We start from the raw sequence: 60,948 nt of genomic DNA, 5'->3' as shown, positions 1-60,948 counted from the left end.
CGCCAACCATGAGCCCTGTGTCTGGAGCTCTCCCAAGGGGAGTGGCCTGTGGGATTGGGCTAAAACCGGCTCATTGACATCTGGGGTCCCAGATTGTGAGAGGGCACAGGCCAGGCTGAGGGACCCCACCCGTGCACGATCAGGCTGGGGAGGGACCATGAGAGGGCTCCAGGGTGTGTCTGGCCCTTCTTGCTCAGTCCCAATTAGCTGGACCCCAGTAGCAAGCTAACCTACCAGTCGGAGCATCTGCCTCCTGATGGTCAGTGCACATCATAGCGGCTGGTCAGCCAGTTAACTGTCTGCCCCCTGGTGGTCAGTGCACATCATAGCGAGCGGTTGAGCCTTTTTAGCATATCATTAGCATATTACACTTTGATTGGTTATTTGGTTTTTCTGCTGTTTGGTCTATTTGCATATTATCCTTTTATTATATAGGATGTAGGGAATTAGTATTATAATTAAAGTAGTGAATAAATACTTGTTGAAATGCATTGAACTAAATAGAGAAGTGATGTAATTCTTTAGCCACAGAATCAATATGTGCCTCTATTTAAGAATCTTTTTAAAAATAATATAGATAGCCCTAGCTGGTTAGGCTCAGTGGATACAGAGTGGGCCTGCGGACCAAAGGGTCCTGGGTTCAATTCTGATCCAGGGGACATACCTTGGTTGCAGGCTCCTCGGGCCCTGGCACTGGTTGGAGGCGACCAATAGATGTGTTTCTCTCACATCGATGCTTCTCTCTGTCCTTCCCTATCTCCTCCACTCTCCCTAAAAAAATCAATGGAAAAATATCCTTGGGTGAGGATTAACAAAATAATAATAATAATAATAATAATAATAACTAAAGGAAACATATGTGAAAAATAAATACAGAGAGAGAGTAAGCTAACACATCAATATGTCACTAAGTTGTCACCAATGAGCTTGGATTCTGAACATTTGTGATTTTATGGTAAATAAACAGTATTGATTAATGCTTTCCAACTTTACAGTTTAAATATATATTAATTGTATTCAAGTATACCTATACTTGAATACATATTCAAGTATTTTATTGGGATGTGTAATATATCTGGTATGAAATACTGAATCCTATACACTATAATGGTTATCACTATAATATTTCTGGGTAGTAGAATTACTATTAAATTTTATTTTCTTCTTCGTGGTTTTCTCTATTCTCAAAATTTCCTTTAGTAAAATACCATAAGCCCATTTTTTTCTGATACAGAAACATTTTTTAATCACCGTGTTTATACCCATCTTACTTGAACTGATGGCTGACCACAGATTTTTTAAGAAAACTTTTAAGTTGTGGTAAGAAATAAAGTAAGAAAAAAATTACCAAAATGACAGTCAACTCATAGAAGATATCCAATAAAATGAAAACCTGATTTAAAAATTCTTGATCAAAAAAAAAAAATAAAAATAAAAAATAAAAAAAATAAAAATTCTTGATCAAACATCTTCTAGATCTGTTGTGTGGTGTTTTTTCAATCGGTCTGGATAATATGCAATTTTTGTGTAAAAACAGGGAAGTATAACATATATTCGTATTTGCTTAATTTTCTATAAAGAAAATCTTAGAGGGGAAGGGAGGTAAGGGGACAGGAACGAGAGGTAGGAACCCAGATGAGAACAAGAAAGAAGCAAGACGTTTGCCGCTTTTGTTTATTGTTTGCATTTTTAAATATCATATTCAAGTAAAAACTCTTCTATAACACGTGTTCCCAGAGCCCCGGACCTTTGTGGCGGGGAGTGAGCGGTCACAGTGGGCTTGTCGGGGGGCTGCCAGGGGCGAGATGCATGCGCCGCGCTGGGCAGCCCGGGCAGCGCAGCGGGTCCTGAGCTCGTGGCCTCCGCCCGCTGAGCAGTCGTGCTTGGCTGGATCTGCTGCCTGTGGCAGCGGGAGGCTCTGCCCGCACCGCCTGTGTTCTCTGCTCCAACCCAGCATGGCTCTTGGTTGCCAGTTGGCCACATTGAACAGACCTGGTTACGTTTCCAATAAACTTTCCAAGCCAGGCTCAGTTTCAACGGAAAGAAACATATTCCCACTACAGGCTTGCGTTCCATGGAGTCTGAGGTCTAGGTGGGCTTAGTGGAGCGTGGCAGGTGCCCCCCCGTGAAGCCGCGCGCCCTCCCTGCTCCCAGCTGGGACCTGCAGCAATTAGAGGCTCGGCCTGTCTGAGTCCACCCATCTATTCCAACGGGAGATGCTGACATGGGATTCCTTGACAAGCCAGCTGTGAGCCGCTTCTTGCACATCTGGGTCCAGATAATCCGGGTTGTAAAAGTTTGTCAATACAGGTAGTCTGGTTATACAGCTTAGCTCACAATGGATAAGGTTCTGTCCCAAAGCAATGTTGTGCGGCTCAGGCAGGGAAACAATAAAACTATGTGGGAACTACATTAAAACTAGGAACTTCTGTCCATGAGAAGACACCATTGAAAGATGGGAACAAGACAAAGAATGGAAGAAGGTATTTGCCATGTATATAACCAACAAAATTAGCATGCAGAATATAAGCAACTCCAAAGAGTCAAAAAATAGGCAAATAAGCAATTCACCAGGAAAACCTAAATGGTCAATAATATATAGAAAGGCCCTCAGTTCAAGAAAAGGGAACTAAGCAGTGAAACATTGTTTGAGATCATTAAGAATAGCAAAACTTTAAAAGTCTGACAATATTTAATATGTGTTGGTTAGGATTATAACAATGGAAACTTTTTTAAATCCTCACCTGAGGGTATGTTTTTATTGATTTTGATTTGAGATAGAGAGCAAGAGAGAGAAACATTGATTAGTTGCCTCCCGTAAAAGTTCCAACCAGGGATCAAACCCACAACCGAGGTATGTGCCCTGACCAGGGATCAAACCCGAAACCTTTTTGGTGTATGGGATAACTATCCAACCGACTGAGCCACCCGGCCAGGGCACAATGGGAACTCTTATACACTGTTGGTAAAAGTGTAAATTGGTATGCCTAGCTTGGAGAGTAATTTGGAATTAAAGACATGCAAAACCTATATATTAAGAGAAAAGAGAAAAACGAAAAACATTCCAAGTATTGAAACAAAAGAATTTAATCTAAGGAACTGGTTACCTGGGGATTGAAAGAGCGGAGAGGTCAAAAAGTAGACAGTGAGGTAATAAGGGACTAGCCACTTCAGAACCCACTACCACCCAGGTGACGGAGACAAAAAAGTGGGGCTACAGAAGACCAGGAGTGAGTTGGAGTCTCTGGGCAGAAGCTAGGACCAAGTGTGCAATGGGAACTGGAAATGCAGGAGTGACACCATCTGAGGGAGACGGAGATAAGCACTATGACTTCTCTCCTCCTTCTCCCGCCAGTGCCTCCAGAAGCCAGCCAGGTGCACAGGAGTCTGGGAAATGCAACCTCTGTGGGTCAGGTCTCTGAGATACAGAGCAGGGTAAGGGAAGGTCAAGGAATGGATCTGTCAAAAACAACCCAAAAACCCCTTGCACAGGAGCAATGAAAATATGCAGAATAAAACTTAGAGCAGCATTGTTCATAAAAGCAAAGCATGAGAAATAAGTATCTGTTAATAGATGAGATGAATAAATTGCAGTAGAGTCAGGCAATGGAATCCTATACAGCAGTGAAAGCAAACGAACTATAGGTACGTTTATCAACATGAATGAATGTCACAAAGACAAACAACATAAATTTCAGAATCTCTAATATCCCTTATATAAAGCATAAAAGCAAGCACTATGATGATGATGAAGATCATAAATAGATGGATATGATAGACATGTAAAATTATAAATTTTAAAAAGTATACAGAAGTAAATCCTTCGGGTGAAAGAAAGGAAAATGTCATCAGGGAGAGAGACATTGTGGGTTTAAAATATAATGACACTGGGTGATGGACACATGGGGATAGTGTACACTGCTATTTATAGTTTATATAAAAATATTTCATAATATATTAAATTTTAATTTTACAAAGGTGCATAGAAAATGAGTTATGGGGGCCTGGCTATCCTGAAAGGCAGGAGGAGACTCCATTTTCCCAGTATTGGAGGCAGGCTTAATGCCATTTGGCAAGTGCAGACTGGTCCAAGAGACCCCTCCAGCTCTCTCTCCCTCTGGGCCCCAACACAGTCAGGCAAACAATCAATTCTTGGCCCCATGAGCTCCAGACATTAGGTGGGCCCCACTGCAGTGGCTTCTCCTGTCATGTAGATATGGTGGGCAGGAGCAAGCTTCAGTCACAATTTGCTTTAGTTTTTTCAGGCCTCAAGCCGGCACCAGTTCTGTCTCTCACCATAGCATGAAATGTTTCAGAGTTCTTCAAGGAGTGCCTTTGATCCACTTCCCCCTTAGACTTGGGTTAGATGGGTGCATTCGGAAAGCACAGCCCAGTTCTACAAAGATCACCACCTCCAATATCTCTCTTCTCCACTCTGCCTTTTTATTTTCTTACTTTGCTAAAGGATCTACACAGGGTCACATGGATATGTGACCGGGCAGTCGCACAGCCCAGCCTCCACGCCCCCTTGGAAGGGCCTGCACTTGGTTTCATGTGCTGCTGTAGTTGTCATGAATTTCTTATTTTTTGAACAAGAGGCCCCGCATTTTTATTTTGCACTGGGCCCTGGGAATTGTGCAGCTTATCCTGGACCTGAGAGTTGTGGGACAGGTTCTTAGAGCCATTTCCTTGTAAATCTGCATATCAGATATGAAATTCTGATCTTATTGGGCTTAGTCAACACCAGCAGGAAGAGTCCCATTCTAACATCCATTACATTTATTTATTTGCTTATGACCTGTCTTTCCTACAAAGAACATGAAGTCCACCAAGGCAAGAACCATGAGTCTATTTCATCGAACACCGTGTCCTCATGTCCTAGCACATCTAACTCATAATCATGTTCAATAAATACTTGTTGCATGATCAAACATTTATAGAATCATTAAACCTGTGCTTGTCCCAGAATTATTTTCTAATAACTGTACATATGAAAATCATATACTGGATTTTATACAGAAGATATACAGAGGTGTGCAAAGTAGGTTTACAGTTGTGAATATATGAGTTTATTCTCGTATTGTTATTAACTGTAGTATTATTTGTATTGCAACTATAAACCTACTTTTGCCTACCCTTATATTCTTGAAGAACTTACATAACTTAATACTGATTATTCCACAGAAATAAGTGTAGAGAGGTGTTTCCTCAAAATCTACAACCGTTGAGTATTTTTGCTAAAGCTGCTTTTTATTTTCTCAAGATTACCATTAACCTTTTATGGGGTATGCTCTCTAAAATGTGCCCTGGGAGCTGTTTGCGCGGCCTTCGTGACATGAAAGCACATCCGAAGTTCACTCAAAAAGGCCCAATTCTCAGCACTAGCATTGTCACCCCCATTTAATGAGGGCTCAGATGAGATAGCGTCAGAGTGTAAACACATTTCCAAGTACAAAAGGGAAAATATTCAAATAAGCACAGAGTCATCACCACAGGCACCTGCGGGAGCTCTAATTCTGGGAAAACACAGCCTGGCTCATGCAACACCAACAAAGGGCTGCAGGTATTTCTGTGACCAGCCAACGAACTCTGAGTAATAGCGTAAACCAGTTCCACAGCTCACTCGCTTGCCAAGCTGAAAAGGAATTTTCAAAAACTGGGGTATTGACATCATTCCAAAATCTACACGAGACGTTACTCATGAACTTTGTGTTATTTGACATTTGCATGACTAAAATCACACAAACACAACCACACTCCATGTCACTGGGTTATCTGGGTTCTCATGTGTCCATGAACACACTGCTTTGAACTGAACACAGTAAACAGTGGACGAATAAGCAGAGGCAAAACTTGTGCAGTGCCCGATGACCCAAAGTGGTTTGGGCAGCAAAATCAGACACAAGGAACACTTCTTCAAATCCATGATAGAGGAAGTGAAATATCTAATACTTAATATTTAAATCCTAGACAAAACATCCCAGTGCAAATAGGGAAGTGCCTCATTTACTCCAATCCAAGTCAAAGGTAGCTGGATAATTAGTTTTCTTTAAACAACATTCAGCTCTGCTGACATCTCCATTTCCCAAAGCAGCTGTTAGCCAAATATAGCATTGTTTATTCTCGCCCTGGAAGGCTGTTTTTAAAAAGCGCTTCTTCTGGTAAAAATGTTGCATCACTTCACTAGAGATAACAGGAAAAGTAGGAGTTGCTGTTTGGATTTAAATAAACATCTGCTCAAAAGTCCAATTTCTGTTTGTGAATAATTCTTTTATTTTTTGCCATTAGACATGCTGAATTATTGTGTTTGGGGCCATGCTAGGAAATATTCCAAATACGGTATCTCATTTTTCTCTTGAAAAAGGATAAGAGATGAAGTTGAATTCTTTGCCTTTTCCCTCTACTCTACATATATTAGCTATTACAGTACCAAAGACCTTATGAATATGTAATATTAACTATCACAGTGTTTATTGTCTGATACATAATTAAATTTCAGCTGGATAGCTCTTCGGATTTTTTAAAATGTGGTCTTTAAAAAATACCTGCAGCACCTAAGTTAAATCCCAGATCGCCCTCTGAAGGGAAGTAGAGAAAGAAACTGCTATTGCTCTTGCAAAGAACACAATGCCTGTCACTTATGTAGTTGCTTGCCTTGCATGTGCTGCTTGCACTGTGGGCTATTCCACTGTTAATTCCAAAGAACTGAAAACCTATGCAACATTCTCTGATCTGACTTCCATTTTTCTCCTCACTAATTACTTGGGTTCTCTCCTGCCTGAATATTTTCTCCTTAAAACACATAATTTGTTTCTAGACTCCATTATTAATACCCAACTTCACTATCAGAGTCGATCTAAAGGAGTAGGAATCTCTTTAAACTGAATGTCAGAAAACCTAACTTCTGTTTCTCACTCTATTGCAGAAATTCCAGGGTGCTTCTTGGAAAGATAAGCATTCAATTGTGATACCCAAGTTCCCATTCAATTCTAATATTTTCTGACTTCACTAACTAGGAAATAAGGTTTACTGCTGAAAGTGAGTGGGTTACCTAGGTGAGATGTTTGCTCTTTGGGGTCATCCAAGCTGCTATGACCTTCTGTTAGCACGGGTAATTAAGAGTTCCCAACAGAAAACTAACAAGATGTTTGTCATCAGTTCATGGGGCTTCAGATTGATGCTGACTTGTCACACTGTTTTGTGCGCACCTGGGAAATTGCAAACTTTTACGTTCAGAGCCATTTTCCATTAGTGCTTGTACAGAAGTATTTCAAACAAGAAGCCACAAAGCACTTTTAAAACTATGTTCAAATTCTAGCAAGAAGATTTAAGGTAGAGCAAATGTTCTGTTCCCCATTTGGATCCCACAAACAGTGAGCACACTTCATGAAGAACATACTTATATTTTCTTGCACATAAATGTTTGTCATACCAGAACCACTGAGACAAATAGCTATGTTCTGTTGGGAAATGTATCTTTTCTCTCTGTATTGTAAAGAATGTGTTATAATTATTCTTGTTTTACAGTTAAGAGCATTTTTATGGTATAGGAAGCTTCTGCCTACTGAAATAGCATATGCTATTTAATTACTTCAAAGCTCTTTACCAATATAAAGATCTCCTAATACTCATTAGCAAATAAATTCTCCAAATACCTTCTGCTTTTGTTATGGCATTATTTCCTTAACAGGGAAGCATAACATGGTTTTGAAATCCTACCAAGGGAAAGAATAATTGCCTGTAGGAAAGTGTGTTCTACGGATTTCTACCCCTGCCTGGTAACCAGGAGAGGCCCACATGCAAACATTCCTCAAAAGTTTGTAGATTCTTTGAACGGTCAATATGCATACCATACATTGACACAGTCAATACTAGAAATCCCAAGGAAAGCAATGGTTCTGAGCAATAAAGAACTTTAAAGAAGGAAGATATTTAATTATGTAAGGACTTATAACTTCAAGGGTGCTTAAACTGAGAGTTCTTTTAAAATTATTTATCCAATTGCAGCTGTATTAGTCAGGACTCTGAAGTTTAAAGGACAGAATCCCAATTCAAACTGACAATTCCATAGGTCAGTGGTTGAGCACCGACCTATGAACTAGGAGGTAAGTTTGATTACCAATCAGGGCACATGCCTGGTTTGGGGGCACGATCCCCAGTAGCAGGCGTGCAGGAGGCACTCAATCAATGATACTGTCATCATTGATGTTTCTATCTCTCCCTTAAAAATATGTATTTTTAAGCCCCAGACAGGTCCTTGCTCTGGCATTGACTAGCCTTGTGACCTTTGGCTAATTCTTAAACTCTAGACTCTTGGTTAAATCATTTGTAAAATAAAAATGCCCTCTTCCTTACAAGGTTGCTGTGAAAAAGAGAGGGAATGTATATAAAATATAGTGGCCGCTTACTAGAGATGTTCAATTATTATTGTAGGTGAGGGACCACTACCTTTGGGCAACCTTAGACTGGAATCATGTCTAATACTCATATTAGATCAAGGGCTGTGAGGATTGAAGAACAAAACATGACTCCTCAGAGGATCTGAATAGACACTTCTCCAAAGAGGACATATAAATGGCCAATAGACATATGAAAAGATGCTCAATGTCACTAATCAGAGAGATGCAAATTAAAGCCAAATGAGATATCACCTCACACCTGTCAGAATGGCTATCATCAATAAATTAACAAACAAGTGTTGGTGAGAATGTGGAAAAAAGAGACCGCTAAAGTGCACTGTTGGTGGGAACACAGATTGGTACAGCCATTATGAAAAATAGTATAGTTTCCTCAAAAAATTAAACATGGAACTGCCTTATGACCCAGTGATGTCACTTCTGGGTATATACATCCAAAGAAACCCCAAAAACACTAATTCAAAAGAATATATACACCTATATGTTCATTGCAGCATTATTTATAATAGCCAAGATATGAAGCAACCCAAGTGTCCATCAATAGACGAGTAGATAACAAGTTGTGGTACATGTATGTAATAGAATATTACTCAGCCATAAAAAAGAACGAAATCTTACCATTTGCAACAGCATGGATGGACCTAGAGGGTACTATGCTAAGTGAAATAAGTCAGAGCAAGACAAGTAACGTATGATTTCACTTAAATGTGGAATCTAAAGAGCAAAACAAATACGCAAAATAGAAACAGGCTCATAGAGAACAGACTGATGGTTGCCAGAAACGGGGGGAGGAGGGGGGGTACGGGGCTGAGTGAAAAAGGTAAAGCAATTAAAAACTACAAATTTGTAGTCACAAAATAGTCCCAGGGATGCAAAGTACAACATGGGAAATATAGTCAATAATATTGTAATAACTATGTATAGTGTAGTTGGGTATTTGAAACATTGGGGGGACCACTTTGTAAAGTATGATTGTCTAACCACAAACTATACTGTACACCTGACACTAACACAAAATGATACTGAATATAAACTGTAACTGAAAAATAAAATTAAAAACAAACGAAAGCATGACCCCTGCCCTCACTGGATTTGTAATTTAGTAAGAGAGAAAATAAGAGAAGGGCTTTAAGAGGTAATGAGAAAGAAGTGATGAGAGCTCAAAGAAAATTTCTGTGTGCCAGGAACTGTGCCTATACCAGCGGTTCTCAACCTGTGGGTCGCGACCCCTTTGGGGGTCAAACGACCCTTTCACAGGGGTTGCCTAAGACCATCAGAAAACACATATATAATTACATATTGTTTTTGTGATTAATCACTATGCTTTAATTATGTTCAATTTGTGACAATGAAATTGGGGGTCACCACAACATGAGGAACTGTATTAAAGGGTCGCAGCATTAGGAAGGTTGAGAACCACTGACCTATACTCTTCAACTAGTGCTGCAACTTAAATGATTTAAGCACCAATTACTGTGGCAGAAAAACAGCTCTAACTGCCCAATTTTTGTAATATATTGAAAGAAGGACATTTATTTAGGCCATCTTGATAAATTATTTTTTTAATATATATATTTTATTGATTTTTTAGAGAGAGGAAGGGAGAGGGATAGAGTTAGAAACATCGGTGAGTGAGAAACATCGATCAGCTGCCTCCTGCACACCCCCAACTGGGGATGTGCCTGCAACCAAGGTACATGCCCTTGACCGGAATTGAACCTGGGACCTTTAAGTCTGCAGGCCAACGCTCTATCCACTGAGCCAAACCGGTTAGGGCCATCTTGATAAATTATATCAGCATGCCTGGCAATCCTATCTTCATCCCTCACAACAACCCTATTTATAGAAATAATAACTCCCAATTGAGGAAATGGACTCAAAGCCACCAAGTGACTTATTCAAGGCTACAGACAGAAATGGCAGACTGGAACCAAGCTCTAATCTCTCCAGTTCTATGCTTGACTTTAGGTCAATTTCTCCTTCTGCACCTCTACAAACCCAACAAGTTGACTGGGACTCTGTTCAATTCTCTAGACTTTTGAAACTACTCAAGTAGTGATTCCCAATGTGGCCCCTGCACCATCAGCATCATCACCTGGGAGCTTGTTAAGAAAGTACATTCATGGCCACACGGGACCTACTCAATGGGGACTCTGGAAATGGACCAGAAATCTGTTTTAACATGTTTGAAACCACAGACCTTCAGCATTCTAAAGGAATGCTCTCATTATACCTTCTCTTTAACAGCCAAGTCTCTCTCAATACATTTCTCCTGAAGCTCTGATGGCCTTAAAGTTGACATTTATACTATGACAGACGAAAATGTCTACTCTTCCTTCCAAATACTTCATTGAACGTTACCCCTTCTCCAAAAGGACTAAGGTTACAGTCCTTGTCAATACCAGTACTGCCCCACCTTTGCCTTTTCCTAAATGCTATTAAGTCAGTAACTCTCTGGCAGGACCTTTCATGCTTTATCCTTCCCTTCCTTCGCTTCTCCTTTAGTCATTCAATAATCTATCCATCTTGTCGGAAACCTATTTCAACAATACCCACTACTCTCTTCACTCCACGTTCCACAAGCATCACTAATTGTCTCTGCTCTGTCTGCAATGTAAAAGGAGTCCATGGCCCCATGGAACCTCACTAACTCCTTTGAATATGGTTAACTATTTCAACAGGGGGATTGAAGGTGACCTTTTATGAACTAGTAGTTTGCTAAAGGAATGGATGTAGAAGTTTGTTCTAACAGAGCTCTCAAGTCTCCTCAAAGTTCTCTGCATCATTACTGCGTCTATATTTGAAGTTAAAGTAAATTTAAAAATCCTCCTCTAGAAACTAGGGAGAATCCAAAGATAGAGTAATTCTCAGTGTATGCTCACGCACATTAGTCTTAGATGGGTGATGAAATATACAGCCCTCCCTCACTACAGTAGACTGAAATAGAAATAGGACAAGTGAAAGATATTGCATGAAGTTTTAAGAACTAAAACTGTATGTAGGTCTAAGTGTTAAGCTCACCACCAAATGTGATAAGTGGGCTACATCAGAATCAGCTTGGGGAATTTTTGAAAATTCCTGGAATACACATTTCCTAATTTTCAATTTCAAAATTGTTCAGATAGAAGCAGTGTTAGTCCCAGGTGTTTCTAGTGCATAACAGATTTAAAACCTACTGGTGCAGAGACAAGCTCCATTTTAACATTAATCAGAAGCACCATAGTACAAGCCAATTTAAAAGTACGCATGAGGATCCAGTTCAGTAGTTTTCACCCTCACTGAAGCTGACAGAAACACTTTACACAGATATGTGCAGGAAAAGTAGGTCCCTCATTATAGCAATTGATGAGTGGTCTATCATCTCATTGCCTTGATCCACCAAGTAGGTTCTAAATTGATGAATTACTGACTTTCCAAATTAAACTCCATGAAGCAATAGTGAGGTTCTGTGCTGCTTCTACTAAATCCACAAGGCCCCACACATTGGTGACAACCATGTATCCGTATATTACTGAATCAGAAGTACCAAGACTTACTTATATCAGATATGCTGATAGTGTGACCTTTCATTTACCAAATTCCCACCATAAATTCTTAATAACTCTCCACAGTATGACCCCAAATGACTTCCATCTCCAAGGCTCTGCATTCTTACTGCAGGCTAGCTTCCACCAAACCTCTTATAAGTCCCACTGCCAAAGAAAGTGACCCATACGCTTCCTCATACAGAATGGAAAAATTCCAAGGCAATCTAGATTATAGATCACCCATTACATATCCAATCAATTGGGTGACAGGATCGATAACACAGGAATGCCTGTCCTAGCCATAGGTAACCAGGAGGAAAAATAGAGGATATATGGTCAAAGGATAGATGTCCACTAAAATTGATAAAACTATTTTTACAGACATTTCTCTTGGCTATAACAATTTAAATTAGGCTGTTCATAAGTAAGAATAATAATGAGCAGCATTATTAAACAATTTAATTCCCCAATTTAGTGATTTTAGCTAAATACGTGAACCTTCTAAGGCTACTAATAAAAACTTTATTTGCAAATGTTGACATAGTGTTTAAGTCAGAATTGAAAGCAACGATAAGCAACTCCTTCGCATAGTTACTACCTCTGACCAACGCATAATAAGAATTCACTTGGACAAATATCTTCCATAACCTACCTAAAAACAGGATAGTTCATAAATTCTCTAAATTGTTCTTTTCTACTGTGGTCAGTCCTTGATCTTTAGCTGTAAAACTTAGTAAACTTTGGCATACTCTAATGCTAGTATTTTAAGTTACCGAAAACCTCTATAAATTTAGCATTATTCCTCAAATCTGGGCAGTTTTCTCATTCTGAATGCTGAAATGTTTAGATCACAAATTGAAATACCAGTAGAAAAACATTCATCTTTAGGCAGGTTGTACAGTTAACACATGGCAAGAAACTAAAAAGAAAATTTAAACATCTAGAACATACAAATACTTGAAAGCATTAGGAAGTCTGAACTTAATTGGTACACTTTGCTAAATTGTAGCAGTTCCAATTACAGGAAAACCGAACTGATATAAGGTTTAATGATTTAAGCTATCTCAAATTTTTCCCAATTCCTGACACCAATATTAGATTTATACAGAAGTTTTATTATAGTAAGAAATAGCTGTTACAGTGAGATCTGCAAACATATACAGAATTATATTTAAATTCATATAGAATAATATTTACATTTTTAAGTTACAACTTTGAAGTTAGAAGATGAAGTATAGCTTAAGTTTTACAACAAAGAAGACAAAAATACACAAGACAAAAATAGAGTTGACAGTAAAAATATAACTATCTGTTCTTGATACAACATGTGGAAACTCTTGTCAGAAAGCTACATCTTCTTAATCTGATTGTCCAAATCACTAAAATATGGATGAATCAGTGCCATTTTGCCAGAAATTCGTTTGGCAGGATCATATACTAACATTTTCTGGAGGGGAAAGATAAAAAGGAAAAAGGTTTTTATTTAAAAAATGAACCATTAAAAAAAAAAGAAAAAACCTCCATAAAACCTAAACTCTCTAATAAGCCAATAAGCCATAAACTAATTTTAATGAAAATCTATAGATGAACATTTCCATTAGTTTAATACTAAATTACATAAGTATCTCATCCACTGTACTTTACCCTCTAGCTCTAGAATAACATATTTCTTAAATTATAGGTATTTTGATAACCTCTTTTTGCTATAAATTATAGTTTAAGACACTAGCATTCAGAAATAGCTTTAAAACCAAAACATACATTTAACAAAGATATCTAGTTAATTATATTTACTTTGAGAAATAGCCGTCTGAGTTATTTACAACTTTCCTGAAATGGTGGCAACTATAGTGGTTTCTAATGTAGCTTCCAACAAGTTCCAAGTAAAAACAAAACCCAATTCAATATGTTACAAATATAGTTAAAATGAGTCTTTAAATGAATCAGTCAATCTCATATTAATTTATACATCACCAGAAAAAGAGGAATAAAGTTAAATATTGACCTTAAATTTTATCTTCTTATTTTTGACTTAGAGCAATGGTTCTCAACTGGGTGAGACTGCCCTTCAGGGGAGACTTGGCAATGTCTGGAGGCATTTTGGATTGTAGCCACTGGGTGGAAATTATGTCCATGCACACAGGACAGCCTCCAGCAACAAAGGACCAGTGGCTAGACTAAGGCCCTCTGACTTACAGTATTTAATTTTTGTTTTCTTCATTGAAGTGAAATTCTTTGTATTAAAAAATTACAGAAGTTAAAAAGGTAGACTGGGCCCAGAATATGGGAAGCCTTTTACCTCAAATCAGCACTATTATACACAACATGTTGAATAGCATGTAAAAGTCTTTGGACTTCACTGCAAACAATTGGGAAATCGAAGCTGAATTTGGTGGAATAATGATTTACAAAGTGTGAAAGGTGCCCAGAAACGAACTAGAAGATATATATGATGACATAGCAATAGATTACTTTGCTTAGTAAACTGCCAAAGCATTATTTTTTTCTAGAATCAAGTTAGCAGAGATTTATTATTACTTCCTCCTGAAAGCTCAATATTTAAATACTGTTCTAAAACAAACTTCCTGAAAGAGGCCTAGGACATTTTATTTTTTTGTCCTAATACTGTTTTTGTTTTGTTTTTCTTAAGAAAACAACTATTAGTTAGGAATGGCAATGTAACAGAAGGGAAACATTTTCAAGAACTACTTCAGTCCTTCTCCTAATGTTTCTGATGTGGAAATAAGGCACAAAGTAAGAAATGGGAGTTCATGCAGTAGAAGGTTTTACTAACTAAAAAATGAAGCAACAAAGGAAACACCTTTGACTTGGATAAACTAAAAAGTAGTATATAATGAGACAAAAAGCTGGAAAGGAATGCTACTACAAATCAGCAACTTAAATAAGAATAAAGGTGTTATTAACCCTGACCTTCCCTTCCCTTGATCTGAAGCTATTAGATCAAGAAAAACAAAACGAAAAATAATGAAAACAACTAATTCATTTAATTCTCGAAGAAAATATCATACTAATTCTCCTCTCAAAATTACTAGGATTTCTTGGTATCTGAAATGGAGCTAGTAATACAATAAACATAACAGACATAATAGCTATTTGCCTAAGAATCATCAATGACAGTATAAAGGGCAGTCCTTACCGAGAGAAGATCCAAGCCATCGTCATCCAAGTTTTTGACATGGGATGATAGGCTTCCTGGTTTCCACTTGGGGAATGTATTCTTATAGTCCTGTAAAGACTCCACGTCTGGCCACACATCATTGTTGGGAGTACCCAAAGCTCTAAAAGCCATAGTAAAACAAAAAGTTATTAAAGTATAACTATGATCTTATTTATATTATGTTGCCTTTACAGTTCCTAACAGCTTAAATTAAAAAAAAAAAAAAAAATACCTGAAAATTCTGAAGAGTTGATCAATTTCCGAATCCCCATGGAAGAGTGGTTTCTTAGTTGCTAATTCTGCAAATATGGTGCCTATACTCCAAATGTCAACTGGAGTCGAATAGCGAGCTGACCCCAACAACACTTCTGGAGATCTATACCAAAGTGTGACCACCTATTACAAAGCAAATTTTCACAATGAGTAAATGTGGTGCATTAAATTACCTAAATGTATACATTTACATTTCATTACAACTGTCCTTTAGAAGCCTGTATGATTGCCTGATTATATTGTTTGCATGTACTGCTTACATGCTAAAAACATGAAAAAGTCACATAATAGTTTATTAGTGGTCTAGAGCAGATTATTTTAGTATATATAATTTACCCAATGGTAACAATATCACCTTTAACTTAAAAGTCAGTGAGGTCAATGGCATTAGCCATGGGAAAATGATATAATAGGATAAAAATGAGCCAAGACATCCAACAAGATGAGCACTGCTTTAAGTTTTCATGTGGGGACAGTCTTTGGGCTGAAGGGTAGGCAACTCCACAGAAGACACTCTTTGCCAATACAGACATGTGACACATAAAAACGTTTCAGTCAAGGACAGGTGGTATATACAACGGTGGTCCCATAAGATTGTAATGAAGCTAAAAAACTCCTAGAAGTCATAGCTATCCCAATGTCAAAGTCCGACACTATGCTTAAATAAAATCATCTAGTGTAGTCTACTAAGTGCATAGTGTTTCCCAAGTCTACAGTAGTGTACAGTAACATCCAAGGCCTTCACATTTCACTCGCTGCCGGGAGCCGGTCCATCCTTGCTGTTTCAAGGGACCTGGCATATATGGCATATTGTTCTTAATATGTTTGCTCACCTTCTTGGCACTATGTGTTTTAACCAAGGTCTCCTCTCTGAGAAAGGTTGTTTCCCCAGGTAGGGATTTTCCCCTGAAGTTAGGGAGGGAATAAAACCTCTTAACTAAGTGCCAGGCGGGTAATTAATCACTTTAACTATGAACAATCGTGCTTAAGCTACATAATCTTTACTCCCTGGAATGAAGATAAGAAACGCCCTAACCTTTGTAATAGAGATTGATAGGATTGAATCAACTGGTATAAATACAGATGCAACAAGACAGCAAGTCAGAACTTAGAACACAGAACTAAGAGAGACAGAACCTAGGCACAGAACCTACACAGAACGTTCTCTAGAGACAGAAGAACTTCGCTGGAGAGAACATGGCAAAAGATCCTGGACAGAAACTGACCTCAGAACTTAGAGACAGAACCTAGCGAGAGAACATGGCAAAAGACCCTGGACTGAACCTGACTACAGAAATTGGCAAGAGAACCTGACTAGAACCTGGTGACTGAACCTGGCTGGAGAACCTGGACAGAACCTGGCTGGAGAACCTAGCGAGGGAACTTGGCTACAGAACCTGGCTGGAGAACCTGGAGAACCTGGCTGGAGAACCTAGCAAGACAACATGGACACAGAACCTGGCTGGAGATCCTAACCAGAACCTCTCTGGAGATCCAGACCAGAACTTGGCTGGAGATCCTGGCTGGAGATCCTGGCTAGGCTGCTGATCAACTGAACACTGTCTCCGTGTCCTTCCTTCTTCGCCGACTCCGTCCACACCTTTGGGGACCCCTGGACCCGCTGGGGTTGGACCCCGGCAACTCGCCACTCACTGCCTCACCCAGAACAACTTTCAAACCTGCTAGCTTCCTAAGTGCCTTATACAGGTGAACCATTTTAAAAAATTTTATAGTGTATGTTGCTGTAGCTTCTATGTTTAGACACATATCATTGTGTTACAACTGACTACAATATTCAGTATAGTAACATACTGTACAGATTTGTAGTCTAGCAGCAATAGGTTATACATATAGCCTAAATATATAGTAGATTATACAATCTAGGTTTGTGTAAGTGCACTGTATGTTTTGCAGTGATAAAATGGCTTGCAGATATATTTCTCAGAACACATCCCAGACATTAAGCAACACATGACTATAATCCTATACTACACAATTCAACATTCCCTTCCCCTTCAGAAATAACAAATGAAATGCCAAGTCGTCAATATAACACTGATGAAACATGATTATATTTATACTCCAAAATGTATCTGAAACAGTACCCCTTAAGCAACAAAACCTATCTTTTAACCAATTTGGTTGTGTATCAGAGAGAAGCCAATCAGGAGACAGAAAGAAACCACTTGGTGATTGAATGGGGAAAATCAATATAAAGGATTATTAACTGTAATGGGATTGGAATAATTCAAGACTGACTAGTAAGAAATAATGAAAACCCGTTCCTCCTGCAATGCTTTTCCAGCACCCCCTACTGACAAAGCATAACATCTCACCAGCTAGCAAAGGAAAAATATTCAGCGGTTCCAGTTCCATTTTTACATAGCATGCAATGAATGGTGAGTGCAGAGCTGCGGCAATAAACTAAAATGGCCGAGTGGAAATCTTTTTGAGCACTTCTTTCTTGACTTAAAGAACAAATATAGAAGACAATCCAGCAATCACATATTCAAAAGCACCAAAAACACATGATTCTCCATACCTCATGTGTATATACTCTAATAGGTATTCCAAAAGCTCTGGCAAGGCCAAAATCAGCCAGTTTAATTGTTCCTTTGTCATCAATCAATAGATTTTGAGGTTTTAAATCTCTGTGTAGAACTCTTCTAGAGTGACAAAACACAATCCCTTGTAGGATTTGGTACAAATAACTCTGGAAGAAGAAAATATGTTAGAAGCTTAACTGCATAGCACGTAATGATTTTCTAAATAACCTTGGTGAGTTTGTTTCAAAGAAAGAATAAGTTATAATACAGGGAAATAATTTAACTACCAAAAAGCTTTTAGGGCTTCTGAGATGAACAAGAAGCATTTATATACAATATATCATGCTTGTACACTAAGACAAAGATATTCACCTTATGCGCACACATCTATATCCTATGAATTCATTTTGTCTTCTTTTACTTATTTTTTGGTCCCTCATTAAGTCATTAAGTCATAAGTTAGTTTTCTGTAGAGAAAGTTTCTTAAACTTTTGCTCTATACACTGATAACAATTCTATTTCTATCTTGAATAAATCTGGTCTTTTTCACTTCTATCTTTTATCTTTACATACTTATTTCCTCTTTGGAGACATTGGTCAGATTCCAAAAGAAATGACAAGAATATTATAATTATGTTTAAATAGAAACAATGATCAGAAAAAACTGTTTAGTAGTTCAGAGTTGTTTTATAAGACAACTGGAAGAATGCTTTGCTCAAGCTGGTGTAAGGATAAAACACTTTCACTTTATACACTTTATCACTTTTAAACAATTGTGTATACATTTATAGTTTAACAGTATGTAATGTCTACAATAGTTAATCAAAACATATTCAAAATTAGAAAAAAATAAAACCACCTGCCAACACCACTTGCCCCAGGTGTTTGTTACTTTGTTTTACACGTTTACCAGAATACACTAGGGCAGTGGTTCTCAACCTTCCTAATACCGCGACCCTTTAATACAGTTTCTCATGTTGTGGTGACCCCCAACCATAAAATTGTTTTCATTGCTACTTCATAACTGTAATTTTGCTACTGTAAACAATATGTAATTATATATGTGTTTTCCGATGGTCTTAGGCAACCCCTGTGAAAGAGGTCGCGACCCACAGGTTGAGAACCACTGCATTAGGGCAACCAGTTCAGGTCCCCTCCTTGCAGCAGGGAGCTTTTCGACAACAAAAAATTGGCTTTCCAAGACCAGAATATCCTAGTTTTCAACAATACATGGTTATTAGTTTTATGTTCTCTCAGACACAACTTTTCATTTTATATTAGAAGAATCATCTAGTAAAAATGATTCCTATTAACAATCTAATCTCTGGACTGTGGAAAGAAAATGAAATACTCTTTTTCTTCCTCAATCTGCTTTCTAACACTTTTCCCAAGCTACTCCCACACAACACAGGCGAAATACAGAGCAGACCCTTTACATTCACAGTGAATGAAGAGTAATAAAATTAGGCAAGCGTCTTACCTTAACAAGTGCAGAATCCATGAACTGACCAGGAGGGATAGAATCCAAGTATTTCTTTAGATCCATGGAAAGATATTCAAAGATGAGATATAATCTGGAATCTTGCATGAGCACATCTTGAAGACTAAAAAATAAAACAATTATATGAAAAAATTGATAAACATTTTTGACCATTCCAAAATGACACTTTGACCATTCCAAAATGACATTTCTAAGCTGACTGCTTGTTCAGAGCTTGTTTTTCCATTAAGGTAAAGTATGGAAATAAATTTAAAGTAGTATCTGACCTTCATTGTTGCTCACTATATCCAGTCCCCCCACATTCAGCTAAATACTAACTTGGACCTTTTGAGAGACAACCCACTCTAAAACACCAGCCCACATATTTAAAAAAGGAAGAAAGAAACTTTTCTTTTTCATCGAACCTAGCTGCCTGTCTTAGGACTCCGATTAAGGGATCTTTAAGGACCAGAGCTCTGAGTGAGAGTTGACAAAGCTCAGTGAAAAGGTCTTCCTGTTCTCCCACAGCCAGTTTACCTTGATCTTTCAGCCCCAAATACTAATCTCTATGACCCAGCTCCTCTAACTCTGTGCCTGCTTTAACAGCCTGTTTTTCCTACCTCCAGCATTCTCAATGAACAAAAATAGTAGGGTTCTGTTCCACTCAGCAAGGTTACACAAAAATTAAGCAAATGTAAGTATTTCCACATTGAAATGCACATTTTAAATACTATGCGGAAAATGGTTTAAGTCCAGATATACCATACCTGACTATATTTGGATGACGAAGTTCTTTTAATAGAGAAATTTCCCGAATTGCCGTACTAGGAACCCCTTCCTCTTCACTTTCTAGTCTGATTTTCTTCATGGCTACTATTTGACCTGTAGTTTTGTGTCTACCCTTATACACAACTCCATAGGTACCTGAAATAGACAAAATAAATGTCTGCTATGAGATACCCCTCCGTGAAATAAGCAAGATTTTGAAAATGATTGAGTCCCATAAGGTGTCACATGATAGAAATGGCTGCTGTGTCCAGATAGGAAGTATCTTACTCATAATTATACCCTTATCACTTACAAAAAGAAATTGAGACCAAAACTGGTTTGGCTCAGTGGATAGAGCGTCGGCCTGCGGACTGAAAGGTCTCAGGTTCGATTCCGGTCAAGGGCATGTACCTGGGTTGCGGGCATATCCCCAGTGGGGGATGTGCAGGAGGCAGCTGATCGATGTTTCTCTCTCATCAATGTTTCTAACTATCTCTCTCCCTTCCTCTCTGTAAAAAATCAATAAAATATATTTAAAAAAAAAAAAAGAAATTGAGGATAGCTGCAACCTACTGCATCTACAATTGAAAAATAGAATTCATGTAGTCATCACAAGTTTTCCATACATTTAAATTACCAGTAGTTTTCCAGCACATGTTAGAGCAGAAAATGTATACTTTGCAAACTGAAATTTATCTCTTGTCTTATATCCTACCCCCAATAACATAGGCATAAAAAACAATGTAAAGATTTGGGCTCAGGAAATATTACTAACAGGAGTCATTGTGACACTTTCAGAAAACTCTGTAAAAGGTTCTCTATGAATTTCAAATAGTCAATAACCCTCATCCAGAAAAGAATGTTCTTCAAAGAGAACCCACATAAATTGGATTCTAATAGCAAATTATTTTGTATAAGCTATATCATTTGTCCTTGAAGAGTTTAGAATGTCATACCAACACTCATATATGAAACTTAAGATATTCGGGTGGCTCAAGTGGTTAGCGCATGGGCACTCCGACAGAAGGGTTGAGGGCTCATTTACTGGTCAAGAGCAAGTGCCTGGGTTGCAGGTTTGATTCCTGGCATCTAGGTGCACACAGGAGGCAACCAGGCAATGTCACATTGATGTCTCGATGTCTCTACTCTCCCTCCCTTCCACTCTCTAAAAAAGAGCAATGGAAAAATATCCTCGGGCCCAGCCAGTGTGGCTCAGAAGTTAAGAGTTGACCTATGAACCAGGAGGTGTCAGTTCAATCCCCAGTCAGGGCACATAGCCAGGGTTTCAGGCTCAATCCCCAGTAGAGGGCATGCAGGAAGCAGCTGATCAATGATTCTCACCATTGATGTTTCTCTCTCTCCCTCTCCCTTCCTCTCTGAAATCAATAAAAATGTATTTTAAAAAATATCCTTGGGTGAGGATTAACAAAAACAAAATAAAACATAAATAAAACAAACCAACCTTAAGATATTCTTTTGGGGGAGAGAGGAAGAGCCAAAGGGGCATTTTTATCCCCCCGTTATACCATATAGATCAGTGGTTCTCAACCTTCTGGCCCTTTAAATACAGTTCCTCATGTTGTGACCCAACCATAAAATTATTTTCGTTGCTACTTCATAACTGTAATGTTGCTACTGTTATAAATCGTAATGTAAATATCTGATATGCAGGACGGTCTTAGGCGACCCTTGTGAAAGGGTCGTTCAGCCGCCAATGGGGTCGCGACCCACAGATTAAGAACTTCTGATATAAACATTCTTTAAAAACCTCTAATGAAATTACTATAGATAGTGAATGATATATATTACTGGTTTTAAAGCAGCTTAAATATGTACACATGACAGATCATTTCAACCTAGGGTAACTAAATAAAAAGTTTCTTTAAATTAGTTTAATAGTGAATTATCTAAACCAGTTCAGACAATTTAGGTAAACGTATTTATCGTCTTAAAAATAATTTTAGGTGACTAAAAGTATATTATGTAACTTAACATAATTCTACTGACCTAACTTCTCCCAACATATATATAAGAAGTCAATAATCAATACTTATCAAAATATTGTTTTAATTAGAATATTGTTTAGTAGTAGAATATAAGATTATTAGGCAGGGAGGTTGTCAGGGAACCATCAGAATAATTTCAATTCTCTTGAAATGTGAACATTTGTGTTTAAGTTATTATATAAAGAACGTATCTATGCCCTAACCCAGTGATGGCGAACCTATGACACGCGAACTTATTTTTTTGGTTGATTTTTCTTTGTTAAATGGCATAAGTCTTTGTTTTACTATGGTTGCAAATATCAAAAAATTTCTATATGTGACACGGCACCAGAGTTAAGTTAGGGTTTTTCAAAATGCTGACACGCCGAGCTCAAAAGCTTCACCATCACTGCCCTAACCGGTTTGTCTCAGTGGATAGAGCGTCAGCCTGTGGACTCAAGGGTCCCAGGTTCAATTCCGGTCAAGGGCATGTACCTTGGTTGCGGGTACATCCCCAGTAGGAGGTGTGCAGGAGGCAGCTGATTGATGTTTCTAACTCTCTATCCCTCTCCCTTCCTCTCTGTAACAAATCAATAAAATATATATATATATATAAGAACATATCTATAATAATAAAAGTATAATATGCTAATTAGACTGGACAGCTGAACCCCCTTCCAGATATCCTTCTGGACGAAGCGGGGGCTGCGAGGGCCGAGCCCCTTGCACAAATTTCGTGCATTGGCATAAGTATATATGTCTTAATGCACATTAGTACAGGCAGTCCTCGGGTTACATCAGACTCAATATACGTCAGTTCGTGGTTACCATGGTTACGTTGCCATCTCCCAATTATTTATAAAAAAAAAAGTTCCATCATTTTGACATATGTGCTTTATGGTTTTTATTATTTATTTACCACAAGTAAAGGTCAGGCATTGTTATCTTTCTTTAAAATCTTTTTTTTTTTACTGTTTCACTTCATTACTGCTGTGTATGTGCTCCATGTAGGTGATGTAGGTGCATATGTAGGCGGGTTCCTTACGGCGAAAATCGATTTAAGTTGCGCCATAGGAAAGGATCTCCAACATAACCCGAGGACCTACTGTAGTGAAAAATACTTTAAAGGTTGGATTTTAATAAATATTTACACGTCTTTATGTCACAGAAGTTATAGCATCAAGTCATTTAAAACTTTTACGTGAAAAAGCACTCACCTTCTCCAATTTTCTCTATTTTGGTATAGTCATCCATAGTCAATTAATAGTTATGGCAGATGCTAAAATGAGAGGAAAAAAATCATTTGATTATATGCCACTAGTTCAAATGGTGGTTTTAAGTTATTAATGAGATACTATATTAAAGCATTTTCCACAGTGCCTGATGCAATATTAATTTTCCACAAATATTCGTTATTGTATTAAAGCAATATTTGTAAGGGAAACAACTCCTGCAATAAAACATTCCCACAATTTCTTAGCTCCTTCAATGCTGGAAATATTTGTATATCTTATACCAGTGATTTAGCTTCTTCTAATCAAATAAAACTTCAAATTCACACATCAATTTATCTCTCCTTCCCAAACAGAAACCAGAAGTATGTTTTCTTATGGAACACTTCTAAGGAGCACCATTGTGAGCCATTATACTCAGGTATTTCAACAAATAATGTTATTTGACTGAATTTTTTACTGCTTTGTGGTTTTATGGAGATAATTTTAAGACATGAGTAGGGACCTAAAATGTGCTCACACTGCTCATTCATTGGAAAAATTGTTAAAAGCTTAAGTGTTTAAATTGCTCAAGTGAGCTTTCATCTTTCTCCTGTTTTCAGCAGTCACATACAGGAACATGATTAAGACACTTTCAAGGCAATTTTGAAAGAAGGAACTATCACTTAGCACCCTAAAGGAAAAGGTGCAATTCCACAGGTAATTATACTGTATAGAATCTTCTTAAGAACAAAGTAAAAAAAACAAACCTATACTTGAATCACAAAGAATGGTTTAAAAAAAAGAAGAAAAAGAAGAAGCTGAAATGCTACTGACAACCACTCAAGGCTGCCTCAGCAACTTTGCCAATGAAACTTTAGAAAATTAAGGTAATTAATGCTTTGGGCTTCTAACACACCCACCACTGATAAGATTACATGTAAGTCACCGAGTAATTGCCCCTTACGTCCTATTTCTCACATTCATCTTCAACATCATTCCGGAAATAAGTAGAGAGAAGTCATCTTTTTAAGTCAGTTTTTTAAAATCAGCAAAACTGGACGACACTGGGCCAATCTTAAAAACGTTTAATTTTACGAAATGGGCGACTAAGATAGTCGGCCTTTCTTCAATATCCAGATGCAATGTCTAATGCACATTTGCTGAGCTCGCTTCGAACACCCTGCTTAAAAACGAACTCAGTTTCAAAGCTGCACGCCGTTCCTCCGCTTTCCGGTTGTAACATTTCAAAAATAAAGGATGAGCAAGCTCAGGCCCTTTGAGTGCCTCCTAGGGCTCCGCGCTCGTAGCTGCAGCGCGTGCGCCACCCATGGCGTCCCCACCCCCCCAGACTCCCAAGTCTTTAAAAGAATGTCGTGCAACATTAGTATTAAATAAAGAATGAGTATGAAATAAAGGATATTAAAAACCCACATAGGCACCTATCTGTCGGCATTTCTTAGCGTATCACTTCTTGCTAATCCCAGAGTTTATAACATCACCACCATGCACCCAATAAAAACGAAGAAACAAGTTCCCCTGGCTGTGTGCCTTGGCTAAACGTTGTTCAAAGCTGTAGGTGGGCAAGGCCATACGGGCACAGGGGCAAGTCAGAGAAGGCCGGGTTAGTTCACCGGGGCGGCTTCCCGGGAGGCCTGGGTGCGAGGCCTGGCGCGGGTGCTGGCCCAGGTGGGTCTTGCTTTCATCCCCCCGGAGCAGAGCGCCAGGCCCCAGGGCCGACCTGGCACTGCACCGGGCAAACCCTCCGCGCGGTCGAGACAAACAAAGCACGGGCTCCGCATCCAACCGTGACCCGAAAGCCTCCGTAACCAGGTGAGCGGCCTCCTCCTGGCAACAGCCGCCCGCGACGCGAGAGGGCGGCCGCTCGGGTGCCAGGGGCAGCGCCTGCCCTCCCCGGGGTAGCCCGCCCGCGCAGAGCTCCCCCAGGCGCCCCAGATGTAGGCCACCGCCCAGCCTCCCCGCCGGGCCCCTCGCAAACCCCAGCTGCCCGGCCAGCCTCCGGACGACCACCCGATTCCTCCAAGCTCCCCCTCTGAGTACCCCGAGTCGACTCCTGTGAGCCTCACAGGCATGACCCTGACCCCGGCCACTCTACCCGGCAAGCGACCCCGCAGCGAAAGCGGCGGCGGCTACCACGGCGGCGTCACTTTGTCCTTAACTTCCCAGGTCCAGCTCTGAAGCTAAGTGCGAGCAGTTTCAAACTCACCGCGCTAAAGGGTCCCGCATCCACCAATCAGGTGACCCGGAGACTTTCAAAGCAGCCAATCAGAGCCCAGTCACGCTAGGGCTGGGCTTCCCCGGTGGCTAGAGCGCGAAAGGAAAGGAAAACGGCGGCTGCAGAAAAAACAGCAGGGCGGGCGCCAAGTGAGTCTGCGCGCAAGCTCTGTCTTTCTTCCCGTGGGAGCATCGTCCCCCTGTTTCTAGGCACCAGAAACTGTTCTTTCTGTTTGTTGGTTTTTTCACCTGCCAATATTAGCACAATTAAAACTTAGTATACACAAATAGCTCATCGCAAAAGTGATACTGCACTTGCATCCAGATTCCATTCCTTTCACTTTTAATCCTTAAAGCCTCCTGTATATTGATGTTTTTCTAAATAGATGACTTTCAGGCTGGGCCAAAGGAAGATAATGGAATTTAAAAAAACCCCTATATACATAATACATAGACACAAACGACAGTGTGATGATAGCCAGGGGGGAAGGAGGGGAGAGGTTAGGTGGAGGTGGGCAAAGGCCAGGGAAATGAGGATGGAAAGAGACTCTCCCTCTCCCTCTCCCTTCCTCTCTGAAATCAATACAAATATATTTTTAAAAATATCCTTGGGTGAGGATTAACAAAAACAGAACAAACCAACCTTAAGATATTCTGTTGGGGGAGAGGGGAAGAGCCAAAGAGATATTTTACCCCCATTTATACCATATAGATAATAACATTCTCTAAAAACCTCTAATGAAATTACTACAGATAGGGAATGAATGATTATATGTTATTGGTTTTAAAGCAGCTTAAATATGTACAAATGACAGATCATTTTAACCTAGGGTAACTAGATAAAAAGTTTCTTTAAATTAGTTTAATAGTGAATTATCTAAACCAGTTCAGACAATTTAGGTAAACATATTTATCATATTAAAAATAATTTTAGGCGACTAAAAGTATATTATGAAATTTAACATAATTCTACTGACCTAACTTCTCCCCCCCCCCCAACACATATATAAGATGTCAATAACCAATACTTATCAAAATAGAAATTTTTGTTTTAATTAGAATATTGCTTGTGGCTATGGGCACACACTATGCAGTGTACAGATAATGTTTATTGAGTTGTGCATTTGAAACCTATATGGTTTTGTGAACTAATATCACCCCGATAAATTCAATAAAAAAATACATAAGGTAATGGAAAACTCAAAGACAATGTAAAGAATATATATGTTATATATAACCATGCTTTGTTTTTACCTCACTTTTTATTATATTTTTTATTTATTTAAAAATTTTACTTATTTAAAAATTAGGAGCAACATTTTATGTTTTTTACATTTTAAAATATTTGCACATCAGTATTTTAAATGTCGTTTAAAAGAAAAATAAATCACAATTCTATAAGGGAAGACAAAAGAGATCTAAATTATACTTTATATAACCCGGTATCAAAAACTCTTTCTTTCATGGCACTCTTCCATATCTTTAAGAGAGATTTCTTCACTTGGACACCATTCTTAAATTCTGAAGAAAATAAAACAGTAAAATAGAACTGCAGATAATAAGAGTCCCCTAGTAAGGATTTCTCTTTGCAGAACAAAGACTGATTAGCATGACCTCTTACTAATATGTATTAAATGACCCAGATTAGGATAAGGAATAAAACTAGTATATCACATGCATTTTAGTGTTTAATGCATTTTCACACAATGAGTAGCATCTGTCATCTGACCCCCATATGTGGCACAAATTTTATGTTCAGAGGTGACAGAGGTAGAGTACTCATAGTGGAGGAAGGAGTTTGGAAAATCTGTCTGAAACTAATAACTTTTAAAACTTACTTTTAAAATCCCAAATTCGCATTTTAAATAAAACCCCACTACCCCAGAGAAATGCTCTAGGAAAGAAGTCTGTTCCCTGCTAGGTTAAGGTACTAACTTTATATATCTTTCTCTCTGGGAGGCCTAAGCCACAAATTTAATTTCTATCATCTAAAAGCAGGCAGTAATTCATTATATCCGCTTTACATTCAACATAAAGAAGACACAAGCTTCCACAGCTGTGATGCTAGATTTTTAAATTTAACTCAGTTATCTTTGTTTTTGAAGTTTCGGGGTTTATTGTACATTCATGCTATTGTAAATTCATGCTACCGTTTCTTACACTTTGGGCCCTTGAATTCAGTGTCTCTAAAGTGCAATGCTGTTTTTTATAGACAGGAAAATGAATCAGTTACAATTCCTGTTATAGGCGTGGGGTGGGAAAACACAGTGGTTACTTAGAATTCTCTTCTGCACTTATGTCGTAAAATGCTATAAGGTGATATGAGAACATAGAGGAGGAGATTACTAACTAATTCAAACAGAGGGAGTGACATTTGAACAAACAATGGAGGAAAATTTTCACATTTATATTTCGGTAAACTCCATTTAGAAGGGAAAGGACAGATCAGTTGGGACTGAACACAAAGTTTTTGTTTTGTTTTTAGACATAAGTATTGCTGTGGACTGAATTATATTCCCCCTTCCCCCAAGAAATTAATACATCGAAGCTCCAAATCCTAATGTGATGCTATTTAGAGGTAGAGGTCTTGGGGAGATGATTAGGATGAAATAAGACCATGAAGTTGAAGTCCTTATTATGGAATTAGTCCTTTTATACGAAAAGACATCAGAGAGCTCAATTATGTGAAGACACAGCAAGAGGGCTCCATCTGTAAGCCAGGAAGAGAGCTCTCATCAGACTCAACCATACTGGCACTTCTAGCCTCCAGGACTGGGAGGAAATGAATTTCTGTTGTTTAAGCCACCCAGTCTGTGCTATTTTGCTATGGCAGCCCAATGGACTAATGCAACTATTTTTTTCAGATACAAATGTCTGAGAAACAGTTGCTTGTAACCATAGTGGTCCCCTCCTTATTAGTCATTTTGCTTCCCATGGTTTCAGTTACCTACAGTCTGCCATGGTCCAAAAATATTAAATGGAAATTTCCAGAAATAAACAATTCATAAGTTTTAAAACACACGCCATTCTGAGCAGTGTGATGAAATCTCGCGCGGTCCCACACAGACGAGAATCGTCCCTTTGTCCGCATGTCCAGGGAGTAGACGCTCCCCACGCCCAGTTGGTCATTCAGTAACCATCTTGCTTATCAGATCAACTGTCACCGTATCACAGTGCTTGTGTTCAGGTAACTATTATTTTACCTAATAATGGCCCAATGCCCAAGAGTAGTGATGCTGGCGATTTGGACATGGGCCAAGGAGAAGACATAGAGTGTTTCCTTTAGTGAAAATGTGGAAGTTCTGGACTTTATCAGGAAAGAAAAAAACAGTATGCTGAGGTTGCTAAGATCTAGGGAGGTAGGAAAAGGAAATTCGGGCTAGTTTTGCTGTCGCACCTCAAACTGCAAAAGTTATGGCCATAGTGTGCGGTAAGTGCTTAGCTAAGATGAACAAGACATTATACTTTATCATAGGTATCTATGTGTAAAAACAGTATATCTATAAAGTTTCAGTACTGTTCGAGGTTTCAGGCATCTGCTGGAAGTCTTGGAACATATCCCCTGCAAGTAAGGGACGACTACTGTACATCAAATACCCTGGGGAGTGATGCCAGAAACTAATAACAATGTGCTTCTGTGAAGTGAAAGAGTGGTGGGCACAGAGGTGGCAGGGAGACTGCCTGGGCCCAAAGCCTTTTAAATCCTGCCTCCTGCCCTTGTCTGTGGCTTTGGGCAAGTCCCTTTGTTTCTCTGTGCTTCATGTATTCAATAATAGTACCTAGTTGTGTCATGTTGAGTATAAAATGAGGTAATCCATGTAACGTGTACTTAGATCAATGCCCAGCCCGCAGTAGGCACTTCATTTGTTTGATTGTTCCCAATCATGTTGATCACTTTCTATCCCTCACAAAAAGAGCTCTGTCTGGTGCTAGGCACTGGAACAGAGACCTGAGTGAATTGCTGGGGAGTCACAGAACAGCGGGGAAGGACTCTGGAGGAGCCAGATAAGGCTTCACCAATGACAAGATCCTTGTGCTGGGCCATGTAGAAATGCTGGTGTCAGTGTAAATGGGAACTGAAGGAGAGGAGCCTGGGTAGGGAACAGCAAAGGGAACAGCAGTGCCAGAGAGGCACAGGCTTACGTGGGACTTACAAGGGAGCTTGGTAAAGCTCAACGAATGGTGCATTTGAAGTAATTCTTGGAATATGAATATAATTTGGCAAATAGAAATGGAAGAAGGAATTTGGTGGGATGGGGATGACTATGTGGGTGGCATTCTCGATAGAAAGAGGAGAAACAGGGCAGGTTTGGAGAACATCCAGGAGTAAATGGGGCTGGAGGTTAGAGCCAGAAGAGGGAGTTAAGGGCTAGAAGGGTGGGAAGGAGAATTGGATTCATACTGTGAAGAGTTTTGGAAGTCACTGTGGGGAGGTTTACTAGCAGCACTTCAAACAGTCCAATGAGAACAACTAAAGGTTTTTTTGTTTGATTGAGCAGGAGAGTGATAGGATTGTGTTCTCCCTTTAAACAGATTAATCTGGCAGAAATGTGGGAAGAGAGAGAAGCAATAATGCCAGTTAAAAGGTCATTTCCTGCAGGAGTTCATGATACCTAAGGCTGGGACCAACTCTGTAAAGCTGATATTTATAAATCTACATGTACTTGTGTGTGTGTGTGTGTGTGAGAGAGAGAGAGAGAGAGAGAGAGAGAGAGAGAGAGAGAGAACGCTCTGGAGGCAATGAGGTAAGGATACTATGACTATGATTCCACTAGAGGGTAGTAGAGACAAATTGGTAAAATTGATGAAGCTGCTATTATCCAAGTATCAAGCCAAGTATTTTTTTTCTTGTTTATATTTTGTACTAATTGCAAACACAATTCAATTATTCCAGGGCTAAGAAAGGTATGACAAGTACATTTAGTGAAATGTAGCTCTAGATCAGTTAGTACATTTTTATAAGTCAATAAAGCTGAATTGGCAAGGCCAGAAAACTAGTTGACATTTAGCCTTTTTACAACAATCAATGTCTTATTATGGCCTTGAATGGAAACTTTTCTTTTCACTTGAATATTACATCCAAGTCTCTCATTGATTAAAGTACAAGAAGAAAAAGAAAAAGAAAGAAATATTGGTAAAAGTTAATTCTGGTGTGTACGCTTGGTTAGATAATGTAAGTTGAAAAAAGCTTATCTATGGTATACTTATTTACAGTTAATATTCTAAAATATACATTGCTATGTTGTATATGTATATTGCTATATTTTATACGCACACATACATTCTTTTGAAAAGCAACACAGCAATAAAGAGCTATAATGCCCATATTGGTTGTTTTTTAACATTTAATATACCCTCTAACATTATTTTATCCCAAGGAAATAATTCTATATGAATAAAAGTCATACACTTGAAAAGAATTATTACAACATTTTTGGTAATAAAAATTTAGAGGCAGCCTAGATATCTAGGAGGGAAATGGTTAAATAGGTAATTTTGATATTTCCTTTAATCAAATACCACACATCCAGACACATACACTGTGATTGTAGGGTTAGAAAAGCATGAATTACAATAATAGGAAATTAACACAGAATTGTTCTCATTGATGGGATGCGTGGTCAATTTAAAAACATTATCATCCAACTAGTTTTATGTTGTCTTCACAATATCCACATACCAAAGAGAAAATATACTGTGGCTAACATTTTTACCTACAATTTTAAGATATTTCCATTTGACTTAACACTTTCAAGCCTTCACAATGCAAAGATCATCATATATTCAACCTTTAGTCAGAATAATTCTCAATTACCTTAACTTGTTAAAATAACTTCTAAACACTTGCAAAGGCAATAATCATAGCATTCATAGAATAATAATATATTAGAGTTGATGGAGCTTTACAGATCATCTAATGAGAAATGAAGAGAATGTTAAGGAGATTAAATGTTTACATTCCCCCCGTTTCCTGAACTTTGTGTATTTGTTTTATTTAAGCTTTTGATAATAAACAGTGTAACTCTGTCAATATGAAGGAAATTATTTGTGTGTGTATGTGTGTGTGTAGATAAATAGATAAAGTAAATCAGTGTAAATGTTTCAGTATGGCAATAATAGCTACTACTACCTTGTAGAACATTCAGAGTTACACCAGGAACTGTGCTAAGCACTTTATTTTATTTTATTTTATTTAAATATATTTTATTGATTTTTTACAGAGAGGAAGGGAGAGGGATAGAGAGTCAGAAACATCAATGAGAGAGAAACATCAATTAGCTGCCTCCTGCACACCCCCCACTGGGGATGTGCCCGCAACCAAGGTACATGCCCTTGACCAGAATCGAACCTGGGACCTTTGAGTCCGCAGGCCGACGCTCTATCCACTGAGCCAAACCGGTTAGGGCAATTTTAAATACACTATCTTTAAAGATGCTGCAATACTATTTGTGAAGATCCAGCTTCAGATGAGGAAACGGAGATCTAGAGAGCTTGAATAATTAGCCCAGTGTCAGACAGCTAGTAAGAGGAAGAATGGAGACTTGAATCCAGGATTTTCTGACTCCAAAGCCCAGCTTCTCTACCACTGTGCAACATTCCACTTATCCTATATATTAAAAGCATAATATGCAAATTGGCTGACCAGCGGGACAAACAGTCAGCAGGGGGCGGGGCTGGCAAGCAGGCAGCACCAGGCCAGTCAAGGCATGTGCCAGCAGGCAGAGGGAGGGGACCTCGATCAGGGGTGGCAGTGGCCAGTGGCGGCAGAGAGGCGATCGGGGTGGAGGTGGGGTGGAAGGGGCAGCCACTTGCCAACCGGAGCCATCCCCTGATCAGCCTGCCTGGTGGCCTCCCACAGAGGGAAGCCAGACTATGGCTTAGGCCTGCTCCCCAAGAAGCTGTCGGTCAGACATTCCCTGAGGGCTCCAGGACTGTGAGAGGGTGCAGGCCGGGCTAAGGGACCCCGAGTGCATGAATTTTCATGCACCGGGCTCTAGTGTGCAATAAAATAAATGTCACTCTATTAAGATGATAAATTTTTGGAAATATTATTAACACCAATTTTAGTAAATAGGAATTATATATTTAGTCCTCTTATACTATATAACTTAATGATAATTTCATTCCCATTGATGTCTCCTTAAAGAAGAGAAGTGTATCATTTGCTTGAAATAAGAATGTAATTTAAAAAGATTGAATCATTGATCAATAGTAGAGCATTTAAAATAGTTGTCCATTATTCTTGGAACAACACAATGTAAGTTCCAGATAAAAGGGATAAAAAAATTTAGAGCCCATTCTCAAATAACTGTAGGTCCAGCTTTTCTCCCATCAGTAGAATTTTCCTCTCAAGATACATTGAGTGTTTTTGTGGGAGTAGGTTGCTGATGCCTTAAGAACACAGCAGTGGATTAACATTGTCCTTGTTTCTTGACACACTCTCATAATTGGTGCATTTATGGCCATCTTTATTCATATAATTATTAATTTATAGTAATAACATAATAAGTACCCATGAAACCACACCCAACATTAAAGCTGGGTCCATAACAAAAGCTTCCATGTGTGATCCTCTTTGCATCATTGCATTCTGCCACTACCCAACCCCAGCCAATTGCCATCCTGAATCATCACTTTTGCTTGCATTTTTAGTTTTGTCTCTTATCATACAACTTAAGGAATGTGCATGTGTAGTTCCCTTCAACTTTTTATTTTAAAAATGTAAAGCTAAAAAAGTTGAGAGTAATAACAATAAAACCCATATACCCTTCACCCAGATGCACCAATTATTATCATTTTGTCAAATTTGCTATTCCTTTATCTTCTCCCTCCCTTCAAGAGTTAATACTGAACTAGTTCAGTGAGTGAGCTTGGAAGTGAATCTTCTGCCAGGATTTGAGTATGAAGTTATTCTTGTCCAGGAATTTGTACATTGGGTCCAATTTTCCAAATTGTTGGCATACAGGGGATAATAGCGTTCTCATGACATTTTTACATCTCCAGTATTTCTATAAACTGTTTTAATTAATAATACTCCTTATTTGTAGTGTCTCTTTTTTTTTTCCTAGTATAATCTTGTCAGAGGTTTGTCATTTTGTTTGTTTTTTTTGTTTGTTTTTTTTAAGAACTGATGTTGGTTTGGTAACATTCTTTCTTATATCTTCTTTTTATAAGTATTGATTCTGCTCTTATTTGTATTATCTCTTTCTTCTGATGCATTAACTTTTAGCACCTGGTCTTTCCTAGTACAAGTATTAATATCTAAAATGACTCTCATAACATCACTATTACTGTATCCTATAAGCTTTGTTATATACTATTTTAATTCTTGAACATATTGAATACAGTAAAAATAACTCTTTAAATGTGATTTTCTGCTAATTCTAACATCTGTGTCAACTCTATTTCATTTCCAGTTGAGTTATTTTCTTCAATATTGGTTGTATTTTCCTGCTTCTTTGCATGCCTGGTAATTTTTTGCTGTGTCAGACATTATGAATTTTACCTTTTTGTGGGCTGGATACTTTTCTCTTCCTATAAAAATTTCTGAGATCTATTCTGAGATGCAGGGAACTTCCTTGGAAACAGTTTGATCCTCTCTAGTCCTGCTTTTATAATTTGTTGGGCAGGACCAGAGCTGTGTTTAGTCTAGGGATAATTATTTCCCATTTCTGAGGCAAGACCCTTTTGAATACTCTTCCTCTTATCTCAGAAATTATGAGGTTTTCTACTATGGAAGCTGGAAGCAGACACTATTCCCAGTCCTGAATGAGCAACAGGTACTATTCCCTTTAATCCTTTTTGGGTGATTGTGTCAGGGTTCTCCAGAGAATTAGAAACAATAGAATGCATATATGTATTATTGTATGCAATACAATAATATAGTGTACAAAATAATATAATAACAGAACCAATAGAATATATGGTATATGTCATATTATATATATTATTATAAGGAATTATAATTATCATTGTATTGCTTAATTATATTATTACTAGAGGCCCAATGCATGAAATTTGTGCATGGCAGCGGGGGGGGGGGGGGGATTTCTTCAGCCCGGCCTGCACCCTCTCCAATCTGGGACCCCTGTGTGCCTGATCCTGATCACCCCTAACTGCCTCTGCCTGCCAGCCTGATCCTTCTAACTACCCTAACTGCTCTCCCCTGCTGGCCTGACTGCCCCTAACTGCCTCGGCCCCCGCCACCTTGGCTTTTTCCAGAAGGATGTCTGGTCTAATTAGCATATTACCCTTTTATTAGTATAGATATTACATAATTGTATTATTATAAAGCATTAGCTCATGTGATGATGGAGGCTGAGAAGTCTCAAGGCCTGTAGTCAGTAAGCTGGAGATTAGGAGGTCGATGGTGTAAATTCCAATCTGAATGCTGGCAGGTGGAAACCCAACAAAAGGCCACGTTTAAGTTTAAGTCCAAAGGTAGGAGAAGACCAAGGTCCCAGCTTCAAAGACAGTCCGATGACAGGAATTCCCCCTTATGTGGGGAAGGCCAGCCTTTTTCTACTCAGGCCTTCAAATGATTATGCGATGTCATGGCCATTAGGGAGAGGCATCTGCTTCACTCAGTCTACCAATTCGAATGTTCATCTCACCCAGAAACACCCTCACAGACACATCCAGAACAATGTTCGGCCAAATAGCTGGTCACTCCAGTGGCCCGTCAAGTGGACACATAAAATTAACCATTACAATGGTTCCTTTCCTACCCTCCTATAGTTTCCTCACATACAAGTGCTGGTCAGTGCTCTCAAGAATCCTTGTTGGAGACCTTCTGCAGATTTCTAGGGTACTCTGTACATCCCTCTCCTTCCCAGAACTTGATTCTGCGAATGCTAGCCACGTTGGTCTCTCTCCCTGGACTTTCAGCTTTGTCTCTTCAACTCAGGGAGCCAAATGGCCTCGGTTTGGGCCTCCCCTCCCTACACCACAGACTAGAAACTCTCTCAAGACAACAAACTGGGACAATCAATGGCCCCGCTGCATTCCCATCTCTTAAGGTTCACTGTTTTAAGTTGCCTGATGTTCAGTGTTTTGAAAACTGTTTCATATATTTTATCAGTTTTATTATTTCTTTGGTTGTGTGAGGTGAGAGGATAAATTCAGTAAATGTTACTCCAAGCTCCCAAGCAGAAACCTCTGCAGTGGTCTAGCTTTTATTTTCAAATGTCCAGGATGACATTTTTTTCTTGAGCCAGAATTATTTAGAAGTGTGTTTTAAAAATTCGTTTATTATTTTTAAATTAATTTTTAAACAGAAAACCTATTTTTATGGCACTTCATCGTTAATTTTGTTGATTTTTGCTTTATAGCTTAATACAAGATTAAATTTTATAAATGTTCCCTGTGAATTGGAGGAGGCTGGGTATTTTCTATTCTTCTACCTAGCATTCTATATCCAGCCATTAAATTCAGCCCCACTAATCGTGTTGTTTAGACTCTTCATCACTGTTGAATTTTTGATAGCCACTTCTATAAATAGTTGAGACAAAGGTGTTGAAATTTCTCATAAAAATAGTTGGATTTATCAATTTGTACCTGTAATTCTATCAAATTTTATTCCTTTTCTGTGGATATTTTATTATACACTACAGATTTAGTTATGCTAGCTCTTCTTCGTGAATTGTACCCCTAATCATTATATAGTAACCATATTTTTTCTTAACAATGCTTTTGCTATTAAAGTCTATATCAAAACTGTCTGGTGGAAATATTCTGTGAAACACATATGTACTTTTCCAGTTTTCTAGTGGCTTCATTATAAAGGTAAAATAAACAGGTAGCATCAATTTTAATAATACACTTAATATATTAAAAATATGAATTGCCTGGCCCGGTAGCTCAGTTTGGTAGAGCATCATCCTGATGCACCAAGGTTGTGGGTTCAATCCCCAGTCAGGGCACATTCAAGAATCAACCACTGAATGCATAAGTAAGTGGAACAATGAATCAATGTTTCTTTCTCTCTCTCCCTTCCATTCTCTCTCAAATCAATAAAAATTATTTGGTTCATTACTGATTCACAAAACATATTTATTTGCTATACAGACATAATTTTACGTGACCTCTGTGAGGCATTCGATACTGTTAGCGAAACTTTCTCTTTTGAGACTGTTTTAAGGGATGAATCCTTCCCAGTGCCAGCCTCTCTGTGTTAAGTGGTTTTCCTCTTGGCACTGGTTTCTGCTTGTAGGTGTCCTTCACTGGCTGATTTCTTCCTCTCCATCATAATTCTCAGAGATTCATTCTGGGCACCCTCTTCTCACTCTACTCTTTCCTTGCATGGTCTCATTGAACCCCAAAGTTACAGCTATCACCTATATAATGATAATGACTAAACGCATGTTTGCAATTCTCACCTCTCTTCAGAACTCCAGGCTTAGTACCTTACCGACATCTCCACCTGGAGTTCCCACAAGCACATAATCTCATCAAACAGAGTCTCTCCATTGTCCACCACTCCCAGATTTCAATGTTGATTTTAACTGATGATTTTCCTCCCCAGCCACAGCTAATGCGGCACGTCCACTTTCCTTTATTTCCATTCTTACTGCTACTCCCTTAGTTTAGGTTCTCATCAATTCTTAAGGCTTTCAATAACTGCCAACTGGTTGTCTCCTCTCCACTATCTCCTCAGTCTGCGCAGCCATGTCATTACTTTCCTTAAAAGTACTCAGCAGCTTTCCATCACAGAGATCATAAAGCCTAAACCTGTTAGCATCCTCTCCCACATTCTTCACAACAAAACCCCGTCTATCTGATCTGTCACATCTCCTGATATTCCCGATGCTTTGCTCTGTGTCCCAGTAGATTCAAACAACTTGTGATTCTTTAAACACGTCATATGCATTCTCCCTGTGTCTACGTGCTTCGTTAAGTCTACACTTGGTTGAGTGAGAAGGATCAGCAGCGTTCTGGCTAAAAGGAGGAGAAAGATTTCAAGTGTAGCTGGTAGAAATGGAAGCAATATATTCTATAATTTCAAGAGAAACTGAAGATCAGCTAGAACACGAGAGAGAGCAGCCTTATGGCGAGGAAGGCAAAACAAGGAGAGGAAATTGAATTATTCAAGTTTCATTGTCCATTATCCAATCCTGGTTGACCTGGCAATAGGATCATCATGTTATGGTAATTATAGCATGAGAAAACCAAAATGCAAATAAAATAAACAGTAATAGGGGCCCTGCACTAGTTAGCATTTTTCTGAAAGTCTGGGGATGATTTTGGGATGAGTCTGTGCTGTAAACAAAGAATGAAGTCATGAAGGAGAAGAAAATGTTTTATGTATCTACAGGATTAACTTCATCCTGTGTTTGCGAAAGCTTTCTGGTACCGCACACCTGTGTTTTCCCCGCTGTTTTTGGTTTCAGAGTCAGTGGAAACTAATAAAATATGTGGTGCCCGGCTGGCGAGGCTTTAGTAGTTGAGCATCGAACTATGGGCCAGGAGGTCGCAGTTCGATTCCCAGATGGTGGGCTTGGTCCTCAGAATGGGGTATGCAGGAGGCAGCTAATTGATAATTCTCTCTTATCATTGATGTTTCTACCCCTCCCTTCCTCTCTAAGATCAATAAAAATATATTTAAAAGTTATGTGGCAATACATGTCTCTCATAATCCATTCGTGTGTTTCTGTTTAGAAGTAAAACCTCAGAGATCAAGACCCTAGTTGGGGGAAGTGGTAGTAGACACTGTCTACCAAGCATTTGAAACAACCTAGGCATTAGCTCATTGTTTTGCTCTTTCTGTCCTTGCCATTACTAAGCAAGGAGGGGATGGAGAGGTGGAGAGGCAAAAAGTCTTTTTATGTACCACATGGTATCACCTCCAATACACTGTTAAATGGGGGAAAAAGATGCAGTACACGAGTATACTATGTTAGCTTCTGTTTAATAAATGGGAAAAATACGAATACATATGGAAAAAAAAAGAGATCTTACCATTTGCGATAGCATGGATGGACCTAGGGCAGTGATGGCGAACTTATGTCAGAGGTGACATGCAAACTCATTTTTTTGGTTGATTTTTCTTTGTTAAATGGCATTTAAATATATAAAATAAATATCAAAAATATAAATCTTTGTTTTACTATGGTTGCAAATATCAAAAAATTTCTATATGTGACATGGCACCAGAGTTAAGTTAGGGTTTTTCAAAATACTGACACGCCAAGCTCAAAAGGTTCGCCATAACTGCCCTAGAGGGTACTATGCTAAGTTAATTAGGTCAGACAGAGAAAGACATATTCGATATGATTTCACTAATATATGGAATTTAAAGAACAAAATAAAATGAACAAACAAAATTTAAACAGACTCATTGACAGAGAGAGCAGACTGATGGTTGCCAGAGTGAAGGAGTGTTGGGGGACTGGTGGATAGAGGTAAAGGAATTGAAAAGTACAAATTGGTGATTACAAAGTAGTCATGGGGATGTAAAGTACAGCATAGGAATATAGTCAATAGTATTGCAATAACTATGTATGGAAATATTGAGGGGAACACTTTGGAAAGTATATGATTGTTTAACCACCAGGTTATATACTTAATACTGATAAAAAATAATATTGAATGTAAACTACAAAGTAAAAAATAAAATAAATTGTTTCGAAAAAATATATATGGAGTATACCCTTCCCATTGGCTAATCAGGGCGATATGCAAATTAACAGCCAGCCAAGATGGCGGCCGGCAGCCAGGCAGCTTGAAGCGAACATGGGGTTTGCTTGCTTCAGTGACAGAGGATCCAACGTTCCCTGCCTGCTGCTGCCAGCCTCTGAGCTTACAGTTTGAAACATTGTTACAAATATAGAAGCTAATCAAAACCCCAGAAACCTGCTTTCAGCCAGCCGGGATCTCAGAGCTGGAGTTGATACAGTGTTTCGATTATAGAACCCAAACAAACCAGACACCTGCTTTCAGCAGTCGAGGCCTAAGAGCTGGAGCCAAGCCTCAGAGCTAAAACTGGCACAGAATAAAAAAGAAAAAGAAAAAAAGGAGCGGTTGGGAACTTCAGTCACTCCCAGCCTGAAAACAGTCCTCAGCCCCTCACCCAGACTGGCCAGGCACCCCAGTGGGGACCACCACCCTGATCCAGAACACCCTTCAGGGCAAACCAGCTGGCCCCCACCCATGCACCAGGCCTCTATCCTATAAAGTAAAAGGGTAATATGCCTCCCAGCACTGGGATCAGTGTGACAGGTGAAGGCGCCCCAACCCCCTGATCAGCCCTGCTCTGTGCCTGATACAGGGGAGCTCCCCAACCCCCTGATCGCCCTGCGGCTGTGTGTGTGACAAGGTGCAGCACCCCAACCGCCTGATTGGCCCTGCTCTGTGCGTGACAGGGAGTGGCACCGCAACCTCCCCATCGACCCTGCCTTGAGTATGACAGGGGGCGGTACCTCAACCCCCCAATCGGCCCTACCCTGAGTGTGACTGAGGGTGGCATCGCAACCTCCTGATCCGCCCTGCCCTGTGCATGACAGGTGGCGGCGCCCCAACTCCCCAATCAGCCCTGCTCTGAGCCCGACCAGGGGCTGCACCTAGGGATTTGGCCTGCCCTCTGCCACCCGGGAGCGGGCCTAAGCCAGCAGGTCGTTATGTCCCGAGGGGTCCCAGACTGTGAGAGGGCACAGGCCGGGCTGAGGGACCTCCTTCCCCCCCAAATGCACAAATTGTGCACCAGGCCTCTAGTCCTATCTAATAAAAGAGAAACATGGTAATTAGCGTACAACCGCTACCCTTCCCATTGGCTAATTAGGGCAAAATGAAAATTAACTGCCAGCCAAGATGGTGGCCGGTAGCCAGGCTGCTTGAAACTAACATGAGGCTTGCTTGCTTCAGTGATGGAGGACTCCAACGTTCCCCGCCTGCTGCTGCTGGCCTCTGAGCTGCAACTCTAAGCAACTATGTTACAAATATAGAAGCTAAACAAAACCCCAGAAACCTGCTTTAGTCGCCGGGCTTCAGCCAGCAGGATCGCAACATTGTTTCAAATACAGAAGGTAAAAAAAGGCCAGAAACCTGCTTTCAGCAGCGGAGGCCTAAGAGCTGGAGCCAAGCCTCAAAGCTAAAGCTGGCCTAGAATAAAAAAGAAAAAGAAAAAAAGGAGCGGTTGGGAGCTTCAGTCACCCGCCAGCCTGAAAACAGCCCTCAGCCCCTCACCCAGACTGGCCAGGCACCCCAGTGGGGACCCCCACCCTGAAGGGGGTGTGACCAGCTGCAAATAGCCATCATCCCCTCACACAGGCTGGCCAGGCACCCCAGTGGGGACCTCCACCCTGATCCAGGACACCCTTCAGGGCAAACCAGCTGGCCCCCACCCGTGCACCAGGCCTCTATCCTATATAGTAAAAGGGTAATATGCCTCCCAGCACTGGGATCAGCATGACAGGGGTCAGTGCCCAAACCCCCTGATCACCCTGCAGCTCTGTGTGTGACAGGGGGCGGGGCCACAACCTCCCTATCCGCCTTGCTCTGTTCGTGACAGGGGAAGGCGCCCCAACCCCCTGATTGGCCCTGCTCTGTGTGTGACGGGGTAGAGCCATAACCTCCCCATTGGCCCTGCCCTGAGTATGACAGTGGCAGCGCCCCAACCCTCTGATCCGCCCTGCTCTGTTTGTGACAGGGGGCGGTGCCCCAACTGCTCTATCGGCCCTACTCTCTGAGTGACAGGGGGGAGTTCCTCAACCACCTGATCAGCCCTGCTCTGTGTGTGACAGTGGGGAGCTCCCGAACCCCCTGATGGGCCCTGCTCTGTGCGTGACAGGGTACAGAGCCCCAACCCCCCTAATGGGCCCTGCTCTGTGCGTGACAGAGGGCAGTGCCCCAACCCCCTGATTGGCCCTGCTCTGTGCGTGACAGGTGGTGGCACTGCAACCTCCCCATCGACCCTGCCTTGAGTGTGACAGGGGGCGGTGCCTCAAACCCCCAATCGGCCCTACCCTGAGCGTGACTGAGAGTGGCATCACAACCTCCCAATCCGCCCTGCTCTGTGCATGACAGGGGGCGGCGCCCCAACTCCCCAATCGGCCCTGCTCTGAGCCCCAACAAGGGCTGCACCTAGGGATTTGGCCTGCCCTCTGCCACCCGGGAGCGGGCCTAAGCCAGCAGGTCGTTATCTCCCGAGGGGTCCCAGACTACGAGAGGGCACAGGCCGGGCTGAGTGCAAATTTTTGTGCACTGGACCTCTAGTCTTATATAATAAAAGGCTATTATGCAAATCGACCAAATAGTGGAATGACTCGTTGCTATGATGTGCACTGACCACCAGGGGGCAGACATTCAATGCAGGACCTGTCCCCTGGTAAGCTCCCACAATGGAAGAGCCGCTCAGCCAGAAGCTGGCCTCATGACTGGCAAGTACAGCAGCAGTGGCGGGAGCCTCTCTGTGGCAGTGCTAAGGACCCCTTGGCAGACATCCCCCCCGAGGGCTCCCGGACTGCTAAAGGGCACAGGCTGGGCTGAGGGGACCCTTAGTATTTGTATAACAACACTGAAGAGTTACATAATAACCTAATTAATATAATTTCCTATGATAGGAGAAAATGGGAAACATAGTGAGTAAGTACTTTACAAAGACTAGGTAGGCTAATAATCAGAAGAACATTATGAGGTAGGAGTTATTATATTTTTGTTCTATAGGTAAGGACCCTGAGGCTTAGGGAGGGTAAATACCTGGCCCAGGTCACATTGATAGTAACCAACAGTGAGGGTGGTCATAAACTTGGACAGTCTGACGCTAGAGTTTATGACCTCACCTTTGTGTTATCACATTTCATACTTATCTTTATTGGGCTCTTATCTTACTTTGTTGTAACTGTACAATTTTGGCAACCCTGGTGCTCTCTTTATTCTCTGCAAGCTAACTCAGTGCCTGGATTTTTGCCCAAAACTAAAGATTTATTGGATAAATGAATAAATTAGTTTTAAGCTGAAGTAGAATTTGATGAGCTTTAGCGGCTCTTTGCATATCTATAATGATAAAAGTGTAATATGTAAATTAACCAAATGACCATCTGGACGACTTTCAGGATGACCTTCCGGATGAAGCTGGGGCTGCAAGGGCCATGGCAGCTGGGCCTGTGAGGGCCTACTCTGGCATGAGTTTCATGCATCGGGCCTCTAGTTCAATATAATCTTGTTGTTTGCTTCCTTTCCATGTTGCCTATCAGGAATATCTATCTAATGTGACACGTTGCTGTGAATACCATACTTTTGATAGTCATGCATTCCTGTACTATGTAGTTGAGGAGTAATTTTTTATTCTATCACTAAGTTTGTCAAGGAAATTTTATGAAACATGTATTGAGTGCCTAACTTGTAGCAGGCTCTGTCCTGGGCACTGGCTGTCCAAAGGTACTAGAAACCAGGTTGTAAGAAACTCATAGTCCAGAGCAGAAGTCTGGGGAAGTGTCCCCAGTAATCACACTTTTAAATAGAGATAAAGGAATACACACGTCACCAGAGAGCTGGGAGGAAGGACAGCTTCCTCCAACTGGGAGTGGAGCATTCTGGAAGACTTCCCAGAGGAGGTGGCAGTGACTAAGCTGAGTTTGAAAGCATTCAATAAAACTGACAGGAAGGAGTAAACAGAAAGGTATATCCAGGAAATACTTTTAATAACAGGAACTTGATGTCAAGAGGACTAAGTCAAGGCAAGTCCATATACAATTTTGAGAAAAGACTTCTCTCATAAGAATTCTAATAATGTATACATGGATCAGTCAAGTAAAGTAATCTGGAGAATGGGGATTTAGTAATTGTGTGCAAAGAGAAGCATATGTGTGGGTGCACATAGGCAAGCCTAGATGAATGTGCAAGACGAGAGAAGAAAGGAACAGTCATGTTTAATAGGAAACTAAGTCTTATTTCAGATCACATCTTTGTTTTCTGAAATTCTTAGCAGTAATTGCAGTAATTGTGACTAGGCCAGTCCCCTTTGCGTTGGCTTAGGCACAAGAATTCCTTTCACTGACTCTAGTAGCCTTGTTCAGTCAGAGTGATATCCTCATTATTACGCATTATTCAGTGACCAGAAAAAATTAACACTCTTCAAAATTAATTCTTTTTTACCCAGAGGGAATTGTAGCCCTTGTGATTTTATCAGGCTAAATAAATATATGATCAAGTATATTCGTAGCATTTTTTCTTTCTAATTCTGAAAACTTCTTTAAAAACAGGGAGGTCCGAAGGCTTGTCCTTCAGGGTCTCCAGAGTCCCAGAGGCCAAAGCAAAATTCCTCCCAGTGCTCCAGGAAGTGACCAGGTGGGGCGCCAGGAAAAAAAGGTCCTGAAAGAGGACTGAGTCAAGTCACTCAATTAAAAACAAAGCCAAAACCCCAAACCCGACAACTGCTTTAATTTTAATTTATAGAAACCATTCCCCCATTAAAAAAATCAATTACTTTGCTTTACAATTAAAGAATAAGTAGGAAAATTAATTACAGATTAATTAAATTCCAGACAAGTTTAATTAAAGGGTTAAAAATTAAGACAAACTTAGAAATGTTACTCAACTCTAATTAGAAGAGCCGTAAGAGTCAACAGAGTAATAATAAAAAAAACCAAACTTGTATTTTACCTAAAACTTTTTACATCTTCACTACTAATTAAGTGGGCAAAAAAAGGGGGGGGGGTTATATTTAAATATGAGAAGTTGGGGGAAAATATACCAGAGTTGAGTAAAATCAGATTTTTATTTCTCCTGTACCTTTAGTGAATTGAATTTAGAACTCTCTTAACTGAACATCTGGTAGCCGTGGGCAATTCTGGACAGGAAGTAGATAGATCTTTCTGTTTAATACACAATGCATTCTTGGCACATATTAAAGGGAAAATACTAGCCTCTTGGATCTCTCATTAAACAAGGTCATGGGGAAGTACATTACAGGGCTTCTTTTCATAAGGAATAGGTTTTACTTTCACTAAACAATGAAATGGTACTGATGATTCAGCATGGGTGTAATTTGTGTTTGACCGTCAGAGTGGTTGGTTAAAGAGTCCATTTCCATCCCAAAGCTATATGTGTCCTCAGGTACCACTCCCCTCAGGTACCACTCCCTTGCAAGGCTGGCATCGCTGTGAAGATCACCATTGCCCACACGCCAGAAAAGAGCTGGGAGAACGTAACCGGATTTTAGGGCACCAAGATCTTCGGGAGGGAGGAGATTGGGGGTTATCTATGTGGCCTCTTTACTGTATGTGTGTGACTACAGCTGCTAGCCTGAGTGTACACGGAGCCCTGCAACCCCACAGGCATGATTTTCTCTGCGGTAAGCCCACCCATCAAGTCTTTAACTCTGTCTGGGTCAGCACCCCCCAGGTCTCCTGACCACTTATCATTGCTCTCAGTCACTCCGATTAAAAGGTACAGTTTTTGCTGCCTGAAAGCATGGGTTTTCATGAGAAAGCCTGAGATGAGAGCTGTCAGGACACCTTACCCTAGAGCAGCATTTCCGCGACCTCAGCATACTGACACTTGGAGCCAGATGACTCTGGTTGGCTGTCCTGTGCACTGGAGGGTGTTCAGCAGCACTCCTGGTCTCTACCCATTAAATGCCGGTTGTGACAATAAATATGGTCTCCAGATATTGCCAATGTGTCCTGGGGAACAAACAGCCCCCATTGAGGACCCTTGCCCGAGACCCATGTCCCGTCAGGAGAAATTTCTGCCTCCGGTAGGTCTGAAGAGTACTAGTATATCGTCTCTCTCTTCTTTTTTTTTTTTTTTTAATATATTTTATTGATTTTTTACAGAGAGGAAGGGAGAGAGATAGAGAGTTAGAAACAGATGAGAGAGAAACATCGATCAGCCGCCTCCTGCACATCTCCCACTGGGGATGTGCCCGCAACCAAGGTACATGCCCTTGACCGGAATCGAACCCGGGACCCTTCAGTCCGCAGGCCGACGCTCTATCCACTGACCCAAACCGGTTTCGGCTCTCTCTTCTTTTTTTACTCCTGGACCTAACTGAACTGCACTCCCCTCAAGACTGAAGGGACCTGAAGCCAGCCTCCAACAGGTGGCTCCTAATTGTTTTTTCATCAGTTTAACAAATTTCAGCTGGTGTCACCCAATAAGTTGTCGATTTCTCTTGTAATGATTTTGCGGCTCAGAATCCATCGTTCTTTCCTTATACTTTTGTTCAAAGGCAGAACCTCAAAAAAATGTTCAGGTCTCTGGGTTACTAGGAAGGAAGACATTTTTATTGTTGTTGTTAATCCTCATCCGAGGATATTTTTTCCCCATTAATTCTTAGACAGAGTGCAAGGGAGGGAGGGAGGGAACTGGGAGAGCATAAACTTGTGCTGCTTCAGGCCCTCTAGTTTGCAGTACTGGGTTCCAGCAGCCATAGGAAACTAAACCATCCAGCTCAGATCAGCACAACACTCTACCGGTTCCCCAAGTGGAAGCTTTCCACGGGGCTGACTACAGTGGTAAATGGGGGCCCGTCTCCCAAGGAATCACGTCACCTACTCTTGTACATGAGAGCCGCATTTCGGTAGGTTTTAAAGAGTTTCAGGATTATCTATTCAAATCACAGGCCCTGTGCCGGAGCAGTTACTGGGTGTAGCCCAAGGCTGGGCTTACCGTGGGTACTTCCTCCTAACTGTTACTGGTTGACTGCCATCTGTGCACAAGGCACCATGACAACAGGACCGAGAGTTGGGAGAGGGGGTGGAAGGGAGTTGTCTGGGAGTATGCAGAGTGTCTGTCCAAGCCCACTCCCTCGGTTCCCTGTGTTCCTCCAAGTCCATCCTAGGACTAGATACGCGTCATCTCACCGAGGCCCTGGAAGGACATTTTTGTTGCTCTTGCAAGGGCAGCTCCATGATCTGTCATTTCTGACTCCACCATTAGTCCTGTTAGCCACAGTGATCCACTAGTGCATCAAAGACAACCTGCGTCTATGACCTTCTTGGACCTTCTTTGGCCTAATTGTCCCTGGCAGCTGACAACCGTTTCCCCCGGCTTTCACCAGGAGTCCACGGTGATCATAATAATCATGAGACCACTGATCCCTGTTTATAGGAGGCCTACTAAGGGGCAGGTGCTCTACACGCAGTATCTCTAGTTACTAAGCGACAATGAAAAGTAGGTACTATTATAATATCTTCTTGTGAATAAGTTACCTGAGGGTTAGAGAGAAACTATTTTAAGCCAAATCTTACAGGTGATCAGTGATGGAGCCCAGATTCAAACCCAGGTCTGCCTGAGCCAAAGACTTCCTCTTTTGTTACATTGTTTCTAACCACAAGAAAATGCACCCCAAATACTTAGCATAGTGGTTGGCTTCTGGTAAGGTCTTAATGTTAGCTTTTATTCGTATCATTATGTCTATGGCTACAGCTGCCAGCCTGAGTGTACATGGAGCCCAGCAACCCCACAGGCGTGGAGATAGTCCCTTTGGCCTTTCCGTGCCCTTTGTCCCCAGAGAGCTTCAAAGCCACACAGACTTTCTTAGGCTTCTTCATCTCCATCTTCCCACATATCTCATTGTTTCAGAAATGGGAAAATAAAGGAGTCACCGTCAAAGGGGAACGAGTGGGGGAAATATATGCACGAGAGACTCTCCTAGATTGAGCCCACCCTCTTCAACCCGCATCCTGCCCAATGGATTCCCTCTCTTCCTCCCTTTATAGGCCCCTATGTAGACCTCTATGCCTGCATTGGTACCATCCTGGAAGCCTCCACATCCTCACCTTCAAGCACACACATGCTGCTGTCTGAGAAGCAGAGTAGATGAGGGGTGGTGGGATTTGGGGAGAAAGTGAGAGATCCCTCTCCTGAAAACACATCTTTTCTCATTTTCTTCTCCCATTTTGGCACTAGAATACCTCAGCATTGGCATAACAGGAAGGCAATGGGCTGTGAGAATACGTAAAATTTTAATTGGAGCAAAATGTTCTTATTATAATGCTGTAAGCAGGTCTCTGAGAGCTCCGAGCAGGTGAGGCAAGCATGTGACACACATGGTCCCTTACCTTTATCTCTGACTTGAGACAGGCATCGCCAGTTGATCATGGCACCTTCTCCATTGACCCCAGACCAATCAATTGAATGTGATCATCTAGGGGACAATCATTTGGTAATGGAATGCCTTTGAAGATGGGTTGCTTCCTAAGTTGTGAATCCACTTAGCAATTTCTGAATTTCTACCCACCTGTTAATGCCCAGGTCCCATCGTGCTCATTTGGGGAAGGCTTCCCTATCCGTACTGATATTTGTCTCTCCTGTATTCCTTTCCTTTGATATTGATATAGCCAGGGAAGGATCCAGATTTCATGGGGACAGAAGCTTATCAACAGCATTGTAATATTTTTTATATAGAAAATGGAAAGATAATTCAACTCTCCCTCTAGATCAGCGGTTCTCAACCTGTGGGTCGCAACCCCTTTGGCGGTCGAACGACCCTTTCACAGGGGTCGCCTAAGACCATCCTGCATATCAGATATTTACATTACGATTCATAACAATAGCAACATTACAGTTATGAAGTAGCAACGAAAATAATTTTATGGTTGGGTCACAACATGAGGAACTGTATTTAAAGGGCCAGAAGGTTGAAAACCACTGCTCTAGATGATTCAAATTTGTTTAGAAAGTTTATTTTGGCTTCATACTAATTATTGATAATGCCACATAAACTTTCAGGGTGTTCTGTACTTTGGGAAAACCATGATTAATCTTTTGCCATGTATCATTAGAAATAGTATCATGTTTGATGGCATTGGTTGACCAGAGTGTCTTTAGTGTTTTCATGCCATCGAGTTTAGTTCTAGGAAGGATGCGTCTAAATATCTGACAGGGTTGCGGCTGAGCCATTACATTGTGGCAAAGGAAACTTGGCAGCCCCCTTGGAGCACCAACTTAGGAATGTTCCTCTCTGAGCACTGTGGTCAGGATCCCCTCAGTGCGAGCAAGGCCATGTTCCCTCTGAAGCAGGAACCAGGCTTGTAGACATGTGCCCAGAATCAGCTCTTACCCAGAAAGTTGGAGGCAGAGCCTGGTCTAGAACCAGGTGTACATACTCCAGGCCTCTCGCACTCTCTCCCATCGCTTTAGAACAGGGGTCCTCAAACTACAGCCCGCGGGCCACATGCAAAAACAAATATTGTATTTGTTCCCGTTTTGTTTTTTTACTTCAAAATAAGATATGTGCAGTGTGCATAGGAATCTGTTCATAGTTGTTTTTTTTTAAACTGCAGTCCGGCCCTCCAACGGTCTGAGGGACAGTGAACTGGCCCCCTGTTTAAAGTTTGAGGACCCCTGCTTTAGAAAGCTCAGAAAACTCTGGCTATTTAAAAAATACTCCTAGGATTCAGCCCTTGCATTACATCTAGTAAAATACCTATGAGAATTCAAAAATACAGTTTTTAATGAATGAATGAACAAATGGACAAGTGAGTGAGTGAAGAACGCACAACCAAGCAGTTCCAAAAGTTTTGTTTGCTCTTTTTTTCTATAATGGTGTTTGTACATCGATGGCTCATTTAACTGAATTTCAGGCTTATCTTTTTGTCTGCTTGGATTAAAGTTGTGGTGAAATCATAGAATGTTAGCACTGGGAGAGATCCTAAAGATTACATAGTTCAGTTCTGTTTCATTTTTAATGGAGAGGGAAACTGAAAATGAACATGTTTTAGTTATTGCTTAGGGCCTCAAAGTAGTTCTTCTAAATCCTGATCCCAACCTCTGACACAATTATACTCTTTAGTATTTCAGAACAAGTGCTTATTGCTTCCTTTTAACAGCCTCAGAATTCAGAATCCTTTCACCTGCCTTGAAATCAATCATTTCCACATTTTCCTGCCCTCCTTGACTTTTATTGAAGACATGTGTGTTCAACATCACGGGAATGCAGAGGACCATGGTCCGTACCCTTAAAGAATTTATAATCCAGTTAAGAGGAGGAACACCTATGTGACCTTTATCACGGCAGGACATAATTATGGGGCAATTCCTGTTGATTTCCGCTGAACTCAGTGTGAAATAAAAGTTGTTTTCCCTTTAGATGGTAATTTTTTTATTTTATTTTAATGAGACCTTTGAAGAATGACATCCTAAGAGTTAAATTTGTTCAGCAAGGCTGTTTATCTAAACAACAGAATTTTAATCACATAGAAATGGGGCTGTTACTTTGAAGGTTAGTGCTCTTTAAATGGAGCAGAACATCGTATTTGGTCATTGCACTAACTGGCCACACATAGTTGGTGTATTTTGTTTTTGTATGTCTTTGGGGTTAAAAGTTAAGGGATGTAGCTGGAACACCACCAGCCAAATGCTTCCCCGACCAACTTCTATGACACATCTCACGAGAAAGAGCCTTGGCCAGTCCTGGGAAGAGGTAAAATGTGAAGAGCATGGGATTTTTGTTACAAAACGTTCATTCAGCCGATATTTATAAACACTTCTTGAGTCCTCACTATATGCCAAGTATTACTGACTCTTCTGGTGACTAGGCTGTGAATAAGAGGAACAGTGGTCCCTGCTTCTATAGAGCTTACATTCTAGTGGAGCAGACAGGCAATGAGCAATAGACTAGAAAACTTGCAGAGTAATGAGTGCGAAGCAGAGGAAAAAATAGTTGGTGAGAAAGCATAGACTGGAGGACCAGGGAAGTCTTCTGGGGAAAAGTGGTCTTGAGGCTGAGACCTATCTGACAGGAGGGAGGTGACTGAGAAAGACTTGGAGGAAGAGCAGCAAAGTTGCTCTTGTCAGAAGGAGCGTGGAGTGGAGAGGCTGTGAGGCCATAAGGGTCTGGGCAGTCTCAGAAACAAGGCCTGGGCTGGGTGGCTGGGGGCTGCAGAAGGGCGATAGGGCAGGGGGTGAGGTCAGAGAGGCACACAGGAGCCAGGCCACGTGAGGTTGCAGGTAGGATAAAAAGTTTGGTTTTTATTCCAAAGGCACTAAAAGCCACTGAGGGAAGTCATGTGATCTAATTTACATAAAAAACATTGTTATGCCCTGGAGAGAGGGAATTATATGGCCTAGAAAGCCTAAAATATTTGCTCTCTGACCATTTACAGAAAAAGTTTGCTGACCTCCGATCTTGATTGTAATGAAGAGGAGGAGGAATGTAAGAGATGAACTGTATCTGTACACCTGGCAACAGTGCATTCAGAGAAATATTCATGGCACATCATGCCCTATATTTTTCAAGTGCTCTGCCGAAGAAAAGGCCCCGGCTGTAAAGAGGTGATTCATAAAAGGAGGCAATTGAAACAAATTTCAAATGTCATTGTCACATAAGCCAACAAATAATATTGTTCAACATTATATAGTGTCTCTATATTTCCATTCTATTCATCAATAATTTTATTAATGTAACCCACTATAGATTTATGAATTCAGTGTAAGTGAGGGTAAGTAATGGAAAAGATACATATCAATAAGTTGGAAGAGGCATAAGAAAATACAGAATTCAACCAGGGAGTCAAACAACATTAATTTTACATTAATAATGTGCTAGGTCCAATGGTAGGAGCTGGGGCACACAATGGTAAACATGAAAGTCACTGCTACTTGCCCTAGCCAGTGTGGTTCAGTTGGTTGGACACCATCCCATGCACCGAAAGCTTGCCTCAGGGGTTGCCAGCTTAATCCCCAGTAGGGGGTGTGTGCCAATTGATGTTTCTTTCATTGATGTTTTTCTCTCTCCCTCTCTTCCTCTCTCTCTAAAATAAAGAATCAATAATATATATATTTTTTAATTAAAAAAAAAAAAGAAACTCACCATCCCTGCTTTCATGGGACTTTGAGTTTAATGTTTCCTTATGGGCAAGACCTGCAGGAGTCTCTTTGTATGAATAAAGAAAGATCTTTTCCTTTTTTTTTCAAGACACTGTATCTCCCTTTGTAGGAAACACTAAAAAATATATTGAATTTCTTAGGGTCTTAATTGCTATCTGCCAAAAATGTAATATAAATCTTCACCTCCACTATAACTGTGATGTGAATGTTGCTTAGATAAGAGACCTTTTTGCAGTATAGAAACCTATTTACTTATGTGTGCAAGCACCAAAGATATATGTTCAGAAGAAAAATGATGATAATATAAAGAATAGCACTGCACTGAGAGATTATGAAGATTGCTTCCCTAGTTATCAATTTTTACTAAGTCAGTGATCCATATGGTTGTATCAGTATCCTGAGAGTGTACACAAGAATTTCATATGGCTCTCCAAAACTTTCAATGCGAAATTTAAGCAAGCATTATACTGTAATGGAAAGAGTGGGCAAGGGGAAGAGTATGGCACAATAAAGTGATCAGATAGAGGGCATCCAATGACCAGAAAGTTTTGGTGCTTTCTAAGGGTGCATTTGAGGGGAGTATCGGGGAGTCACGTTGGCGTGTTTCTATTTTAATTGAATCTAACTTATTTTATTTTCTTCTTGATTTGAATTTAGAAACTCAGACTTGAAGTCCAAGGTCCTATATCACATAGTTGTGTACAGTTAGAATTCCTAGGTGCAGAAGTTCCACTTAAGGCCATAGAAACAGCTCTATAAAGGACAAAGACAGGATCAGGCAACTCCACTGGAGCTGGGAGCAAAGTGTCATGGGATAGGCCAAGAGCTTGTGATTATGTTTTCCCTGTGTTCAAGACAAAGATGAGAACATATGTGAACTAAGAGAGGCTGGTTCAGGTTTAGCAGAATAAGAATGGGGAAGAGTAAAGGAAGCAAGAGGGAACTAGAAGGGGTACATAGGAAGGAAGAAAACATTTTAATTGAAAGTCTGTTTCTCTTTATTCTTCCAATTCTTGTCTTAAGAAGCCACTTCCTTTTATTCCTTCCCACGGTGTCTTAATTCTGTGCCAATGAACAAAATTAAGACTTTCCTTTTTCTTTTATAAGCACACTAACTAGAATCAACACAGTTCATTTCACTGGGAATGCAGGCAAGGGTCAGCTTTTCCTTATTAATATGTGACTGAGTTACCGATTTCTTTCTCATTGCTAATTAGTTCTGCTTTATGGTAACCTTTGAAGTGTATTTTTTGAGGCTGATAGCACTATTATTCATGTGACCATCACTTTATATATTTTTGAAATCCCAGACTAAAGTGAGTAAGAGGAATTGATGAACAGTTGTTGTAATCAAAACGGAGATAAAGTAGACCACATACTGATCTTTTCTGTAACTTTGCTATGAAGTTGATTATTATTATGGTCATTTTGCTATGAAGTTTATGATCCCATTTCATAAACTACTTTGTGGTTGGGTTTTTAAAGTCATTAATTAGTTATCTCAAATAGGTTGAGTCAGATAGTGTTTCTTATTCCATAGCAGATATCAGAATAATCTAAATTTCCTTTCAACTGTTTAAGATATTTAAAGAATAAAGTAATAGAAGTAGACACTAAAATAAGTTATTTAACCATATTCTACATGGGATTACAAAACTTACTCAATATATAAACATTATGCTCTCATTTCAGTTGACCTTGATGAAAATATTGCTAAGCCATCACTTTTATTGTATATTTAGAAGTATGAGTTTCTACCCACTTGAGACCATAAATGGTGAGAAAGGCCAAAAGCCACAGAGAGAAAACATTTGGGTTCGACTTTGTGCGTGGTGAGCTGTTTTCCCTCATAAAATTTACAAATTAAGGGAGATATTTCTATATACAGTCACAGTCCCCATGAGTAGTGGTAACCAAATACATATTTCTCTTATTTGAGAAATGCTCTTACATTGCTTATTGTATTAAACAAACACATATTCATTAATCATACTCTCCTGAAATGTTCTCACAGGTGAAAACTTCCTGTATTAACTCTTTCTTTGTTTATTGCAGATTTTATAGACACCATGAAAGGAATTAGCTTTTCCCTCTTGCTAATGGTCAGGTGGAAAATTCCTACTGCTTAAACATAAAAATGAGTTACAGTCTGACTTGGGTAGATACTACTCTGGAAAAAAATAGAGTGTCTAATTGAAGTTGTGGAGAAATATAAATGTAGAAGCAGAGTGAGGGGAAAAGAGGAAAATTTATACAATCCTCCTTCTACTGGTAGTACTTAGGTGGTATCTTAAGAAAAGGGCATAAAGTAATATTGAATTATGTAATAAGATACTTCCTTTCTGTCCCTTTTCAATCCTTCTATAACACTGAGGAGAAAGTATGCATCTAGTGCCACTGTTCATGCCTCCTTAACGTGTGCTAAGAGCAAAGAGACAGTCTCAGGTGGAATACAGAATAAAACAAAGAATTCACATAGTATTTTGTTTGCATCATATCTTCTTAGTGCAAGTGAATATGATTTTCCATGAACATGTAAGATAATGTTTCTTTTAAAAATAAATGTGTTTAGGTAAAAAGTAAGTTAATTCAAATGAAGAAGAAGAAAGGGTAAATTGCAAATATGACAAATATTGTGAAGGCTGAGTTTGGAATATTAGAGTCCTCTAAGTATAGATTAAATTATCTTCACCCAGACTCCTTCTATTCTTTTTTTTATCTTCCCTCTCTCCCCCTCTGTTCTTTTCTACCCTCTATTATTCAACAAGATGTAGTGAGCCAGAATAAGATGTGCCTCACATTGTGCTGGGCACTGCGAACCCAGAAATACAAAGATTACATCATCTTTGCTTTCAACCTGCTCAGTCTCACTGGAGACACAGATATGCAAACAATTACTCCACAGTGAGAAATGTGATGTGCGTGCAAGGTTTGGCGTAGCCCAGAGGAGGGATAGCCATGCAGAAAGCAAGAGAGGTGTCAGGTTTCGACCTTGGGAGTCAGTCCTATGAAATTTGGTCCAAGTTCACAAATATACCCTTAATTTACTCAGCAAACCTCTACTGAGCCAGGTATTGCATTAGATATTGGGTATTTGGATGGAAAAAGATACAGTTGAAGCTTCAAGAAGCTTTTGATTTCAAGGGGAGACAGACAAGAAGAGCGATGGCTATATAGGTTTATATTCTTTATCTGAAACCCCTGGAGGCAGATGTGTTTCATAATTCTGAATTCTTAGGACATTAATATGGTGCACACACTGTATATTACATAACCCTTGTAAAAATGTCTGGGGCAGTACCCCATAATTAACACATATCAGTATTCACACTAAATGGAATAAAGACTATACAAAGCCTACACCAATTTCACTTAAGTTGTTTGTTTTTGTAATTTTTAAGACGTCTAAATTGCAGAAAACTGTGGACCTATTCTTTAAAATAATTAGAAGTGTGCTGTAGGGTATTTTTGAAGGACAAAAAAAAGGGTAATGAACCACACTTTAACAGAAAAGGGGTCAGGGAAGGTTTCCATAAAGATGTATTTTCTGAATGAAGTCTTGCTGGGTGAATAGGAGTCCGCTCAACAGAGATGATGGAGGAGGCAGAGGACTGGAGAATGGGAAGAAGGTTTTCTAGGCAGTAGGAACAGCCCATAGGAAGACAAAGGCCTTGGTGTTGTGGGCAGAGGCAGGGGGGGCCGGGGAGTGGGAAAGGGGGTGGGGAACTGCAAGTAGTTCAAAACCGCTGTGTGTATGGTGTTCCTGAGATGGAGAAGATCATGGAAATGCTGATGGAGAACAGTTGAGATCAGGTGGAAGAGTGGACAGGGACCCTTGCTAAGTTTAACCTTTATTCTGAAAGATAAAGAGAGTTACTAAAAGATTTTAACAGTGTATAGTTATGTGGGTAGATTTGAAATATAGAAGAATCATAATACTGGATGAGAGAGCTAATGCACTGTACAAAATTAAGAGGTGATTGTAATTGCTTAGATAAGAGATTATGAGAAAATGCATGTTGCCATGGTTTGGCACATAGTAATTGCTCAATACATTGTAGCAATTAGAAGGTCAAAGATAGGGATGTCGTGGGGATGAATAAGAAGGAATGATAGAGATATTCTAGGGAATGATTTTGGACTGAGTATTGATTGGACTAGGAGGGAGTGGGGCACTGTCTCCTCTCTTTCATGACCTTCAGGCCTCTTCCTCTGGCTTGGAGGTCTGTGTTGCTTGGCATTCCATTTGGACATGAAATACGGGTTTGAGACACAGGGAAATTGTCTGAGTTGGAATTTGGAGTCATTATGTGATAGCCAAAGCCTTCATGTGGATGAGATCACAAAGTCAATGCATCGTATGAGAAATCTTTCTAGACTCAGGTCAAAATGCTAGAAAATACTAAAGGGGAAGAGAAAGTCACTGACAGCCATGTTAAGTGCCCTTGAAGATCAACTGAGATAAGGTCTGGAAAAATCCATAATGGATGTGTCAACTAGAAGGTCAGCTGTTATGTAAGAAGAATAGTTTTAATAGTGAGGAGGGGCTGAAGCCCAGTTACTATGAAGAATGGCGAGTGCATATGAGAAAGTATGGGTGCTGTGTCGACTCCCATCCTTTTTAGATACTTGGCTGTGAAAGGAGAAACAGAGAGAAGGACAAAACTGGAGGCAGTCATGGGCTATGGGCTGCATGGGCAGGTTTTTGGTTTGGTTTTAGATTTTCAAGGTAGGAGAGGCACTGCCAGATGCCCAGTTCTGACTTGTAGTCAGCTTTTTTGGTTGTGTTGCAGCCTGTCTCTGGAGGGAAAGTGTCTTTAACCTGAACACAAGTGTTTCTCAGAAACAGCCGGCCAGACACCGGGCTGGAAGAGCTCTGCAGGAAAGCATGTCTTTCTGGGCAGTCTCCCAGGGGCTGCTTCTTGTGCTGCCTTCCCGGAGAGCTCTGGCACGTCCCTCCCCCTGTTGTCTACCGGATTGGCTGCTTGCCACTTGTCTAAGGCTATGCTTATGGCTGCCGCAGTGCCACGGAGCTGGCTTGTAAAATACCTGTATTTGCGTAGGATTTCCTAAGGTGATTCTCTCCCCAGCCACCCCACCGATTCTTGTAGCCTGTATTGTCCGCTTCACTCATTTGATTTAGCTCAACCAATGCCTCTGAGTGGCCAAGGGGATACAGCGCCAGGCTGGGCACGGTGGAGGCAGAAGGCAGGACATTTGCCCCCGTGGACCTTATCATCCAAGGGGTGCGACCGTATTGTAAATAATGATTACAATGGTACTTAAACTTCGGGGAAGTGGATCTCTTTGAAAAGTTATTGAAAACTGTGTACCTCCTCCCCATGAAACAGCACACAGAATTTAATATAAATTTCTGCCTTTTTTCTTTGACTTGGTAAATTCTGCAGTAGTTTTGAAAACTCAAATTAAGGATACCCAAACTATAAAGCCATTAGTGCTCTGAGAGTGACCTCAGCTAAATGAAGGTTTCTGAGACTCAATTTCCAGATTGTGCTGCCTGTCTTGCAAGGGTTTTGTGAGGTCCAAATGAGATAATATGAATAAAGTGCTTAGCACAGAGTCCAACACAGAGCCGATGCCCAAGAAATGTTATTTTAGCTTTAGGATATTATGAAGTAAGCTAGGTATTAAATTCAAGGCCCATGTAACTCACTAGTCTCTGTTTTAGGAGTTATTCTGCCTTTGGTGGCTTCCAGTTGACTAAAACATTGTTGGCTATGTTCTATATTTCAGCCATTCCCTATCTACTTCTAGAATTTTTGCTTTATCTATTTCCATTTGAACAATTACTATCTTTTTTAAAATGTAATTTGGAAAAAAAAACCCCACATCTTACATATAGTTACTTAAAAAGGAAACTGGACCCCTACCATGAATAGAAAACATGCGTTCACTTGAAAGTAACAGTAACAATAAACAGTGAAACTGAACAATAAAAACTTAACAATGCTATAAATTCTAGTTAGATGCCAGTGCCTACCTAGGGTTTTGAGCCTGGAGCTTGCTCCTTGAGAAAAAGGAGGTTTAGTGAGTGAGAGATAGAGATAGAGATAGAGATAGAGATAGAGAGAGAGAGAGAGAGAAAGAACTTTCTTCTTGTAATTAGAATTGAAAGAGAATTGAAAAGGGAATAACTAATAACTTGCACTAGTTGGTTTGGCTCAGTGGATAGAGCATCAGTCTGCAGACTGAAGGGTCCTGGGTTTCGATTCAGGTCAAGGGCACATGCCCAGGTTGAAGGCTCAATCCCCTGTAGGGGGCATGCAGGAGGCAGTGGATCAATGATTCTCATCATTGATTCTCTCTCTCTCTCTCTCTCTCTCTCTCTCTCTCTTCTTCTCTAAAAATCAATAAAAATATATTAAAAAAGGAAAAAAAGAAAAGGGAATAACTTTAGCCAATGTGATTCACTGTCATTTAACGCCCTGACCTTACTCCATGGACCAACTAAACGCATCTCCCATGACTTCAGTGAACGCTCTCCCTTTGGGAGACACCATGTGAGGGGTAGTTACCTTCCTCCCCACTCCTTCCTGAGGAGTAAATTCTGTGGGGCAGCAGCCTGCATCCAACCGTCCCTCGGTCTCGGCCTGGACTGGAGTTCCGCAAGCCTCGTCATTTGAGCTCCTGGAAACAAGGACACCCAGAGGTCCTGCCCCCCGATTCCTTGCTGGAGCAGGCTCAGTGTCCACCTCACACCCGAGATGGCTCCAGCGTTTTGTTTTTTATTTGGACAGGTAGCCCAGGCAATCCAGGTGCTGCTGGACATCGGAGAGGTGGCAGGGACGCTATGAACATGGTTCCGAAACGGTGTGCCTGGCAAACGCTGCTTCTATGCGTAGCTTGCATACTATAGACGAATAATAAAAAAGCAAAAGCAAAATTGCCAAGGATGATTTTATTCACTTACGCTTGAATAAGCCTCGATTGGTCAAATAATCAGCGATTATTATTATTATTCTGTTAGAATGGAGGTGGCTAACTCAGCAGACCGCAGGGAACCGGACTTGCCCTCCCTCCCCTCCTGGAGCCACCTCCGCTCCCCTCCTCCCCAGGTAAGGCCGCCCGCCCCTGAGCCCTGCCCCTCCTCCACGCCGCGGACCGGACCCCCGAGCGCCGGCCGATTGGGCCGCCCGCGAGGGCTCCCGGGCCGCCGCGCCCCTACCTGAGCCAGGCCCGCCCCCCGCGCACCGGCCGGGCGGGCACCTGGCGGGCGCTGCGGACCAGGCAGGGGGAGGAGACGGCGCGCGGGGCGGGCGGCGCGGGGCTGCGCCAGGCGTTCCCGAGCCGCGGCCGAACTTTTCCCCGACAAGTCCCACGTTTGGGGGCCGGAGGCACGAGGCGGGGAGGGGAGAGTGGAATTCCTGGAAGGAGCAGCCGCCGCCGCTGCCCCACAACATGGCCTCCTCCACCTCTTCTACCGCTGGCGCCGAGGGCACCCCTCCTCCTGCGCAGGTGAGCGCCGCGCCGTCCCCCTACCTGTGGCTTCCTAGCCCGCAGCTGGGCGCGGGGAATCGGGCGCGCGGCAGGCCCGGGCGTGGGATGGGGGCGTCTAGGAAGCCATGGGGGGCGCAGTGGAGCTGCCTGGAAGCCTGTCTTTCTGGGGGTGCCGGGCGGCGCGGAGAAGGCGAGCGGAGGGGGACCCGATCGCTGCGGGTGGTGCGGTCCCGCGGCGCCGGAGGGCGCGGGACTGAAGTTGCAGCTCGGGGCGGAGACGGGAGCTGGTAATCTGCCCCAGCGCCCCAGCATCCCATCCCGACGAAGGAGGGAGGGCCCACGGATTGTGTCTTCGAAACGTGTGTCTAGAAGTAGAAGAAAAGCGTGGCCCAAGGCTCGGGACGCCCTCACCTCCGCCGCCGCTCTTTGGGCTTCTCTGTTCTTGGCCGGTCCCGGTTACTCCGTGCCAGGCTGACCCTTTCGGAAGGACGGGACCAAGTGTTTGCATGTTTGGCGGGAGGAAGGCATTCACCTGGTTCTGAGAGTTATCTTCCGTTAGGCGTTTTCTTTTTTACGGTGAATCGAGATACTTCATTTAACCCAATGAGAGTATGAAATCTAAACAGTGGGACACAGAAAGTGCAGGCCGGTGCGGATGCAGTGGCGGTGCCAGGGGGCGGGGGGGGGGGGGGGGGGGGGGGGGGGGGCTTGCAGTGGGTTTACCTTCTCCCCTCATCTTCCACCTCCTTCCATAGGCATGCAAGAAACACACACACGAAGTTAAAACCAGGTGCGTGAAGTGCAGAGTCGCAGCTTTAAGATAAATCTCCTTCCTTCTACCCCCCCCCCCTTCTCCAGCAGACGGTCACCTTTAAGCCCAGAGGCATTTAGTAGCAATTTTGCAGCTGCCACTGTGTGTATAATATAAGATAATTGGTTTAAAACACTCGCGTATGTTTGCAGAAAGGGAATGCAAGAGACAGCAGTTATCCTTGGGGAGGGACCTGGGACAGTGGGAGGGAGGCTTACTTTCCCATCTTTTTTCCTTTTCTTTTTAAACCTTGTGTGTGCTATCTATTTTAGAAAAAAAAGAGAAATATTACTTTTTAAAAAATGAGGCAAGTTTGAGAAACCTTGAAAAGAGTAGTTTACCTAGTTTTAAATAATATAGAATTGCCCTTCAAACACAAATCTCTTAGCCCAGACCACATATTTCCTTTAGCTGTCATCTAAAAATCCTTGGGGAACCAAGGGGAAGTCTTCAAAAGAAGACTCAAGTCTTGACAAAGTCAATGGGTAGGGTCTTATTGCCACCTTGATGCTGGGTTTTAATTTTGCTTGTTTGAGAATGTGTGGCTTGTCTAATTTAGGAAGAGACCACTTCTTCTTTAAAAGCAGGCTTCAGGAGTCCTCCTAGAGTTATACCAGGCCTTATTCCAGCAGGAATAGGCCATCGCGGTGGGCTCTAGTAGGAAGACTACAGGGAGACAGTCTCTGAGTGGACACGGATTGCTGCCTTAGCAGTTCAGGCATCCTTATAATCTGCTGACCTGGGCCAAAAGGGTTCATCTTTAAGGAAGCAAATCTTAATATGAAAGTGAATGTTAAGTTAAAACCACAGCTATAAAACAAGAAGTGAAATAAAGCAGTTTATTGTCTACCTTTAATCAGCTACGAATATCTAGAAGGCCGATTTAATTCTTAAATCAGAGGAGGATAAATGAATTGTGAATCTGGACTATAGTTAGATGGTTATTTATGATGGGCCATTTAAGATGGTTCTCAGTGTTCTTTTTGTTAAAGCATAAACAAATATCTATTTCATAATCTGCACAGCAATGTGTTAGGCTCCATAGCAGAGAATGCAGCTCAATGTCCTTAAGACAATATAAAGACCAGTGGTGTGTTTTGGAATCCAAGGCAACATTGTGGATTCTGAACTTGTTTGCATTTTTGTGGCGGCAGTTACAAGAGAACAGTGGTTTTCCTTTATTTAATATTAAATTTTTCTCTCTCTTTCACATTGTTAATGGGTTTACAGAGCAAGTGTGTGTACTCAATTCTAAAATAATATTTTGGTAGTTGAAAAGAATATAATTG

At 40.8% G+C, this 60,948-nt stretch overlaps 1 protein-coding gene across 5 annotated transcripts; it reads right to left on the bottom strand.

Moving 5' to 3' along the window:
- Positions 1-710: 710 nt before the first annotated feature.
- Positions 711-25,582, bottom strand: CDK1 (cyclin dependent kinase 1). Of its 5 annotated transcripts, none has more exons than XM_036336821.1 (9): positions 25,502-25,574; positions 23,392-23,453; positions 20,189-20,345; positions 19,422-19,545; positions 17,938-18,108; positions 15,355-15,518; positions 15,102-15,243; positions 13,387-13,391; positions 711-771 (listed from the first exon to the last, which is right to left on the bottom strand). In XM_036336821.1, exons 2-9 carry the CDS (start codon positions 23,426-23,428, stop codon positions 726-728), a joined length of 846 nt encoding a protein of 281 aa, XP_036192714.1. In that variant the 5' UTR covers positions 23,429-23,453; positions 25,502-25,574; the 3' UTR covers positions 711-725. The 5 variants fall into 5 exon arrangements, with proteins under 5 accessions (XP_036192714.1, XP_036192715.1, XP_036192713.1 ...); XM_036336820.1 differs by lacking the exon at positions 711-771 and adding an exon at positions 8,989-9,073 and having other exon boundaries at positions 25,502-25,575; XM_036336822.1 differs by lacking the exon at positions 13,387-13,391 and having other exon boundaries at positions 739-771; positions 25,502-25,572.
- Positions 25,583-60,948: the final 35,366 nt, after the last annotated feature.

The sequence above is a fragment of the Myotis myotis genome, unplaced genomic scaffold (assembly GCF_014108235.1).
Source record: "Myotis myotis isolate mMyoMyo1 unplaced genomic scaffold, mMyoMyo1.p scaffold_m19_p_15, whole genome shotgun sequence".
Lineage (NCBI taxonomy): Eukaryota > Metazoa > Chordata > Mammalia > Chiroptera > Vespertilionidae > Myotis > Myotis myotis.
The sequence above is the reverse complement of the archived record's forward strand: the minus strand, read 5'-3'. Positions and strand labels throughout refer to the sequence as shown.

Excerpts from the sequence above, each read along its gene's own strand:
- CDK1 (XM_036336818.1), bottom strand. The coding sequence starts at position 23,428 with ATGGATGACTATACCAAAATAGAGAAAATTGGAGAAG. Across the intron at positions 15,519-17,937 it reads TTAGAGTATATACACATGAG|GTGGTCACACTTTGGTATAG; the intron begins GTATGGAGAATC and ends GCTTTGTAATAG. Across the intron at positions 13,392-15,101 it reads ATGGCTTGGATCTTCTCTCG|AAAATGTTAGTATATGATCC; the intron begins GTAAGGACTGCC and ends TTTCCCCTCCAG.